Genomic DNA, 60501 nt, shown 5'->3' on the forward strand with positions numbered 1-60501 from the left:
GCGTGAAATCTCTTTGCCCCGCTCCCTCTCACTCTCTCTCTCTCTCTCTCTCTTTGCGCTCCCTCGGGGAGACCCTCGGTTTCTGATTGTCTAATATTTCCTCGTGCATTCGCGAATATTTCACATGTAGACATCGATACTCCTGCATTTTCGCGACTTTTCAGACGCGATCGCGAAAAGCGCCGTAAAAATCCGTTGGACGAGTCGATAAATTTTCACACGGTTCTTTTGCTCCTCGCCGAACGAGTTTATTTAGAGTCCGTTTCGCAGCACGTAAAAAGTTTCCACCGATGTCGACGTTCGGTGTAAAACGTTCGTTAATTGACGCAAATATCGCCGCTCCAATCAAACCGCGTATCGACCGCGTCGCGGAAGTGTGGCGAAAGTGTAGCAATCAACGTGGGATGCGCTGCAAGATGAATGCTGCACGACACGCAGAGCGGCAGCGGACACGGATGGACATTGGTGGATCTGGTTGGATGCAACGGGACATCATCAATATCATCATCGGTGAGTGTATGACTCAATGCTCGCAGAGAGCTCTTTTATTACTACATTGTGTGTGCCGCAAATTTGCATTGACTTTTGTAACGAAAAATATATTCCACGAATTATTGCCATATATTATGGCCGTATATTATTGCCATATATTCTTGCCATATATTGTTACCGTGTATTGTTGCCATATATTATTGCCACATATTGCCATGTATTATCGCCATATATTATGGCCACTTGAAATCGCGCGAACAATCGAGAAAACTGAATTTGCCGATAATCGCAAAGGCGCGCGGCAGACGTCACGGACGGATGACAGCAGCCTGTCTCAGGGCTACAATTTAACTTTAAACCACAGCGGCCTCCGGTCGTAGGAAACTTTCTATCGCGGACTAACCCCTCGAGTGGGATGTTCTCGAGAAGCGCTCTTGACATAAACGCTGGTTATAAGCGAACTTGCCTCGTTGCGGTATCGTTGTCGATACCGCGGAAAATAAGGAAGAAAGGAGTTAAACATCCTCACCGTTGTGAAAAGAGGGGCGTCCCTTCGCGTCCCTTCGCGAGTAGAATGTTAGGCCCTTGCGAACGCGAGCGTTAAATTCCACCGCGACTAGTTTCTTCGCGGAAATTGAATCTTCATAACTCGCGCTTGAGCGTACGTTGAGATCTCTATCGAGGGTGGGAGATTGAAGCGGGAGTTGATGATATAAGCGTGACAATGTAGTCGCGCATTTTATAATCGCTCTTTAAAATGGGGATGCTTCTTTCGGTGATAAAGACGAGAAGAAATCAAAGCCTGCTGCCGGTGAGCAGGTCGTAAAAACCACATAGATTTCCCTTCCGCGGCTGTTTAATCCGCATTAAGTCCCTTTGCCTGGCACAATGCCAGGCAACAGGCAAATAAGAATAAAAATAGACCAATCACAATAGATTAGTCTTGTAATAGTAGATTGTGATTGGTCTATTTTTGTTCTTATTGCTTGTTGCCTGGCATTGTGCAAGGGGCCTTACGACCATTTTTGCGGATAAGCACGGGGAAAGTGATATCCGCGAATAAGCTTTGTCCTCTGAAACGCATGTACACCCACAGTAATCGATTCTGTCCCTTAGAAATTTTCACAAACTGAGAAGTGTCTACGTTTCTACACTACTCACAGTCCATGCACGATTAATAAAATACCTAAAACTTACGCTCGCTTATGGAGGATTGAGGCCTGGTCTATAATAGATGTTCTAAACTGTAGGCCGTAAGAACCGGCTAATTATAGCCGATTACTTTTATAATAATTGACTGTGATTCGCCAATTCTTACGGCTTACAACTTACGACACGTATTGTAGACCAGGCCTCAATCTTCCATAAGCGAGCGTAAGTTTTAGTTATTTTATTAATCGTGCATGGACTGTGAGTAATGTAGAAACGTAGTCACTTCTCAGTTTGTGAAAATTTCCAAGGGACAGAATCGATTACCGTGGGTGTTACCATCTTAAAATGAAATACCGCGAAGGAAACTATTCTCGTTTCTCCAACTTGCGCTTTACAAGTTTCGGGATCCATGAAAATTTCAGGATCAGATACTGCTTGTTTGAGGGAGGTTTTTAGACATTCTCTGTGAGAACCTGAAGAACGAGTACCGATTTTTTTCGAAAAATTCGAGATCCAAAATCCAAATCCAAATGTGTTATTTATACGCATACGAGCGTGCGATTGGCTAAGGCTTTTTTCGGGGGCGAGTTTTGTCGTTTCAAATCACGCGAGAATCGTGTGAAGAAAGCTTGAGCTAATTACATGCTCACGCGTGTGAAAACAACACACTCGAATTTGCAGCGACGACATAGCGGAGATATTTAGCGAGTACTACCTTGAAATTTCCGATTAGATTATATTTCTCGTTAGTCGTCGTTCTGTCGCCTAGCCCCGTTTCTTTCGCCCGGTTGCTTCACCAGCTTACTTGTATTTTACTTCGCCGGCGGCTTGTTCTTCTTCTTCTTCTTCTTCTTCTTATACGCTGGCAACTGTCGTTAGATCATGTAGGCCGCTCTTGGCTCCAGCAGCTTCGTTGCTTTTTCGATCACCGTCTCGGCGCGTGCTCATTCATTACATTTCTGTAATTAATAGCTCGGTTGTTGCGTACATAGCAAAATGGTATGGGAATTTTATATTTATCTTAATCCGTTCTATGTCTTCGTGAATCCCCTAGGAGCGAGGAATTTGTGAAACACTGTGTACATATCTTCCCGCATTGCAATTTCAGTATTATTTCAACTTCGAATTATTAATTTAAGGAATGCTAACGTGTGTATATATTTATAAAATAAAAAATTTTTTTTAATTTTCTCACATCTCGCAATCCTAACAGACATACACACGTACATATTCGGCCTGTTTTCCGTATTAATAGTCTTTGATATCTTCCGATACGTACATACATATTTTGAAACATTTTCTTTGGATATTATATCAAACAGATTTTGCGTGTCACGTAATATCCTTCGGACTACACGGACATTATTATTTTGATCATTTTTATTTCTTTGATATTCATTACGAATTATCCGCAGAAAGCAACGCCATGTTGAACGACTCAATTGTCGTGTGAAATGTTTCGATTTTCACAAATTCATATAAAATTTTTCATTCTTCACTAATTCACACAAGTCTTTCACTTTTTCACTAGTTCACGCTAGAGAAAAGATTCGTGATCGCTGCCCTGCTGAGCATCAGCTGTAACGCTGCTTCTTCAATCATCTATGTCGGCGCGCTCCTACTCAGATTTCTGTCATTAATAACTCGATAATTATTGCGAATCTCGCAAAACGGTATAGGACTTTTATGTTTGTCTCAACCCAATCCATCCTCACACTTCGGATTGGCAGCTAATTACCGGACACTTTGTATGATCTTCATGATATTAATCATACACAATGTCAATTCTTTTTTTTTGCATATGTTAACATGTTAATTCATTCATGTTATAAACGCGTAACAATGTGCTTGTCAAGTATGCTATTATGGTTGTAGCACGGACATAATAAACTGCTTGAAAATGGATGTAGCATGGACTGCCACTACTACTACATGCAGGTTTTACCGCCGAAACCTGAAAGTTGATGTAGCATCGTAGTTCCCCTCTCAAAATGGATGCAGATGGCGCCTTTTCCCAGTGCGGAAAATTGGTGTCGCCGAAAACGCCGTGTTGGGCGCTCTCACGTTCCTCTCTGGGTATAAGATTTCAGTTCAAGGAAACCTGTCTAACATGGTTTGAGTCTCTGCTAAAATGTGCCTTTAGCCAAGACTCGAAGCACAATAACCGGTTTCCATAACATTTAGCTAAGGTTCAAACCACAATACCAATCTGTATCAAAATTTAGCCGAAACTTGAATTACATCACATAACTCCCTCAAGTAACATGTGTGAAATATTGATATCCGTTATTTTGGTGGAATTGCTACAGCTTGAAAAAAAAAAAGAGAGGAAAAAATAAAAAAAAGAAAAAAGATCAACCGTGTTACTCCTACTTTATCTGTTTCACACGTGTAAACATATACTTTTTAAAACTTTATTTGTTGATCCAAACAAGTGAAATCAATTAAACAATTGTTAACCAAACAATTTCTGGAATATTTCGTCACAAACTATTATCTTGAAAATGAAATTATGAAGGAGAAAAGAAAAAAAACTATCAAAAACCATCGTCAGTGTCAGTGTTATCGTTAGTTGTCGATAGTGCCATCAATATATATCAATATATAATAGTTTTCCGCCTCTACTGGCTAGGCTATATTTTATTTATTAAAACTATATTTATATTATATATATGTACAATAATTATAAAATAAGCATCGTAAATATTGAACTCACAACAATTTTGGACGACTATCTCTCCGCCAATTAACTTCAACCGAAACAACCGGGCGTTTTTTTCAAAACAAAATTCCCGAGTGAAGATGGAGACGGCAGTAGTGTATAATACACGAACGTGTGTGTGTGTGTGTGTTTATTCACACCGTTACCATAAAAGAGCCGACGATAATTTGACATTCATTTGACGCCACGAACTATCACAATTTTCTCTCTCTCTCTCTCTCTCTCTCTCTCTCTCTCTCTCTCTCTCTCTCTCTCTCTTTCTTTCTTTCTCTCTCTGTGTCTTTTTACCCGCTTTTTTCGGATGTATAGAAATATATCTGCCGACAGACGCTAAAGCTACTTAAAATTAATCACGCCACACACGCTGGCGCGACATCGGATTTGCACATCTATACATAAAACGTTACGATTGCGTGTATGTATGTACATAAGTACAAGCTAGACTTAGTAATGGAAAACATGAATCAATCGTTTCAGCTGGATATGTCATGAAGGCATAAAGCTAGATCTACGTATATATTTGGTCCGATCTCTCGTTCGTAAATCCGTAATATTCGAAAATATTTAAGCTATCTGATTGAAGCGACTGTCAAACATGGCTGTGCTAATCGCCTGAATCGTGATGTAATTTCGAAGTGGAATTGTAACAGAGACTGGCGTTGGCGCGTGCGCGCGCGATTCAAGATCAAAAAGACATTGTTAAGTACAATTGTACATACGAGTTCCAATTCGCATTCAAGATATTGTACTTTAAATACTCCTCTCTAAGGATTAATCTTCGCAATTCTCATTAAGTTATTTCTTTACTTTTTTATCTCAGCGGGAACTCTAGCAATGGACTAATATATAGTCTTATTTGTACTTACTTCTCTAGAGCGGTATCATTATCAAATCATTAATTTAATAATAAAGTACATCGACTTCATCTCATTTATTGCACTATATCATTAATGGAGATACTTGAAGGACAGTTGCGCCACTTCCTGCCTAACTGCGCGACCTTGCCAACTGCATGCGTGGTAGAAAAATATAGAGACGATGGAAGTGACGTAAATCAACACCCGAGAAACGACACGTACAGATACATCGCGCTCCGTACTTTTGATCTGCAATTACTAGCGCCGCGTCGCAAAATGGTAACAACGTATCGAGCCACTTGACGCAGCCCGCCGGGACTGGACAAGTGAATTTTCGTGCGACGCGCACCTACCGTGTTTGGCGACGGGACTCGTCGCGCGGCTCACAGCCGTACCGTCCCGGACGTGTGTCTAAGTACTATTGCTCGAGCAGAGAGATTTGCTCGTGTGCTTCACCGTCGGAAATGTTGAACGATTCGATTCTCTTTCCGGGATGAGTTATCCTTTTTTGTCATAGCTTCGTATGCTTCACACTGTCTGTCCAGTAATTCTGTATTGTCATCGCCTCCAGCGAATTTAGGAACGAGTCGTTATCCAAACTGTACATTTCCTCGGAGTTGTCCTGTGTAAACAAAAGCGAGAGTTTTAGCTTCCTTCGCAACGTTTCGTCTCTCATTACATATCTTTATATTAATTGTTTTAACGAAATGACTTTTTCTCTTTTATTATCCAGACAATTATCTATCCCATTCGGAATTATATATAGAGAGATATTATATAGAAATATTATACATATATATATAAACACATCACTCAATAAGTTCGTAGGATGACATATAAATGGCGCTACTATTGACAAATCCATACGATTTTTAGGAAGTACTAACCTTCGAATGATACGTGTCAAAATTTCATGATAATCGGACGTTTAGTTCACAAGTTACAGTGGTTTTAGTGATGCACGACGTCGACTCGTTTTAGCAAGGATTCAGTTTCGGCAATCACTTCTTCATTGGAGCCAAATCTCTTTCCCTGGAACTTTCCCTGCCGATTTGACTCTGGAGTGTAGTGATGGATCCATGTTTCATCCATTGTCACATACCGCATCAACAAATCCTTTTTATTGCGCTGAAACAGCTCCAAACAGCCCGCTGAATCGTCGACGCGTTGCTAAAACGAGTCGACGTCGTGCGTCACTAAAACCACTATAACTTTTGAACTAAACGTCTGATTGTCATGAAATTTTGACACGTATCATTTGAAGGTTAGTACTTCCTAAAAATCATATGGATTTGTTAATAGTAGCGCCATTTATATGTCATCCTACGAACTTATTGAGTGATGTGTTGTATATATATATATATGTATATATATGTATATATATATATATATATAGAGAGAGAGAGAGAGAGAGAGAGAGAGAGAGAGAGAGAGAGAGAGAGATATCCGCATGAATAAATCGGTGACAATCTACTAACGCGAATGGTGGAATCATCGATGTAACCGGAGCTATCGGGATTGCTGCATTTATCACTGTTCAACGTTTGCGGAGGATTCAAGTATTTGCGCCTGAAACAAAAGAAGAGAGGAGGCTACAACGAGTGCGCGCGCACTAGCGGATGCAGGCACTTAACGAGCGCGATTAAAGATGCATTACGAGTTGATTACCTGTACATAATGAATCCAAGACTACCCATCGTACTGAGCAGGGCCACAGTCGCTAAACAACTGCCTGTAATAGCGGCTATATCCGCGGCGGATCTCGTCGAGCCTTGTTTGGCGTTGTCGCTGTTATTATCGGCAACGTAATCGGCAGACTGATTGTCTCCTTGCACTTGATTTCTCTGGAAGTGCTGCGTGATGAAAGTGTTCCTCGCTCTGCTCAAACGAGTGGATTCGCTCACGCCAACTGCACATTTCATTCGAGTGCACGTGTCATCGTTACGAAGAATATCAGACCCGCGTCTACTAAATAGCACGTTAAATTAAATATGTATAACTGGAAACTAGAGCGAATTAGCAAATAAGCAAGCAAGCAAGCAAGCAAAGGAAGAAGGAGACCGCGACACATGCTGCTAATGGCGTGAAAGTCGACAAGTTAATTGAAACAATCATGAATGTTAATCACAATCACTCGAGGTGGCATTATCATAATCATTAACTGGGGACGCCCCCGACATTGTTCCCGCTGTAATAATAATAATAATAATAATAATAATGCTCGCATGCATTTTCGCTCGAGAGATTCACCTTCGAGGATCGACGCCGCTGTAGCGAGATGCTGCGGCGTCTGGGCCACTTCCTCGCCAATGTCGACGTCATCCTCGGACCGATTGAACGTCCTGATCGCGGCGTTACCAGCGCCGCCGACCGCCAAGGACGCCATGAAGGCGGACCTCGTCCTGTTCAACATCGGGTCTGCCTTGGGCATTTCCTCCTGCAGAGGTAACACCGTGAGATCCTCGACCTCGTCGAAGCTGACGTTTCTGCCGGCGCTGTTCGACTGGTTCCTCTCTTCCTGGTCGTACTTGGATCCAGCCGACTTGCTCGTCGTCAGGACCCACCTGATTTTGCTGTCCTTCTTCGAAGTTGAATTCCTGATCCTCTCGACGTTTTCGGCCGCGCGCTGCGGCACAATTGTGCCAGCGGTCTCGACGTTGGAAGTGTTCCCGCGGAAGGTCAATTCGGCGGCGGCGGCGGCGGTTTCGCCGTCGCGGATGCTCGGCTGCTCGACGGTGCTTCCAGCGCGTTCCAGCGACGCCGAGGTGACGGTGGTGATGGGTTGCCTGTCTAACACGACGGCCGTGTTTGTCTGCGGGTAAAGGCCGATGGCTTTGGCGATGCGGAAGCTCGCTCTGGCTGGTGACTTGGAAGTACGATAGGTATCCTCGCTCTCGATCGACGAGGACGTCAGCTGCGGCTGGTGAATGGGGTCCGATGTGGTAGACGCCAAGGGGCTTCCGAGGATCACTGTGCGAGAGAATAACGCGTGCTTATTATTAGTGCTACAAGTGCACAAGACACGATTTATTATATGATGCACATCGCACAAGCATTGTAAAAAGCATTGTCTCGCGAGTCTTTCCGGTCGAAAGCCTCGGGCTCTCGGACGTAGGATGTGCTGGAGAAGAGGACGATCTACTATCTAACGTTTGTCTTGTTTCACCTCTCTGCTGACCTCTCTCTCTCCCTCTCTCTCTCTCCCTCTCTCTCTTTCTCTCTCTCTCTCTCTCTCTCTCTCTCTCGAGCGAGCGAGCGAGCGAGCGAGTCTAAGGACGCGGAATGTGTGTCTAGTATAAGAAACGATTGTACCACCGCCACTGGTGCAAGTAGTAGGTACCGCGGTGTGCGTGCGTTCGAGAGACAGGCTTATCGTCGTGTTAATGTGCTAAATGTTCAAATGTCCGACCCGATGACTCACCGAGAAATTGCGCAGTAACCCAGAACCAATGCATCCACCAATGTAGCGTCATTGCGTCATCTGGGTGTATCTGCAAATACAAATGCGTCCATGTAACCGCGAGGACAATTAGTCGTGCTCGTTTCAAGTCGACTCAAGTCAAAAGTCAAAATCGACAGACGCGCCGTTTCACGATGTAGATGTAGGTTCGCACGAACGAACGAACGGACGAGCGAGGACGTCGATCATCTCGTCATTGGGCGGGAGGAACTATTGAGAACCGGTAAGGTGAGTAATCCGCGGTCGGTCGACTTGCTCGATCACGGAATCCGTGAGTCATTGTGGCGGAGGAATTTTAAAAGCGAGATACCGCGCGCCGCACAGTTCCCGCAGTTCGTAAGGTAAGCGATTGCGGCGATTGCGTGCTGAGGTAACCGACTGCGCGAAGAACCGTCCGAACGAAATATCCTTCGTACTCGTACTCGAAGACTGATTTGTCGCGCGCGACATTGTCGCAAAATGTTAAATCGGATTTAACCGATTTAACCGATATCCGAGAGGCGCGGCGCGTCATCGATGCGTCGCCGAATTCTCCGGCAAGGATCGCCCAGCATTCACAACGCGGCTGCTCGTACTCGTAATCTCAGGTCTAACTCGCACGGCCGGCGGCATCCGCGATTCAGAAAGAGAGAGAGAGAGAGAGAGAGAGAATCGCCTGCGGCGTCTCGGTGCGTGTGCGGTGCGTGTGCGTATGCTAGCAAGATGGCAAAACGCGCAACGAGTCTGCTGATGCAAAAAGGGGAAGGGAAGCAAAATTCCGTTGCGAGCAAAACACCGTACGAGATGTATACGCAACGCGGACTAATCTCATTCCTGCGTGCCATTTTCTTTTACGAAAGATGAAAACAACATCATCGTCATCAAGTGGCGTCGCATTTGATGGTACAAAGTTAGGCGGGGTAGCGTGCGCGTTCACGGGTTTGTGCGCCAAACCTGCGTGAACCTGCCTGCGCAAAATGTAGCGGGAAGATGCGATACGTCGAACAGCGGGATATAGTGCGACGGTCACGCTCTGTTGAGCGTGCAACCAGTTGCGACTCCTGCGACGTGCCGCGAATAGTATTTCGCGGCGTTGGCCAAGGATCTCGACCTACACGCCGCTTAACTACAATCGGAAGGAAACACGTGACGATTCGTACGGCGCGCGCGCGCACACACACACACACACACGAGCGAGTCAAGGAAAAAATTGCACCGGGGCACCAAAGCCACGCGAGATCGACCGCGAGAGAGACTCCACTCGTGGAAACATAAACGCTTCCAACGTTTCTCGTTCTTCTTACAGGAGCGGACAAAGGCGTGACCGCGTGAAAAAGAAACGCCGCGCAGCGGTAGCACAGGTAGTAAATCCTCAAAAATCCCGGCTGCTGAAGCGAGACGCGTATCCGAGCGGTGCGCCTTCAACAAAATGCCGCGGTCGCAGATTTAAGGAGCGTGTGAGACACACTCGGTGTACAGTTAGCCAAGCCGGTCATGCTCCCCCGGTTGTGACCAGTCGCACCTTTGCGCGGATCCGGCTCTCGGTGGTGAGCCAAAGTCGGCAGGAAAGAAACGGCGTCGCAATATTCTCTCTCTCTCTCTCTCTCTCTCTCTCTCTCTCTCTCTCTCTCTCTCTCTCTCTCTCTCTCTCTCTCTCTCTCTCTCTCTCTCTCTCTCTCTCTCTCTCTCTCTCTCTCTCTCTCTCGTCGAATTTAGACCTGGCAGTGAGCGACGAGAGACAACAAAACGTCTTGTCTGCCTGATAACGCACCCGCCGCCACCACCACGAGTGATTTCATTCACATGCGTGTGTCCGCTGCGGCTAAAAATCTTTTTCGCGGCGACGCTCTCTCAACACGCGCGTTCTCGATAAACGAAGTGACCGCAAACGTCAAAGAGGCGAGAGACAGGAGAGATCGAAGACTTTCCTCCTCCAAAATAAAAGCCTCCCACTTGTTGTACGGTTAAAAAAGATATTCGAATAAACGTGCACTTTGCTGACGCGAATACCGTCCGAGTGCACGGTGTATTTTGTGTAGTTTGTTTAATAAAAATATCCTCCGACACAAAGAGCAAGGGATAATACTCGACAAGCTGGTTACGCGCTGGACGTCAGCTGGACGTCAGCTGGACGTTCGCGCGGAAATCGCGCCAACACGTGGGCGATACTTTTTACGCTGTTGTTTAGCAAAATTGCGGCTCAATGACGGCCCTATGACGGCTGCTGCTGAAACCCCGTTGGTGTCCGCGAGTAAAACACCGGTCCGGTCATACTGCCGACGCCCCCGCAAATTTGCGGAGGATTGAATGCGGATTTAGTTTATAGCCGTTTGTAGCCGCGGCATTACAGGACGCGGCGTTTCATTTCGGATAAATAATGCTGGGTCACGTTAGCGCACCGATACGATCTATCCCTTCGAACACGAAACAATCGGAACGTAGCGCGCGCACGGAGCGTGTTTCGCGCAAGCACAATCGCCAACTTTGCTCGCACCGTAAAACGTGAAATTGTACACGCACAGCGCACAAAGTGCGAGACAAGACAGGTAGAGATAGATAGATAGATGGATACAGAGAGAGAGAGAGAGAGAGAGAGAGAGAAAAAGAGAGAGAGAGAGAGAGAGCAAAACGCACTGCGTGTATATCGCGTACGTATCATGTACGTTACGTAACTTCGTTTCCGCGAGTGAGCCTCGCCCTACTTCGCTTTTAGACCGAAAGGACGCGAGATGTGCCTAATTACAACCGCGCATCCCATTGTTAGCGTCGTTCGCGTTAGCGCGTTCGAATTGATCGCACGTAAATCGCTTCGACGTGGAAAATGAGACAGCCTTCGAACGGATAATTACATATGCGCGCGCGTGTGAAACTCTGTAGAGATCGAGAGAATCTCGTCGGATGCCTCGGACTGGGAAAACTGTAAAAATTCAATATTAAACACCCACGGAGCGCCGAGCAGCGCGGTTCGGCTTTCGAGCGGGCGGAAGCTCGCGCGCGTGCGTGTAATTGCGCGAAATTGCGCAGTTTTGAAAATCAACGCGCAAACTCGCGCAAACTTATATATATATATATATATACCTGCCGAATCCGAAGAGGAAAACGCCCGTCTTCACGTACACGTACGCGCGTTACGTTCTACTTAGTTTTCAGACCAAATAGCCAATTGATTTAATGGATTGGCTGCTATTGCGTGCCGCTTTACGTGCACCTCGTGAAAGCTCGTGAAAAAAAATGGCCGTTTTGCGGTTCGCGCCCGGCGGCATGAGCGAGAGGCTGAGGTTCAATAACCGACTGCAATCGAATCGACAAAACTAGTCCGTGCATCGCGCGTACAAAGTTCGTACAAATCATCGAGCGCGATGATACCGCGTTTAATACGCGGTCAAAGTTTCCGCGAGAGAGTTCCGCATCATTTTTATCGTACACACGTTTGCCGCAACGTCGCGAAAGTCGCGAGATCCGCTCACCTCAGCTCCGTCCTACACGTGACGAGAGCCTTTAGCTTGTTTATCCGCGGTCGAAAGACGAACGATGCGACTTACCGAGCGTGATATCATTATCGTCGAATTACGCGATCGGGTCACGTAGCCGCGTCAACCGCGAGGCAGGTAATTAATCCTCCCACCTATTCGCAACAATTTTCACAAACCTTGACTTTGACTGGCGGCCACGCAGCGCGCGCACGCGATGTGCCTGCCGAAAATTCGATGAAAAATCGCGCGCGAGTCCCGTCGTCCCGTCTCGATCTCCGTCTCATCACCGTTTGTTCCTTTCGATTTCCTCAGAGACCGAACATTCGGAAGAGAGAAAAGTGCGCGCGCGCGCGCGATCGTTGGAGCGCAGCCGGTAGTAGAAGAATCGTTTCTCAATCGAGGCGCGATCTCCGATCCGCGACCGCGGTAAAAAGTGGTCTACCAGTGTCGAATGGAAACTCGTTTCTTCGCACTTGATTCACTTTCCATGTATACTTCGGCCGAAGGTTAATCCGAGTTGGACATTCAACGTAAGAACACTCGAATTACATCAGCGAGTGTCTCCGGTGTGTCTCGTTAATTACGCCCTCCTGCCTTCCACTCGCGAGTTATGTTATATCTGTGTTGTCTGTGAGACGCTTTATCGCGTCCCGGAGGGACTCGGGGAGGACGAGAGAGAGAGAGAGAGAGAGAGAGAGAGAGAGAGAGAGAGAACATCGATGAGTGCGAGGTTCGTGGGGAGAAAAGGAGAGAGGGAGACTAATGAGGACTTGGAAGTGAATTGCGACTCGCCGACGAGTCTTGGATAATTCACGGCGAAATATCACGGGGAATTATCGAGCGATCTACTACGCATTGGCGCGGCAAAGGAAGCTAATGGCCGTCAACTGATTATTCGGCTCTTCACTTCGGTCTTTTCCGATGTTGTTAACAAAGGTAATTTCGCGCGGTCCATTCCGCGCGAAAGGGACATTCGTTTCAGCGATTCAACGAATGCGGCGACGCAACGTCCTTGTATCTCTCTCTCTCTCTCTCATCAAGCGTCCCTGTGTGAAGGGGCGTCCCACTTCAGGCCCACAAGACGATTCTATTCTGTCTTTCCGCGTGTTTCATTACCGCGCTCTTTTTTTCTTTATTTTATTTTTTTTTTTCTTTATCGGACGGTGAAAGATTACCGCATGCAAACTACCCGAGCACAACTGCGCGAAATGTTTTATCGGTGCATTTTTCCGTCGGCAAAGCGATAAAGAACAGCCGCGCTGTACCTTACATAACGCGCGCAGCAGACATCACACGCAGCAGACATTCACAGCGAGTGTAAAAAATGATTTGTCACCTTGCAAGCTTTGGTTACTCGCGCCAGATCGAGAATCGTCTCTCATTCGACTCCACCGAGTGTGTTGTGCGAAAGATGAACGACTAACGCCACGCGACAATATATAGGTATATCGGAGTGCTTTTTATATGTATTTAGTATATGTCTTCTGTATGATTCTTACTGCTTAACTGCTCAATGTACCACACGCAAAAAGGAAAGAAAAAGGACCCGAAGAAACGCAGTCGGCGCAGTAGGATCGTGTATGCAGATAAACATAAGCTCGCACAAGCTCGGAGAGCTTGCGTTTTCTCCACCTCGTACAATGCAGCGCCGCAACAACCTAATCTATTTGGAGTGTCGTTTCACGAGCAATCTGCGCTTGAAGAAAAAAGAAAGAAGACAAGGCGGAATCAAATTAGAAGAATGCAGTCAAGCCGAAAGTAATTGGCGTGCGGCGGTATGCAACCAAGCAGAAAGAATGAAATCACGCATTTAAAGGTACGTCATAGCCTCTCCTCTCTTCTCTCACTCTCTCTCTCTCTCTCTCTCTCTCTCTCTCTCTCTCTCTCTCTCTCTCTCTCTCTCTCTCTCTCTCTCTCTCTCTCTCTTTCTCTGTTCGGGCGGTGGAATTTAGTTGCGCCCGATATTGTTTCCGATATTATATTCACGATATAAACTTTCACACACTCCGATCGCAATCTAATTTCCTCCGGAGTAGTTTCACCGCATTTCGGAACACGGTCCCTATTGTGGAACAACGCGCGAGATCGCCTCTTTCTGCCCAATTAATCTTACGTAAAAGTGTATCACATGTGAGAATCTCGGCCACGAGTGAGCGAATCTGGCGCGACTTAAAGTATGCTGAAGTATACCTTTTAGTTAGATGCGTAGAGATGAAAGACGTTAATAAATCGTAACGAGATTAAAAAGGTCGTATAAACGTCGCGTCAAGTTCTACGCGCGAGACGCGTAGAACATGTTTCAAAGGCACTTTTTTGCGTGTCTACGTAATACATAAAATTGTGTGAACATCCGCCGAATTTTCTGCCGCCGGACTTCGCCGCCACCGGACGAAACATGCCGCGGAGATTAAAAACCGTTCGAGATCTCTCGAAATGTTATACAACAAATGTCGCTGTTGTTACTCGCGGCGGAGCTCGCTTATCGCCTGTCTGAGAAGTTATCCTGCGCAACGATCGCGAGATGTATCATCATCACGACGATGGAAATCCCCACCGCAACGCCGCGAGTTTTCACCGCCGCGCGCGGCGGATTTTCAGACGGACCGATCTGTTCCTCATAACAGTTTCACCTGCCACGAAACGTATTCTTAGAGTCTATTGTTTTCCACGCGCTTGTTCGCTGCGCCTTCTGCAGGCCTCGCGTCGAGAGAATAATTTCCAGTGCTCGCGTGCACCGCCCGCGTTTCCTTTCTTGCGGAGACACGTCTTCAAGATTGCAGACTCTTGTTGGCTGTTTTCTCAGCCGATATCCCTATACGTACCGAGATCCACGTACGGGCCACATTTTGAGTCACTGATCGCACATTAACCCTTTTAACGCCTACTGCTACCCCGTAACTATAGTTAACAGAAACGCATTTAAAAATCCATAATTTAGTCAAAAAAGGAAATATTTTCGTTTTCTTTGCACCTGCACTGCAAAGGTGAAGGTTCTTCTTCTAAAGAATGGGGTATATAGATTGTATGTAGATTCGATTTAGTCTGTTTTTAGCTCAGTTTTAATGATAACATGGGCCGGCTAGTTCACTTTCACGACAACAAGAAACTGAAGATGACCGAAGACGGATCAGGAAGTGTTACAACAAGCAGCAGCAGCAGCAGCACATGCCTGTTAAGGAAAACAGTAAAAGACGTTGTCAATTGTGCGGCTCGAAAGGGAAGCAAAGCAGGAGGAAAATAATTTTACAGGCAAAACCTATAAAATTCCCCTCCCTCTCGATGCTTTATGCAAAGATCAAGTTCTGAATATGAATTTTATATTTCGAGAAAATTTTCCAACCATTAGGTATAAATATAAAATTATTAAAACTAAAAAAAAAAGATTTGACCGATCAGGCGTATTTTTCGCTTCTAGGAGTAGTTTCTGCTTGTAAGGGAAGGTAATTTTTTTCGTAGATATAAAATTCTGATATTTTTGTTGGTTATCACTACTTATAGTCTCAGTTGAAAAAAACCTCAAATTTTATTCTTAAAACACTTCAGTCGTAAAACAATCGGGCCAGTTAAAGGGTTAAGTTTAAAGTTTGCTACAGTGATGATATCGACTGACGCAAGAGTTCGAATTACAATTGCGGCGGCTTTTGAGCGAGAGAGGAATTCGCTCGCGCGAGAAACAAAGCGAAGAATTGAAGTTGAACGTTGCGAATTCGCTTGTTCGCGAACGAGCTTCGTCGAGCGAGAGAGAGAGATATATATATATTATCCGTAGGTGATATCTCTCCGGCGGATTAAACTGACACTGCTCGTGAAAGGAAGAAAGTGAAGATGAAATCTTGGCCGGTTGGTGATCGAAAGTTCGAGCGGGTTCATCCGCAACGGTAATTATATATTCGTATCGATCGCACGCGAAAGCGGGGCCGGGAAGCGCTCGCGCCGCGGCCGGCGGCTATGACTTTTTCTCCGGCCGATCGTTAATTTTTACCGTTTATCGTTTACCGGCTGAACTGTGCCGCGCCGCGCCGTGCCGTGCCGTGCCGTGCCGTGTTGCGGCTCGATGAATCGCGATTCACAATTGATCGCGCGCGGCCTTCTAATCTAATCTAATCTAATCGATTACTCGGTCCAGCAATAATTGCCCCGGAACATCGGACGGCATCCCTCTCGCTCTGTTTTCGAGAATATTATACAGAGAGAGAGAGGAGAGAGAGAGAGAGAGAGAGAGAGAGAGAATATTAATTGCACGCGCTTAATTGGCACTGAGTGCGGCATGGGCTTGGCGAAGTACTGTAACGCGCGAATCCCTTTGACGGGCTTTCATATTGATTACGTTACTTCGGCATAACCGAACTCCTTGTTAATGTACATTAACAGTCCTCTCTCTCTCTCTCTCTCTCTCTCTCTCTGACTCTACTTTACTTCGCTCGCCACGCCAATTGTGTCGCGTGCACACCTTCGTCTTCGTCTTCGTCTTCGTCTTCGTCGCTGTCACTTTTCGTCAAAAATTTCTTCACGATTCATCAAAATTACTCTCGATCCCCCCTTCGATTGCGATTTGTTTGTCGATTGATTTGCCCGTCGTCGTCGCGACAACAGCGGCGGCAACAGATGGACACTTGATACGCGCGATAATGCGCAAGATAACGGCAATAATACGCGGCGATCACGTCGCTCGTCCAGAGGCGAGAGCCGCGCACAACCGCGGCGTCATTTTTCATCGTTTTATTCATCGTCGAAACATCGTCGTCTCTTAATTATACAGTCGTCAGAGAGCTTCATCGCGCGGCACGTGGCAGTTTGTTGTTCGAATGTTTTACGTAGCATCCGTACGTACGATACTCACAGAGTAACACAGCGCTTGTACCCGCGCTGTACACGCAATAAAGGATGACTGTTACTCGTTATCGTTACTTTAACCGACGTTTAAGTGATATTAACCGACCGGCAGCGGCCGATATTACTCGCTCACGCCATTACCTCTCGACAAGGCGAGCGCGCGCGCTCCACGAAACAACATTTTATTACACACAGGGAAAAATTATTAAGTTCGCGCGCTCGGATGTGCAATTTACCGTGCAAGCGAATCTCTGACTTCTCGCACGGATAATAAGCTGTGGTGCATACGCCGCTATTTTTCGCGAGAGAGCTGCTAGCTCGCCACCAGTCACGCATGCGTCGTTGCAAAACTGAAGCGAAAGTTAAGATTCGCTTTCGCAGCCATTTGTTACAAGTCCGCCGCGATACGGTGCGATCGATATCTAATTATGAAAAAAAAAGGGACGTGATCGATGGCACCGGTCGAATTGAGCGGTGCGGTTTTAATTCTCGATCTACGGTACACGCGTGTGTACCGTCGTCTTTACCCTGTTCACTTTAATGGAGGATTCTTCTGGAAGAAAGTATAAACCACTGATCAATCAATCAAATGTCTAGCCCAATCCGCATCAGCGTATCGGATCGAGATTGCTCGCTTCGTTGTCTCGCGCCTTCGCTCTTCCCTTTCCTTTCTTTCCGCTTGCTTCTTTTCGCAAAGCAGCAGATTTCTCGGACAATTATTACGCTGCATTTTTCAATAATTTTGTATATATTGTTTTATGGTTATCGACATGTGTGATTTTAATACTTTTCATTACATATGTAAGTTTGATCGATCTTCATTATATTGTCATCTCAATTTTATGTATACTCGTACCAAAGGGTGGTTTACCCGTAGAGCGTCAAATAAATCAATCAATCAATCAATATATTACGAATATATCGAAGCGAAGGAATAGTAGTGCGTGAAAAGTGGAATCCGACAGATGAGTGACGTCCAAACAGCGGATCGCGTACATGTCTCTCGGAGCAGGCGCGCGAGGTCAAAGCACACACAGGTGCGAAGGTTCATTTAAGTGGCATGCCGCCGCGAAGTCCCTCTGTCGCGCAATTAGCGCGACCTCTGTGCGACACGGATACGCAAAGTAGACGGGCCAAGCCGCGTCTGTCAAGGGAGAAATTGCAGTTTTTCACTGCGGTCACCGCGTCGTCGCGTCCTATCTGTGTGCACCGCACATCTACACTCGCGTAGATCGCGCCACCTTATACGTTGGTGCATATTGTAATCGATAAAAATCTTAATTGAATTGAAAGTAATTGGCAAGTCAATCAACAAAATTAATTTCATCATGAAGCAACGTTTCAATCGACCGACATTCCTCTACGGCCCGACGTTGCTCCACGTCGAATCTCGAGCTCTAGATCTAGAAGAACGTCGCGCGACGCGACAGACACGTTTCACGCTGTTCACGCATCGCAGCCGATCCCCCTTGGAAACGATCGCGGTGTACAAAACGCGGTTTCAAATTTCGCCACGACGAAAATCGACAGTCCGAGATCGCTTGCAGGAAAGCTTGTGAAAAACATGGGAAAAACATGTGCGGGTAAATGCGACTCGCGCAACTTTAAATCACTTGGCTTGGCCGCGATATTCGACCAACTGGACTCGTTTAATAGGATTACCAGTTGCGCTTCGGTAGGTCACGCGGCACGAAGCCCGCTCTGATAGATATCCTTCAATCGGCAACGCGCGTCGCACATTATACACGCACATCTGCTTCCGTCGCCGACCAAAATCTCCGATGATGAGTCCCCCAACGCCCCAACGCGCAACGTACAATAACGAGTTACCCGCTCGGCTCGGGTAAAACCTTTTCGCGCGCTGATATTTCGAAACGATAAGAGAGCGCAAAGGCGCTATTGCGCGAGAGAGAGAGAGAGGGGGGGGAGGGATGAAAGAGAGAACGGTTGATTGTTTCTCGACGCGATAGTAACACGCGCACCACTCTCCATTGCGCGCGAAGAAAAGCCGCGATAACCGACGAAGCATTTCGCCTCTAAACGCCGATTCACAAGCGATAACATCACGCGGAATGAGGAATTTACCGCATTTATCACATTTGTCACGAGACAGTCGCCGGATTTGAAGCGGAGTTTGCGAGAAAATGAAAACTCCGCCCGTCCGGGAATTGGATGATCCGCTGTGTCATCATTGTGACAAAATCTGATGGGCGGGGGGGGGGGGGGGCGTCGATACGTGTGTATCGACACACTCAAATTGGCAGGCTCACGCTAGGCTAGGTGATTTATCCTGCGATGACACAACGGGAAAGCACAATGCCTCGAGCAACACACACACACACACACACACTCGACGCACATCCAACGTGATGATGGCAAAGTCGTGAGTCCGTTTTGCCGTCATTTTCTACATTGTATCGTTGGAAGAGATTTGTACGTAGCATCTGGAGTTTCACGCCCGCTCGCAAGCTCGAGACGACGTGAGGGAAACGAGGAAGAGGCTCCTTTCACTTAACTACGTTTCCTCGATAACGATCCGCGCCACAATAACGATGCGAGCGACAATGGGTTCTTCGACCGAACGACACGGTCAGCCCTCGCAAACGACTAAATATCACGTGAAAAGTGAACGGGCCTCGAATTCGTTCCAGTCGTACGACGTAGAGTGGCACGACGAGCGGCGCACGAAGGGAACAGGGACTTCCTGTGCGGAAGGAAATTCACGACCCTCGGCGGAAGTCGGAGGGAGGCCTCGCGGATGTGAGACGGAGAAACAGCTGAGCAGATAATTATTCGCCGCGCCAACGTTACAGTTTCACGCGCGCAGGCGACGGCGACGGTTTCGCCGCGATACATTCAATAATCTCACACAGGCCTTTTCCTCGTTGTCAGATACATTATTGAGATGAGAATCTCAACGGCACGTTCGAGCAGTTTCGACGACAAGACGAACGTGTGGAAAATGCGGAAATTTCGAGACGAGCGAAAGAATTGAAATCGCTCCTCGATCGCTCCCATAGTTTCTCCCTCTCTCTCTCTCTCTCTCGCGCGCGCGCGCGCGGACGAGCACGGAGATGCTCGCTGTGAAGTGAGGAGAAAAAGAAAAGGAAGTGGACGCGAGCGCGTCAGGTCGACACGCCAGGAACGCAGACTATTTCTGGACATTCCCCGGAGGAACGCGTTGCTCGCGTTGCGAAAAATTTAGTTCCTGGTTGCGCTCAATTTAGACCCGCGCGTTCCAATGCGCCGCGATTGTCCTCGAGGTAGAATCGTCGTTGATCATTCTTTGAGACTGCAATCTCTTCTCTTTGCACATCGTTGTGTTGTTGCGCTTCGCGAATGTGTTTCCTTCGAATGTGTGCGATCTCAACGAATCTCGTCGAAGCGATCGCGAAGCAAAAGCTACGATTGCTAATAATAATTATATCTCGCATCTAGCAATTTCAAGAATATGACCTTTCACAGCGTTGATATATGCCTTTGGGTATCTGCCTTTTGTTTTCACGATCAACACTGAATACTGAACTGAATAACGTTCAAACTTAGGCATTGCGTATATTATCCGATTGTGTGTGCGTCGTGTGTATTCCTTCCGAATAATCCTGATCCTGATTTATTATATGGTGCAACCAATTACGAAAATGTTAAGTAACTAGAAAAAAAAAAAAGAAACCTCTAACCACCCCGATCCTGCCAGGATTCGAACCTGGAATCTTCTGATCCGTAGTCAGACGCGTTATCCGTTGCGCCACAGGACCGCTTCGTTGCGGAACAGTTCAAACGGTACATTAGTACAAGTGTAAGAATAAAACAATCTCACATGACGATCATGTAAAGTAGCTTTGTGCGTCCAAAATAGACCAGAGATTGTATAGCTAACGCTACAAATAATTCTTATCGATAGCTCCCAAATGTATGTAAAATCTGTGTTACATTCGTCGCGTGTCTGTAATTTGTATTTTGCAGATTTCGCAAGCGTTTCACTCGAATGAGACTGAATCTGTTTGATTGAAAATTGTCCCGTTTGTCTCGAGACATATCTCGCATCGAAGATTAAATACGTACGAATAAAACTGAAACGGAATTGAAGCGACCGCATGCCCTACTTTCCAAGGACGAGTCCTCCTTCCAAGAAAGAGTCTCCTAGCAAAGCTTTTTTTTCAAATTTCATTTATAGTTTCGTGTATATTTATAATACTTTAAGTTACTTCAAGTGTACTTCAAATTGAGTCGCACGACTCTGAACAATGTAGCTCTCTTGCGATAAAATCGCACTCGGTCTCTTTTCTTCTGTCACACAAATTTATATCGGACATCAGAGATCGGGAAAGAAGCTCGGAGAATATCGTGTCGTTGGCTACGACTTGAAGAAGCTCGAATATCTCGACAACTTTTTATAATGCTATTTAATGCGCGCACTGTGCGCTCGGTTGTAATTTACGTTTAAAGACGTCCTTCTCCTGGGCAGGAGCGAAATATTTCACGGACTGACGCTGAATTGCAGCAACGCATCGATCTTTGGGCAAAACCGTGCGGTTTTCGCATAAAACGTCGTTCAGCGAAACGTGTCAATAACGCACAACCAATCGCGAAATTTCCTATTCCAAGTTCTAGCACCCGTATATTTTTAAACCCTCACGGCTTTAGTCGAGAGCTTTTCTGTTCAATTATTTCGCTTCAATCCAGCAGCATATAATCCCAGTGTATGTATATATATATATATATATACACACGAGTATTTGTATTTATCGAAAAACACAAAGGGAATAAAGTCAGTCGAGGAAGGAGGAAATCTGTAATTACGTTGGGAATGACGGGTTATTTCTGACGAGTATTTCTCTAAGTAATGTTCCATCGCTATTCGCGATCGTGCACACACATCGGTGACTATTGTCATTTTTAAGGTTTCCTTATAAACAAGATAGAATGTGAAATCTCATTATAGCCTCGAACATCGGAGATATAAAAAGATGGCACTTGTCGGAAACACGAGTGTATATATATATATATATATATTGTACGCGGTATTGTTTCGTAACTCATTTTTGTGTCTCAGTAACGAGTCTCTCGAACGTGTTTCGTTACACGTTCTTCAAGTTCTCGATAGCTGTGCTCAACGCGTGTCATGTTTTTTAACGAACGTGCACATCCGTCGCGGCAACAGTAAATCAATACATGATAATGTAATTTTCAGAGAAATCTCGACATGATGAAAAGCAAACCACTGGTAAAGAGCCATTTTAATATTTATGGATGTGTTTAACGGCCTTTGTTATAGCCGTTCTCTTTCGTTGAATTTCGTTCGAAACTAAAATTCATTCATAGTAATCAGAGTATCTCCGACCTTGTGGAAAATATAATATTTAGAATTATATGTCTATTACCGTGTCACTCGCATCTCTCAAAGTGTGTGTGTGTGTGTGATTTGAAGCAAACTCTAATTGAGGCAATCAACGATTAACTTCTTCTCTCTTTTTATAACATCTACATTTTAAATTGCTATCAGTGTGTCACACACACACACACACACACACACACACACGTATATACAGGTATCAATTGCTCTTTTTGTCAACAGAGTTATACGTTTTTTACTTATCAGTGGACGACAAATTACATAATTAGAAATTGCTGTTGCTGGTAATTTTGTCGGCTAATCGTTGATTAGCTTAATCGGAGTTTGGTGAAAGTCACCCTCAAGCTACGTATTAGAATAATTGCATCTCGGAGAGAGTTGAGCGTTACCAAACTTGCATTTAATTAATTCGTACTTTACGCTTCTCGCTCCAAGTATTTACTTTTGGGCTTTGTTATATAATTATAGCATGCATAATTATAACAATTAATCAAATGTACGACTCTGTCTGTCTTCTCGATAACGTAGACATACCGTAGATCAGCGCGAGGAAAAGATCGTGTAAACGTGTCACGAGGACAATACCCATGAAGAAACTCGTGGCGTAATTTTATATAGTACGATATCTACATAGTACGGTAGAACCGTGCTTTATCCGCGAACGCAAAATAACGCAGAACTCGTTTCGTCGTCGCATGCACCACAAAAGCGTGAGCGTCGATAAACGCGCGACGATATTTACGTCGGTGTGTCACGTTGACAGGAAGCGCACGCTAGCGCGAGAGGCACCGTGTGTGAACAAAACACGAAAGTCGTGCGCCGCGATCCGCCGAGTAACACGCTCGTGTAACACGCTGTGTGTCAAGTGACAGACGATCGCGCGACGACGGTGCTTTAGTGCTTGCTTACGATTAGCTCCGGAAAATTTCGCACCCCGTCGACGTCACCCCGTCGATCGTCCGACACGGGAGGGTGTTTGTGACGTCTGCTCCCCGATCGACTGTGTCTCTGGTCACACACTGGTCACGCTGGACGTGCGGATGTGTTATACCGATGAAAATACGCGCGACGGCCAGTTCGACTCGCCAATCGACGATCACACGTTTGCCGCAAAAGTCAACGCGAGTCACGTGGATCACATCATTACGTACGTGCCGTTCAGAAAATCGCGAGCGTCAACGAAACACGCCGCGAACCGTCGCGAACCGCCATCACACTCGCCATTTTGCTTGGACACTGACGGTCGTTCCGTCTCTCGCCGCTCGCGGTCGACCGTCGACGAGGTGTCTTCACGCGGAGCGCTCGGTACGCGTGCGCGCGACAGGTGGCTGCCCGGCCCGGGAGTCACGCTGCTCCTCTCCCCTGCCCCTGCCCCTGCCGCTGCATCGTGCGAGTCGCGAAGAACTTGCTAAACGCGCGATCTACCTTGCCGAGAGCGCCTGTGAGCATTCGGTTGGTGGCCTTCGAGATTTCTTCTCGAGGTAGCACGTTCGACATTTATTCCCCTATTTCTTTATTTATAAACTAGCTGCTTATTAATTATGCACACCAAATCTCGTGACATAAAACTTGATCGCTTGTAGCTGGACGTGTAAAAGTCGTCGCGCGATGTAAGCGGAATTTCAAAGTGTCGACAACATGCATCATCGATCAGTATTTTCCCGACTAAAGCTAACATCTTTATTAACAATCGTAGATAATACGTCGCTTTCTTCAAACTTCAAAGTTTTCTGACTAATCGCGAATAGATTAGAATGAAGAAGGAACTGGACGAACCGGAGGGAAAACAGCAATATTCAACGAAAACGAGTGACGATCATTAAATATGTACAACTGATTGTATCGTGTCCTCAGAAAAAGAAGATCACTATCCTTTCATGCGATGTATCAGCAGGTATTTCCTTCCGCAATTCAGCAACGATAAAATAATCTTCTTGACTCGGACTTGGCTCGAAAAAATAAGTGAGAAATGAAACGGAAAAAAGATGCAATTCTCGAAACATTTCAAATTTTATGTTTTATATTCATATTATAGTTGTATGAAAAACTTGGTGAAACTAAAAAAAAAGACTGGCCCATGAGGGGATCGAACCCGCGACCTTCGCGTTATTAGCACGACGCTCTAACCAACTGAGCTAATGGGCCGCATTGACTCGTTGTCTTATTTCACCTGTATTCCGCTACATTCGAAATATGTTTTATAATTTCCACAATATTTGTGTATTCTCCAATAATTTTTTAGTTAAGTACTAAAAGAAACAACCATTATATATAAATACAAAACAAAAAGATATTTTGTCATGAGAATATCGATAACAGTATGCTTTCTTGCTGTTTGACGTGCAATCATTTAGTTTACAATCCAATTCCCTACTTTTATAATTAATGGTCGTTTAAACATAAGCAATTTACTTGTTTAATAACGAATTTACGTGTAGCCTAATTTTTCTTTCTCTTTGTTAATTATTCGTGAGATAAAATCACGTTGACACAAAAGATTTTGAAGAATATCATCAAAGTCAATTCGTCAAGGTCAAGTCTCTGATAAAATCGAAAAAACATGATTTCTTGATATTCGATTCTAGTTATCTATACTTTTTTAGCCGTTGCAGACGGGTCAATTCAACACTTGCCGTTTCAGGTTTTCGAGACGGCCGTGAGCCGTCTTCATCCAGGAACTTGTCTCTGCTGCTTGAGGGAGTTCGTGAACCCTATATCGATTCCACTATTCATAGAGTCGCGACAAGGAACAACGGTCAATGGACTGCCGTTCGTTTAGTTTGATATTACATAGACCGCGGACTAACAACAGGTCTATAACCGACTTCCTTCTTTTACAACTTTCATGTAAAGTGTAAATTGGTCGGACGTCAACGAACATGTCTCTCACAAGGACAATGCTATCGTGATACTCTCGTATCAATATTACAAAACACGCAGATACAAGGTCTGCTGATGACCAGTATCGGTATTACAATACATACATTGAGATTATACAAAAGAATTAATTTCACGTTCGTATTCTGTTGAAACTTAATTCGACGAGTGTATTTTATAGGCAAAACGCAAGTTACGCTCGCGAGATTTATCATTCGTCACGCGAAACAACACAAATGCCTACAGGTCAGTTATTAGATCCGCACGTTTTAGTAAATGTACACGCAAAAGAGAGCCATCGCTCTCTACCCACATAGGCAAGAAAACTATAATATTGATGATACTGATTTCTGATGCACTGATAATGCATCAGAACGCAGAACCAGAGATCGGAAGCACAACGTGACAACAAAGAAGAGATATCTGTAACACTCTATTCGGAGATTCGCGTATATAAAAGGCTTCATGTGCATCCTTATCGATCGACAGATCGGTTAAAACCAAAGGCAATCAATAGATTGGAACTCGCTGTGTCCCGAGATTAGCCGTGATAAAGTTCGCACAAGAGAAGAAAAACGTAGAACCGAAATGTTTAATCTGCAAAAAATGTGACGCGCATTCTTAGCTTTTGTCCAATCGCTAAATCTTAATGCTATTCAATTCAATTTTATCGAAACGTTCTCGTTTCTCTTGCTTTATATTCTTCTTATATTCCACCTCCTTGATATCCAATCAGTTTCTCGCAAACCTATTTTTCCTGGAATATGGTATCTTGACTTTTTAAATAATATCATAACATATATAAATAGTGTTTAGAATTTCAAACAAGTTTACGTCAGCGAGTAAATAATATTATAAGTTGATAATAAAAAAGTAATATAACAAGTGAATATTTTCAAGTCCAAAAAAGTCGAAACAAATATCTTGGATTTTGAAAGCAAGATAATACCAACCATTATGCTGACAATCTGTCCTCGATTATGTCTCATCAATCTTCTGATATAGAAGTCACTGTTGCACATAGATTTAATAAACAGATTATTTTTATAGAAATAGATAAACACAGAGAGAGAGAGAGAGAGAGAGAGAGAGAGAGAGAGAGAGAGAGAGAGAGAGAGAGTGTGTTACATTGAGCTGAAAATATCAACAACAAGTGCAAAATAGACGCGGTGCGCCTATTGCGTATATTTATAGCGTGGAGCGTACAATGCGGCATGTCTAGCTTATGTTTTAAAAATATTCGCAAATTACACTTGTTATGTACAGAATTTGTAGGTGTTTCAAGTTTGGTCGTTTTAAAAATTTCGAAATTTGCAAAAATAATTGAAGGATGGGGTTGTGTTGAAAAAAGAAAAAATATTTTTTTAATCTAAATATATACCGAAATTATTTGTAATACCGTAAACTCTTTTGTCTAAAACATTTGTTCGCACATATCTCACGGTCTCAACTCTTTTGAACTTTGAAGCCGAAAAAGGAAATAGAAGTACTAGTGTCTGTGTTATTTTTAGCTTCTCTGCGCAACATATATCCATAAAAAACCGGTGAGCTCCAAACGTTCCCTCGTCAGACATAATAACCGGTCAGAAGAACAAGGGAATCGAGCCTTTTCTCACTATTAATCTTTTCGCAGATCCCAGAAACACGACTAAAGACTAAGCCGTGATATCGTTCGCACGAAGCAGAGACGGAGATGTTCGCGGTGACTTACAAACGACTGTGTCGTATGTCGTGCAAGAGTTCGGCGATTCAGCCCAACTATTCCAGACGCGAAAGGATAGTCTGAAATACTGTCACGACTTCGATTTCTCCGCTCCCGCGTGCGCCATACCACGGCCATAATTTCCCTCGGACTCTAGCTACGCGCTAGCGGAAGTGCGGACGCGGACCAAACGACCACCCACCACAGATAGTTCGCTTTAATAGTCGTTTCTACTGCGCGCTGATAATAGTTGCGGTCGTCTTATAGACAGACATGGCAGCGACCTATGGACGCACTCGGTCGCTACTGAGGCCAACCAGCTGTTGCACTTGTAATAGTGAAGATCTTGCATTGGTGGTGGTGGTGGTGGTGGTGGTTGAGAAAATGCTTCATAGCCAGATGCGGTTTAGTCGCGGTCCGTACGCAAACGGCGACGGTTCTTATCGATAATTCGTCGAAATTCATTCGCGTCAGTGCACACCGGGAGATCCGCGGGGGAGTATTGTATTTGTACCACTGATTAAAGTAAGTAAATAATTGCAAACCTGCTGCTAAACCTTTCGCTTCTCGTTACATACATTTCCAAATGAGTAAAATTGGGGGGGGGGAAGGGATCCTCCCCTCCCCATCTTTGTCTGTAAATTTGAAATTCAAATTGATTCGCTCTCTCATTCATCTTCAACATTAACAATTGACGGTTTGTCAGTTACACTACTCTCACTTTAGAATCCCGATCTGCGGTCTGCTTTTTGAAGACCTTTTCAAACGCCATGTGTATCTTGCAAATGACATATGGTAGCGCAATTACGTTCTTCGAATTTCCATTTGACCATTTTTTCTTCTCTTCTGCTTCCTCTTCTCAATTGATTGAATAGCTTTAGAAGAAAAATTGGAAACTTGATTCCGGATGATACCGATATCAGATTCCAAATTGAAAAATTTATAAATTCAGAGATGTAAAAGTATGATATTCGCTGCTAAAACACCTCTATGCTCTCTGCTGTTATCTTCGGTAAAAAAAGTAAAGACTACTTTTTGTTTAAAAATATTACATTGTCCGATAATGATGACTAATGCTGCAAACAAACAAAAAATAAGAAGACGTCCTCTATGCTCTCTGCTGTTATCTTCGGTAAAAAAGTGAAGACTACCTTTTGTTTAAAAATATTCCATTGTCCGATAATGGTGACTAATGTTGCAAACAGACAAAAAAATAAGAAGACGTCCTTTGATTCCGCTCCTTTTCTTCTGCTAGATCAAGATACATACATACGAGGGAGTAGTCCCAGAAGTACTTGACCTGACCTGACCTGACCTGACGTATAGATAGCGGTTATTGTTTGATGAGAATGACTATGGTAGAAAGTAGCAAGTAACCTTATGAAGCTTAAGTTTGAAGTTTGACGACGCTACGTTGTTTAGTATTTGTTTGGCAGCCATCAATAGTGAACGCTCTCGGTGAATTTGTAAACATGGAAAAAATTGGTCATCGTTATGTTACGCTACAATACTTTCATTTGAAAGGCCTCAGTCCAATCAATATGAAAGCGGAGCTAGATTCTACTCTGGGGGAGCCTCTGCTCCTTCGTTTACAACAGTAAAATATTGGATGGCAGAGTTGGAACGACGAGCCGCGTACGAGCTGCCAAGACGAACATCGCACGTCGACGTGGTCGACCACGTCGGAAATGGTGAAGAAAATCCACCAAATGGTATTGGACGTGACCGTCGACTGAAAGTGCGCGAGTTAGCAGACAGATGGTTAGGCATTTCGAAAAGTGCTATACATCGCATATTGACTGAAAATTTGGACATGAGAGAGCTGTGCGCAAGATGGGTGCCGCGATTGGAACAAAAACAGCGTCGTGAGAATGGTTTCAATCGAGTGTTTCGCGGCGAAGTTTCGCAGCAATAAAGCCGATTTATAACCATGGATGAAGCATGGGTCCATCACTTCACACCTGAGACGAAGGAACAGTCAAAACAATGAACCAAGGTGGCTTGATGGCTATTTCGAGTCGAGGAGCTCGACGATTCCCACTATAAACAGGGGAACTATATCGAAACTGCTGAACATCGCTGGGAAAAGTGTATTGAGCTAAAAGGGAGGGGGGACTATGTAGACAAAATAAAAATATTTTTTCCCAAACTTTTCATGTTTTCTTTGTTCAGGTCAGGTACTTGTGGAACTACCCTCGTATACTGTGTGAGTATAATTTAGCAGATTACAACCAACACATCGGCAACTGTTGTGTCGAGAGCGTTTTTCTGTTACGGTACTTAGAAAGAATGTGGGCTTGATGTTACGTGATTCAACGATTAATAGTTGTTATGATCATTGCTGCCCATTGTTCCGCGTGACGAAATGTTGTAACGATATTTTTACAAGGAGAATTTTTACAAAATCGCTTGAGTTCGTTACAAAATTGTGTGGAATGTTATTCGCTAATATATGCTGTTAAAAAATCTCGTTATTGCTCATTCTAAAAATCACATACAGTCAGTTGTTTATACAAATAATTCCGTATATCTCATCTTGTTCTCAAGGAGACGCTAATAATTAATGCTTACTTTGCGGATCGATCGATCTGCTCATGTGTGTGAGGAGCTTATGCGTGCGAATATATATCTCATTCCTCACGCCTGTATCGCACGCCTGTATCGCACGCCTGTATCGCATTTGTGTCTTGCACGCGATATGACACGTAATCAGTACCAACTGCGATAATGCTATCTGTGACCCTACTGCTGTAATTTCTTTAAACAGGATAGGAGGCTTGAGAGACACATACTGCGCGACACAACATCTAACTCTTATATTATTTTGGGAAGGTACAGAGAACACGCAGCAACACACAGTAAAGAATCAATCATTGTTCTTACGCTCGATATTAACATTGCGGCGCGATCATTCTAGCAATTCCCTCAGCCTCATTACATGTTTACGAGTTTATTATTCTATTATATAACATCTCACCAAAAAGTCTTTTCTCACACCGTTTTCAAAGTCATACTAATCTCGGCAGAGATTATAAAAAAAAGAAAAAAGAAAAGAGAAACGTTGTATTATTGGTCGACTCTAAATCAAATTCTAAATAGAGAAGTTAATCGGCAAAAACAATATACAGATATTATAAAAAGATATACAAATTTTATAAATACATGAACTAGGAATAATGGTAGTCGCAACGAGATTTTTTAACAGCATATATCAGCGAGTAACATTCCGCACAATTTTGTAACGAACTCAAACGATTTTGTAAAAATTCTACTTGTAAAAATATCGTTACGACATTTCGTCACGCGGAACAATGGGCAGCAATGATCATAACAACTATTAATCGTTGAATGTAACATCAAGCCCACATTCTAAGTACCGTAACAGAAAAAAACTCTCGACACAACAGTTGCCGATGGCTGTTGGTTGTAATCTGCATTATACTCACACAATATACGAGTTGCACTGTGATTACGCAACTGATACAGAATTTGCATTCTCATGTTGCTGCGTGACATGTATGAGTAATATAAAATTACAGAAATAATTGACGCTGCAGTCGCTTGATGACCATGACACACGATTTGAAAATAATGAGGTAAAAAGCTGACCTTATTTTTTTTTTTGATCACCCAGGAGAAACCCCTTATGGGTACCCCCGTCCTCGGGGGAAAACGGAGGTTATGTGGGACTTGCACCCACTAAAACTCCTGGAGGAGACCTGCCATCTGGGCGCTGGTGCGCGGGTGGGGGCGAACGGGGTCCCCCCATTACTTACCCCCATAAAAAGTTGACCTATATGTTAACTGACTCTGTGTGATACATGTGACACGCAATTTGTTGCCGATGGGATCAATGGAGTAGCACATTATATAACATATAAGAAGGAGCATTATATAACAAAGATACAAATACAATATTACGAGCGTTATATAATGGAGAAATACAATATCAAATACGACAACTGTTCCCACTAATCTTTCAACTAACTAACATATCGCGGATACGTGTAATAACAAGAAGAAACCGATCGTTTCAAAAAGCAGATGATACCGAGATTTTTTTTTTTTCTAAAACTCGCGGTAACGTATACTCGGTGATGATTATATAAGACAATTACCAAGGTATTTGTGTGTAGAAAGAATAGAAAGAAACTAAAGGTGAAATAGATGAGAAAAGGTTGTTGAGTCGCTTCATTTGAACGTATGCGCAAAATTGACGAAAGTTTTATTGTGATCGTTACAATGATCAGCTGCGTGGTAGATTGCAATCAACGGCTACTATAAACATACAAAATGTTTTGCAATTCGCGTAAATATGAAAGAAAATATAAGAGAAATGTTTACGAAAACGTTTTTTGCGCTGATATTAGTACCGGTACCAATACTATTAACATTATGGTTCATCTTATGGTTCCTAAAACTGTGTGTGTGTGTGTGTGTGTGTGTGTGCAAGTGTGCGTATGTTATAAAACTTACCATATATTCTCTTTATACTATACACCACATTATTTTTCTAAGATGAAGTTATATATTATTTATGTATAATTTTTTAAGAAAAGATCTCTCATTCATTTTTCAGGCCGGAATATCAAGCAACCATGATAAAAGCGTACAACGGCGCATTGGTCTTGGCAAATGTTTTACTACTTGTTTTGAAAATTTTATATTACATCTGCGAAAGTGTGTATAAATTTTTTGTGCCAACGGAAGAGAAAAGCGTGGTCGGGGAGATCGTTTTGGTGTGTATTGGGGTGCACATTAACATATAATATTATCGCATATAAAAGATTATCAATAAAATGTATGTTGTGTGTATATATATATATATATATATATATATATATTAATAACTTGTGTTACTATAATATATAACAATACTATCGTCGTAATAATTAATCTTTTCTCTTCTCTTTTTCTGTTTTCTGTCTCTCGCTTTCTTCTCAAATCTAATCTGAAATGCGAACGCGGTAACGATGATTATTTTGATTGATACAGATAACAGGCACGGGCCATGGTATCGGCAAGGAGTTAGCGCTCCGTTATGCGTCTTTAGGCGCGACGGTGGTATGTTGGGATATGAATCAACAAGAAAACGAGGAGACAGTGAAGGAGATTAAAAAGATGGGCTCGTCGAGCACAGCGTATGCGTACAAGTATGTCTGTTTTATATGTTCTTGATCTTTAAGATCAAGGAGGATTTCGCGCGGAGAGCGACGATACAATTAGGAAGCATATTCATTCGATAGAAAGCTCTGACGACACCTTTTTGTCACCTCGTTGCACAGATGCGACGTATCGAAGAGAGAAGAAGTCTTCGAAGTAGCCGCTAAGGTCAAGAGAGAAGTCGGCGATGTTACTATCTTAGTTAACAATGCCGGTATAATGCCTTGTCATACTTTCCTCGATCACACCACCGACGAGATTAGACGAATCTTCGATGTCAACGTGTTAGCTCACTTCTGGGTAAGTGAATCCAAGTATTAAAACGTAAAAAAAAGTTTCATTAATACACAAAATACCAGGTGTTTCACACACGCTGTGTCAAAATTGTTGATATGTTACAAATTGCAATGATTTCTCGCAATGATTTAATAATGCAATTATTGGTATTCTTTCAAATACGACGAGAGACACGATACTGTAAACTGCAATCGTGAGAAATGGAATTCATTTTCAACAACAAGATTCTATTCTCATTTTCTCAGATACTGCAGGCATTCCTACCAAGTATGATTGCAAAAAATCACGGTCACGTAGTTGCGCTCTCGTCCTTGGCGGGCCTCGGTGGCCTTCCAAATTTGGTTCCCTATTGCGCCAGCAAGTTTGCAGTCAGAGGTAATCGTATTTGACGATTGTAACGTTACATTTTACGCAAACGTTCATTCATGTGCGAATGAATGAAAAAAATTGCCTCCTATTCGAAATGTCGCAAATAAAATTGCGACAGTCTTCTAACGATTCTGTCCGCTAATGGAAATATTGCAGGACTCATGGAGGCGATTAGCGAGGAACTACGAACATCTACCAAAGGAAAATCACAGATCAAATTCACTACCATTTATCCGTACATGGTGGACACTGGGCTGTGCAAGAAGCCAAAAATAAAGTAAGTTTGCTAAATAAAGTAACAGTGCTAACTAACGCAATTGGATGGAACGAAATGCGTCTCATTGCGTCAAAGTAATTAAAACGTAATGTTGCGTCTTTCGGTCGGTCTGTGACAACGATACGACGTTATTAGTTCATAAGATCAAATATCTCGATTAAATAGGTATGTGTGTTTGTCTGTCGAATGATGCCGAATGCATTACAATAATTGTACATTGCTAACCAATTATACGTTTACATGCAGACTAGATTTTTGGATACGAGGTAAGCTGTCGTAATTTTTCCATAATAAAATATGTATACACACATGTGTGTGTGTCTGTGTGTGTGTGTGTGTGTAGAAGCGCGCGACAAAGTGTACAACCATTGAACGGTTCACTTTGGAGAGAGAACGAGAGTGTTCCTACAATTTCTTCTAAATTCAGTAACCCAAATGAATCGGAATTCCTTTTCAACCGCGAAAGCATTAATCTTGAATTTGCCTTTTAATTTAAATCGTTACCACCTGTAAAATTGTTACTATTTATCGATAATTAAGACCTCGAATTCAACAACAGGTACCCGCATGCCATGCCGTTGGTTTCACCGCAGCAAGCAGCCTCAGAAATAATCAGAGCACAGAGGCGAGGTTTTCGAGAGAAAACAATACCCGCATATTTTCTGTCATTAGGAACGGTGCTGAGGTAATTCGCAAAATTATCAAATATACGATAACGAATGTTCAAGAATTGCTATTTTCTCAAAATGTTATATCTTCGATATTTAACGAATTAATTTCCTTTCGTCAACTCTCTTGCCGAAAATGTTGAGATAATCAATGATGACAAATATATAACGGTAATATATATATATATATAAATACTTTGGTTTCAGGAATTTCCCTGACAATGCCTTATTCAGCCTGACAGACTTCATAGAAAGCGGTGTCGAGGCAGACATTTAATAACAAATACGCGAGACATTCGTCGTCGCGAATTAAGTCGAGGCGAATCCTGAAACACGTGTGATTTGTGAATAAAACTGTTTATACGTGATTTTTTCATACATTATTGCGTTACTTACGGATAGTCGAGCAATGTGAACTGAGCCGTTCGCGATTCTTATATCGCGCGTTTTTGTACTTTACGTTTATTATATTATGACATAACTGTGTTTCATATATACATGTAGGAAATAACAAAAGTGTTAAAGAAAAGGATACAATACAATACGCTTCGAACGCATCGATGAATCGTGGACAGCTCCGATATATATAAATAAGTATGTAAATGTTATATGATAAATAATGATAAATAATGTCATTATAGGTCAACAAGACTTTGTACAAATTTTGACAAAAGGTCGCAATCTGTCATTTCCTCGACGATGTCGTGTGAATTAATAGCGGGCGCGACAATTGTTTCATTCTGTTAATGACAGCGTATTGGTAGAATTCTTTTACATTTGTACAACGAAATATTAATGCGATGATAAAACGCACTGATGTTATTACATGGGAAATAAAAGGGTCACAACAACTTTCCGGACGCAGTCTTATTCACATATTTTTTAGTGTATTAATAATGATATACATACATACATACATACATACATATATATATATATACAGCGCAACATATCTGTAGCAGTGCATAAAGAGTAGATTTCTCTTATTAATACAATCTAAATTAAATACAATCTAAAATATATTTTGTGGCATAAATAAAAGCAAATGTAATTATATATTGTATTGTATTACGATAATTATTATATTTTGTATTTGATATAAGTATACATATTTTATATGAGACGCGTACATATATTGTAAACATATAAATATGTGTTTGATTAAAATAATTGTAAAATAATTAAACAAATAAAGTAATTATACAGATCAAGTACCAATGATTATTCAAAATATATGGACATATAGATGCAATATTGTATTAAATAATAATAGCTTTTGGTTAATAGCATGTAGAATAAATATAGATGTGGATGTAAATGTATATCGGTTTCTGATTGTTATAAACAAATTACCATGAGCAGAAGAATCTTCTTTATCATCAGGTACATCAATCATACACACACTGTAATATACATGTTTTCTTCTTTGGAATGAATGAATGAATCCATTGACACCTTTATTTGAAAGCTAAACAGTGACACATATTCATAATAAACAGTGACAAACATTCATTATTATATGATAATATTTATAGATGTTAGTAATATATAATTCCAAGTACTACTCACTGCATCAGTAACCATGTTCTCGCGTATCATATGTTCCATATGCTGCGTAGATATATCCCTCAATGGTACGCTGTTGGAAATAAATCATAGGTATCTTAATGATCTGAAATAACATTGCAAATATTAAATAAATAAATCAGTAATTAATATATAATAAGTATAATAATATCAGTAATTGGAAGATTGTAGTTTAATTGCTCGATAAGGGTTAATTGATATGAATGTGATATAATATGAAGTTCTGAAGATTTATCCATATTTTAATCAAATTTTAACACAAAAGTAGACAAAACGTAGAAGTTAAAATCCACATCACATTACAGTATTTAGAAAAATCCATAGACTTACCAAACGTCCATATGTTACAGACTTATGTTACTTAATAGAATGACAAAGCTATAAAAAGCAGCAGTTTGTGGAAAAAAATATGTTAGAATTAAAATGTAAGTACCAATAGTATATAAAATTATCTAGCAATTTCACTAATGGAAATAATGCTGATTAGGTAAATATTACAGAGGAAACTTTTACATTAATATTTTCTGCATTGTATCTTCAGAAAGTATCCGGTGCAACATTGGTACGAATATGCTTCTCACCAATTATTTACAACGCTATGTTGTAATGGTTGATTAAACACTCACAAAGTGAGCTTAACAATAATAAAAATATCGAATGTGAAAATTTATCATAGTGATTGGACAATAACTATTAACAATAACATGCTTGCAAAATATAAGACGCAGTATAACCTCAAAATAATCGAGCTTGGTTATAAATTAATTTTAATCTACTCTCTTCTATTAATTTATTCTGTTTTATTAATTTTAATTTATTCTGTTCTATCTTTGCTCTTCCATGATAACAATAAATCTCTGCTTTCGCACTTATTGCACCTCTGTCCTATTACAATGCATACACCATATGTTACATCATATACGCTCAAGGAAATCAACGAACTATTAACGAAACCCAGCAACATCAAAAATAACTCAGCAAACTCGGTGTAGTCAGTGTAGGTCTAAAACAGGATTCTTTTTGCGTATGCGCAGCAGTGGCGAATACAACAGTGGCGTAACAAAAATACTACAGTTCCGAAATACTGGTAATAAATAACAATCATATATGATTGATATATATTTCCACATCTGATAAATCATTTTATTTGTTAAAAGTCAATAGCTGTTGCGTTCGCTAAATGTAACTAATATTACGCCCAGTGTGCCAGTCTGCTACAATATTTTCACAATCTTTCTATTAGATTACGCCGTAATATGTATTACATAATACATATTACCATGTTGCAATGATATTACAATGCAATCTACAATATTATAACGTTCCAGCAATGTAACTACACGCTTTTAGGCTGTAAAGACAGAAAGAATTTCATCTAATATCGTCCTCTGACCTTGACAGTTTTACACAGCTTCAGACAATCTAATGTTACGAAACAAAAGAAGTGGGGGAGAGGAAGGAGGAGGTATCAATATAAAGATCAGATATAAAGACGAAAAGGCCACAAACCTCAGGTACAAATTCTTTAACATAGTTCGACGATTAAAGCTTGGTAATGAAAAAATTTAATTATGTAGTGTGTGTGTTCGCACGTTGACCTTTCTTTTTTTGTTTTTTATTGGCATTTGGCATAATTCCTATATGATGATTACTTTTATTTTTATGACAAGGATAAATTTTAATATTGTAAAACTGTAAACATTTTCCTAAATTTTTATATAATTGTGCTTTTGTTTCCAGTTATTTTCAATCTATTTCTAGATTTCTACATTTCTAGATTTATTCGTACGTATTAAACAAACGCATGTAGAGTTGATTAAGATTTTGTTCGCTTTTTATTGTTCTTTTAAATAATTTCTTGTTTAATTGATACTCGATAAGTCTTCGAGAATAAGAATGGCAGCCTATAATAAATGCGTATCTCGGATACATTGAATTGCAAATTAAACATTTAATCTCCATACGAGATATTTATACTGTATTTCAATGTTCACCAGAGCAGTTGAATTCGAGAAACGACCGTAGTTAGTAAGGAAAGAGATATAAATATAGAGATACAAAACTGATATAGTGTGAACAATTGGTTTGGACTAATCACGTTTCTTTATTATCGCAAGTATTACAACCAGGTATGTACATTCGTTATTATTATGTTTTTTTCTGGGTAAAATTGTCAATCTTACGTTATTAGATCTTAAAAAGTTACGTCAATAATCTAAAAATTATGGGATATTTCAGTATAGACTTCCGAGAAGAAATTCGACATAGTGATACTGTTACTGTTAAAAAGAGCGTTAAAGATAAAATATTCTTTCGAAGTTATTCAATAGATCGTACTTTTAGTTGGTGAGAAAATAAATATCGAGTTATATAAACCACACTAGAGTACGAGAGTACGCATAGCGATTCATATGTAAATTATCCCGACAACAGGATGAAGTCAGCAACTGAGTCGACTTTTGTCAAACGGGCAATATATTTACAAAAATGAAACGTACCCGCTATTTACTAAAAATCCGTCAAATCCGTATATTTCACTTATCTCATATACAGTCTGTAAAGTAAGAGCGTGTACGGCATAAATGGCAGTTGGCTTCACATATCGTCCTAGTTTTTTTGTGAGCCGGTGATAGATGAAATCTTTGTCGTGAATGCTTTGTCACAAAAGATTCAGCTGGCGTCGAACTCTAACCTGAGAAACACGTTAATCATGCGCCATGAGTGCCGCATACGCGCTACGCGGCTGTGTTCCTTTGTTTTCACCCCACAAAGGACCAAAAATCTCATATGCAGTGGCTGCTGCTAAATACATGGGAGAGTCAAAATCGTTCGTCGCTAAGTGGGTTCAGCAATATAAGAAGATCAAAAATGTCGATGATTTGCCAGAACGTGGCGCTCAGGCAATGGAAATAGGCGAAGTGACGCCGAATATGGGAAAAAAATTGTGAATTTGTTTAAGCGGAACCTGACCTTAATGCTTAAAATTTATAAGAAGTGTTTGCTGCCGAGTGCTGAACGATGCTTCACAAAAAAAAAAAAAAAAACGACAACTGGATCTTACAGAAAGACAACGATCCAAACAAAACACTGGGGAGCAAGCTTTGCACCGAGTGGAAAGAGCAGTCTGGCATCGTCACACTTGGCCATCGCAGTCGCCAGATGCAAATCCCATTGAAAATGTGTGAAAATGGCATATCTCAAGCGCAAGCTTCGAGGAAAAAGAGTGTGGCACTTTGAAGCAGCTGACACGACAAATTCGTCTCATTTGGAGGTCTTTACCGAACGAATACGCAGTCAACTTAGTGGAAAGTATGCCTCGGCAGATGCCAGGCAATTATCAATGCCGGTGATGTGACTGGACTCATTATTAATGGTATAGCATTTTTCTTCTCATGGAGTACAACAAATCCATGTACTTAAAAATCATTAAAAATAAAATTTTCTACACATTAACCCGTACACGCTCTTACTTTACAGACTGCATATTCTTGTTTCGTACGAGGTATCCTGTACAAGGTACTTATACCTATACGAAGTACGAGTCGTAATCAATGCAGAACAATGATCTTATTACTACCGTGTCCGACGTTTGACGCACGATGATTCGATATCCAATGGCGGAGACTTCATATTTTATATTTTCTAACTAGCAACTTTTTTATTTTTTTTTTTTACCAGAAAACATATTCTTCTTGATACAGGGGGGGGGGGGGATCGTGCGTCAGATGTCAGACACGATACGAATTTCTCACTGGAAACTAAGTTAAATTCAACATATGTTTTTTTCATGTTTATAGATTAATTTTTCAGATAATCATAATTCGGATATACACAAGGATGAGTTTTCTGATCAGACTGGTATTCCTCCTTTTGAAAATTCCTTATCGCATATGCGAGAGTGCATACGGCGCGCTTAGCAGCTTCTTCGTTTCAAAGAAATCTGTGAGTGACGAGATTGTCTTGGTACGTACTAACTGTGCTGAAAAATATGCCGATCAAAGATGTCGATTGGCAAAAGCTTGACTAAATGTTACATTTTTCCGCGTCATCATCTAGGTCACCGGTGCTGGTCACGGTATAGGAAGGGAGTTGACGCTTCAATACGCACACCTGGGTGCAACGGTTGTGTGCTTGGACATAAACCAGCAAACAAATGAAAATGTCGCCGAGGAAGCTACAAAAGCTACAGGAAGGCCAGTGTATGCATATCGGTATGTTAATGTCGATTCGAGCAACGTCGCTTGCTTCCTGCACACTTGCACAACGATCAAATTTCCAACGCGTGTGCAACTGTGTTGTAGTCCGCATGTAGTAATTAAAATCCTACATCGTGTTTTATAGGTGCGATATAACCGATAACGCACAAGTCCTCGAAGTAGCCCAACAAATAAGGAAAGAAGTGGGCGAAGTAACTGTCTTAATTAACAATGCCGGCATAATGAACTGTCGTTTTTTCATGGATTTAACAATCGATCAGATCAAAAGTGAATTCAACGTCAATATATTGTCACATTTCTGGGCAAGTGGAAATAGTCATTTTACATTTGAATACTAATACTCTGCTACCATAGTTTACTATCGAATGGAATGTTAATATGCTAGTGATATTGTCCTATGCATTTCTCTCTCGAGAAAAGAGAGAGAGAGAGAGAGAGAGAGAGAGAGAGAGAAGGAGAGAGGGAGAGAGAGAGAGAGGGAGAGAGAGAGAGAGAGAGAGAGAGAAGAAAAAATCCAACTTTTAGTAATGTAAATTGACGTCAATATGCATTAATTTCTTTCTAGATGGTGCAAGCCTTTTTACCCGACATGATCAAAAATAACCACGGTCATGTCGTTGCAATATCGTCGATAGCGGGACTCGTAGGATTCCCCAATTTGACCGCTTATTCCGCCACAAAATCCGCAATCAGAGGTTGATTCCACTTTATGTACATTAAATGTTGCGATTCGTCACTTATAGCCAGGATTTATATGATTATAGCTTGCTAGGATTTATATAATTATAATTTGATTTAAAAAAGTGAAAAACATTATTTTTCTCAAGCTCTCGCGCGGCTTTTTCAGGTTTTATGACTGCGCTTAGGGAAGAGTTACGTATAACTACAGAAGGAAAATCTTTAATTAAATTTACTACAATCTTTCCTAATATTGTAGATACCGGACTCTGTAAAAAGCTGAGATTAACGTAAGTCTAAAACAAAATTAATGTCACGAGCGAGTATATGCGTTCGCAAAAACGTAAATATAAGAAAATCTCAATTCTTAACGCGACAACCAAAATTTGTCTTTTTCTCTTTTCTGACAGAAATCCAATAGTGTCATTAGTTCCTCCAGAAAAGGCGGCCGCAGAAATAATTAGCGCGCAGCGACGAGATATAACAGAAAGATCTATACCTTCATATTGGCTACCACTTATCAATATAGTACAGTGAGTACGGCATATATTATCACAGAAAACTGATAAATCTATTTATATCGTAGAATATTTAGCAAATTGAATCTTACAAAGCGTATTATTCATATGATATGATACTGACGCGCGTACGAGTATACAATGAGTCGAACTATACCTTGCAGACTTGACATTGTTTCAAATAACGAGCTGTCAAGTTAGACAGATGGACAGACACATCTTCCTTTGTTGTAATTTTTATTTTTAGTGCTACCTCCAAAAATATGCAAGAGGATGTCAGAGACTTCATAGATTGCGCTGTTGAACCAGAAAACTGAGACATATTTTGCTGGATTCATTTTGGAAAATTCTTGGGGAAAAGATAAACCTACTAATACGTAATTAATATTTTCTTTCGTCATACATTTTTGTTAACGGCCTTAATAATGTTAGAGATAAGATACTAAATGTAATGCAATTACATTGAAAACATTAAGATCGGATAATGTGGGTGGTGAGTGCAAAAGTTCGAAAAATTGGAAACCTCTTTTCGGGAAGATGAGGAAAAAGAACGAAATGTTAGGTGTTTTAGGTATATCCAATCAGAACTTCATTAGTTGTACTATAAAATCTATTTAAAACAGTCCATAAAGTACAAGTATTATTGCCTTTATAAATACATTCACAAAAATCTGTACACTGCACCATGTTTAAAATTAGAAAGAAAAAAAATATATATATATATGTATATATATATATATATCATGTGTACAAATGCTTTTGGTTAATCTACTAGAGTATTCTGTAAAATATCAAGGTAAATTTGATCAAGCCCGTCGTAACCTCGTAATCCAACTTTTGCGCCAGCGATACGACACGCAAATGTAACTGCCTGTTGTAACACTGTTTCGTCAATAAATTTCATTCGAGTATATTTTAAACTTCCTCCGTTGGAGCATTTACTCATAAACTTTGCTTTGCTTACGTTTAAATGGTGCAACATAGCTGCGTTAAATGTGTCACCTGCGCCTAAAGTGTCCATCACCTTTCGTGGAGGAAAAGCTGGAGATTGCACTACGACACCATTCGCGATGCACGCCATTGCGCCCTTCTCTGCCCAAGCGCAAATGATAGCTGCTCTAGAAAGGCATTTAACAGAATGTCAAATGTCGTAACAAAATAATCATCCGTCGACGTTCTAAGATGCTAGACAGACATAAAGATGATTTTATGTTTTTCTTTCATTTTTTTGTTTTTTTACCCCGGTTTGGCGTGCGAAACAATGTTCCTTAATATCTCGCTCATACTTTCGAGACCTTGACTCTTGGCGAAATCTTTTGCTACGAACGTTACGTCAGCGTGCGACAACAGATCCAATAATTCCGGCCTGGGGCGTTCTAATTCTACGCTAATTGTGATTGGCGCACGATATTTCGTGTCTCGATCGTTCAATGAGTTATTGTAACTTTTCACACGTTGCATCATAGCTGACACTTGATCTAAATTCCGTCCCTGAAAGCACAGGAAACAGCTGCTTCGCGTTGCAAAATCATTTTTCAATCACATCGAAGCTACCTCAAAGTGTATCCAGCTATATTCCTCCAAGTTAAGAGTCTCGAAATCCTTGAGCGTTAATTCCGGAAAGTTTGATGCTTTGTGATGTATAATTGTGCGGCTTCCAGTACTTGAACTCAGTATGATGGTCGAAATAGGGCAACTGAAAGTTCGCGGCATTACAGGACAATGACAATAGTCAATATTATATCTGCACAGATCATTTTGCAGAAAAGATCCGTATTCATCCGCGCACAAGCATGCTAAAAGTTCGCACGGCTGTCCTAACAACGACAGCACGGTGCAAGAGTTGGATGAATTGCCTCCTCTTTGCCACTGGTAGTCCGTAGATCTGAAATTCGTTTCCACATGACTCATCGCGATTTTCTAGAAATTCTACATCGCGTATAAGTGAGTGGCATTTCGCATATGTATTTTCTACGAATCATAATCAGCTGTCTTATGCGCTATCGAGTCAAAGAAGATATTGATACGCGCGTGTAACTCTAATTTAAAAGTACGACGATACAAAGTCCACTGAATTATTGATTCATCCGACGGTACTTGGACAAGGAGAAGTCGGACAAAACTGCCTAAGCTAAGATAAGCTGGAGACTTTTTTCTAAATAACAAGCTCGCAAAATCTTACAAATTTCCGGGCTGATCGTATCGCTAAATCACGTCTACGTATTACACGTATTTACGTATTACACGTTACAAGTCACATTCTACGAGCAACGAGGTTCAATTGTTCTTGTTTGGCAGTTTTAACGATTATGATGTTGTTCGGGTCTCAAGATGATATCTTTTTAGAGGATTCACATTCACGCTAAAGCTTTCACGGATATTCAATCGAAAGTTAAATTCGGTCCGAAACGCGTACAGAGTCCGCGAAAACAAAATGTCCGCGTTACACAGGCTACTGGCTATAATGGCCGAATTTAGCTTTTAATCTTAGAATTTTTTATTTTAATAATTATAATTTGATTATATGCAACACGAATGAGAGACTGAGAGCGGCCGCAAGTAAATTCAAATGTGCCATTTGACTTTATATAAGTAGCTTTATGATTTGTTAGTTATGTACCAACAACGTATATCTCGCTCGCAAACTCACGCGCAGCTAACCCATTGTGCAATCAAGCGCGAGAACGGAAGATAACGGAGGATACACAACGTACGCAACTGCACACATGACGCCTCACACAACTAACCTTACAATGGAATCTTCCAAAGGGAATTGTTCGCACGTTTGGACGATATCGAGGCAGATGACACCCACACATAGGATTTTCTTCGGAGTATCGAAGTCCATCTGCGAAAACAAATTAACAATCTTTTCCTTCGAAAGTCGATGACAGGTTTACACAGTCCAAATAGAAAAATACTGCTGACCTTTCGCTTGATCGTTTGTTCGATGCGATAAACATTGATTGCGTTTAGAAAACAAAGCGCTCACTGAGCGCTTAGTAACTATTGGTCCTTACTGTTAGATCCTTACATTCAGACCAATAACGTTGACGAATTATTCAACCGTTGTGTAATCGTTGTGTGGTTTCTGAACGCAGCCATTGACGATCTGCGGTTGATGATTAGAACTGATTCAAAAACCGATTAACTTGCAACGGTAATTTTTGTTACCCGAGCGAATCTTACACGTTTCCCACTGTGTGGAGCTAGTGGTCTGTTCTTTGTAGCTGCACTACTGAACTGATGCAATAATAAGCTAGAATGAGAAAACCTATATTTGTCTCACTTTTGTCGTCTGTTCTTTTTAGCCGCACTACTGAACTGGTGCGATAAGTTAAAGTGAGAAAAAATATAGTTGTTTCATTCTAACTTATTAACACTAGTTCCGCAGTGCAGCTATAAAGAACAGAACATTTAACTTATTGCACCAGCAGTTCAACAATGCAGCTACAAAGAACAGACCACATATAATTGGTCCGTCGGAATTGTCGAAGCTCGCATAACGGTCTGTGCGGTTGGCGCCATCTAGCGTTGTCAGCCAAGACCTATTTCCTGCTACATTTATTCCCGTCCCTATTAGACCCGTTATGATTACACGCTTTTCTTATTACAAATACTTTCAAAAGACTAGCTCAAAAATACTGATTTGGACAGACCAAGGCAGATGAAAACGCTATTAATTCCAATATCTCCACTACAAGCAACCGTCATCGTTAATGAAGAATCGAATCCGTAGTACGACTCAACGACAATTGGTTTGTTCCTTTCTTTTAGCTGCACTACTGAACCGGCGCAATAAGTTAAAGTGAGAAAAAATATAGTTGTCTCATTCTATTCTTATTGCTAGTTTCGCAGCTAAATGCAGCTGAAAAGAACAGACCGATTGGCTGCGTTCCGATATTCATTGCTATAGCATCAGCTGGCACTGAAAATCTATAGTATATGTGACACAAACTATGTATTTTCAATACTGACAGCGAATATCGGAACGCAGCCAATACCGACCGACCACACAGAAGTGTTTATTTTCAACATTGAAGTTTCGTAACATTGGATTATAAAAAGTTCTTGACATATGAATATATATGAATTGATCGAATTTGAAAATATCGAGAAAACGATTTGTTCCTTTAACGAGAAAAGAATCGAATCGTCGTTTCATCGTTTGATCATCGTTTGAATCATCGTTTGAAGAATCGAAACACCGATTCATCATTTGATTATTGCTCATTCTAATAAAATATCAAGTGGGCTGTTCTTTGTAGCTGCACTACTGAACCGGTGCAATAAGTTAAAGTGAGAAAAAATATAGTTGTCTCATTCTAACTTATTGCACTAGTTCCGCAGTGCAGCTGAAAAGAACAGACCACAAGTGGTCTGTTCTTTGTAGCTGCACTGTTGAACTGGTGCAATAAGTTGAAGTGAGACAAACCTAGGTCTTCTCACTCTAGCTTATTGCACTCTAGCACTTATCAGCAGTGCAGGTACAAAGAACAGACCAAAGATGGAGACGAGATTGGACGAGATCGAATATTTAGCATTTCGAGCGCAATATATTTGTTGCTGATAATTCTAAATTTACGATACTTGTGACAAGCAGAGCGCGTTTGAACACACTTGAGGAAGAATCGTTCGTTTGTCGTAGCATTCTGGTAGCATTGCTACCAGAAAGAGCTAATTAATGCGACACATGGCAGTTTGTTAAGCTCAAATCCGAACGCGTAATTTCTCGTTTTAATACTCACCGCGCGTAATTTACCAACGTATTTATCAACGTTAGTTTATGTAATTACAATGGATCCACGCTTACATAGAAGATCCGAATCAGAAAAGGGAACGAGTGATTTGGTCAGTTGCGTAAACCATAAAGATTGCTTTATAGCAAAATATGTGATTAGAGCTATCTATGCATTGTGCAAAATTTCATCCTGTAATCAGGACACATTTGGATGTATGTCTCTGGTTTAGTAGCTGGTTTTGCCACTTGCAAAATTCAAAGAACATGTATCGTTATCAAAATGACTTTCAATGACTGTCAATAGCAAATTGTTGATAATATCGCAAATGTGAAATACTATGTACAATACTTTACAGGGGAAAGATCTTTTAGATTTTGCTCAGATAACATTATAAAATACTGATTTATTTCGGGATTGTAGTGGTTTTGTCTTGAAATTTTGCCTTATTTGTGCTATTTCGCTAATTTCTTTCCAAACCAATATTCAATCAATGTATAACTGATACGTATATAAGTAATATAGGGTGATGTAATTCTATGAGAAAAACAATTCGTATTTAAATGTACCGGTATACTTTAACGTTTTATCATTTTCTAGATTGTCGAATGGTTAAACGAGGTCTCTATAAGCTCCGTTGAGGATGTTAAAGTTGCAAATATATGTAAAATACAAGAAGTGTTGTTAAACAAGGAATCGCATTTGCTGCAACTTTATTTGGGGAATGTTTTAGAATTTGCAGCAGATAGAAGTGCAGAAGTCAGAAAGACTATCATAGGATTTGTTGAAGAAGCTGGGTTACTATCAGTGACTTGTTTTACTTATTGAATCATTTTATATGTATAAAAGGAACGTACATAATATTAGATTTACTTATTATTTTCAGAATAAAACATCCAGAAGTGATCCCACGTACAGTGCAAATACTTCTTAGATTGTCGACGGATGAGGCACCAGCTGTAGCTAAGCGAGTTCTTAGAGCCAGCAGTAGAATTCTTAGAGCTGCTCTCAAATGGATTTCTAGTGCTGCTGTTGTTACTCAAGAAATGGAATTAGCGTGGAGTCAGCTAAGTGCTCTTAAAGTACAGATTATAAATATGATTGACAGTGATAATGATGGGTAAGTGTATCGATTGATTGAACACTGTAAGTGCGCTGCAGTTATATTGTTACATGTCCAATTTCATTTTAACTTTCCATATTGCAGAATCAGGACACAAGCTGTAAAGTTTCTCGAAGGTGTTGTCTTGATACAAACCTATCCTGACCCCGATACTCCCAAGAAACCTGATGACTTTTCCCTTGAAGACATACCGTTGACACTGAAAATAGCTCGTAGAAGGAAATTGGAAGAGGAGGCAAAGAATGTTATGGATCTGCTGATCAAGTTTCACGGATCACCACATGTCAGTAGTGTCAATTTAATGACATGTATGGGATCTTTAGCATTAATCGCTAAAACAAGACCACAGTTTATGCCGAATGTAATCCAAGGTATTGTATATAAATGTACTTACTCGCATCGCGACATGTACAATATCTATTAACATTTCGTGTACGATGTGTAACCATCTGTGTTGTAATGCACAGCATTGCAGAGGCTGCAACATGATCTACCACCAACGCTGTCTGATTCTCAAGTGACCAGTGTACAGAAGCAACTAAAACTCACGCTTCTCGGACTGATGAAACATCCTGCTAGTATAGAATATGCTTCAACTATAGCTAAGCAATTGTCTCAACTTGGAGCAAAAGAGCAGGAGATTATTAAGGCTTATCCTAAACCGGACGATGTTCGTCGAATGAAAAAACGCCAACAGGTATGTAAAAGTTCTCGTTAAGGCGTTACTTTCTATTCTATGTGTAATTCTTAAAGATTTGTCTTTCCTTTTCTTTTCTTTTTGTTTCATTTGAAGGAAGCAGCAGCTGCTAATGCTGCAAAACGAGTGAAACTTGATATGGTTTTGATACCTGATGAAACAGAACCGATACCAAGTCCCGTTCCTGCGCCTAAATTGCCAGAGTTAATCGAGCTTTCTGAAAATTTTATCGCCGAAAGACTTAGCGTAGAAATTGCAACGGATTTAGTGATGGATAGTATGGTATGTGTCACGAAATTGTTCTCACTCTCATTGACTCACTCTCACTCTCATTGGCCTATGTCCGTGTCAGATCGAAATTATTATTCCCTCCCTTATTTTTACTAGGCATGGGTTCCGGACACCATGACGACAATTTTTCAAAGAGAATATCAGCCCACTGCAACTACCGACATTAACATACAACGTCAGACAATCGGTAAACTTCTAGCGGCGCAAATAAAGCAGACTAAAGCGAAAAAGAAGAAAGACGCTAAAGAAGAAGATGCTGTAATGGAAGACTTGATCAAGAATCCTACTATTAGCGTAGCAGAAGCGAAACGTGAGCGTAAACGCGAGAAAGATCGGGAGAAGGAAAAGGAAGCGAAAGCGTCATTAGAGGCCCACGAGAAATCTCTTGCAAAAGCTAGAAATCGTTTGAAAGCGTTGAAATTGGCCGAGGTGACGAAACCGCTTTTGAAAGAAGCTAAAGAACGAATGTTATTGTTGGCAGTTAATAGGATATTGTTTTCGGAAAAGACTGCAGTTCTTGGTGGTGTAGCTGCTGTGAGGTACAACAACATGAGGCACATTCGAATATAATAAGCATGCACATTTTTCACGTATATAATAAGATATCTTTCATAATTGTGACTTCATGACTGTGATGATGATGATGATTTCATTACAGATCCAAAATCCTGACTACACTGGCAGCTACCTTTAATCCTTACATTAAGGAAGCTGTATTGCGTTACATTACCGATGATATGAGAAATCGATTAGATTTGGCTCTAGGATGGTTGTACGAGGAGTATGCGTTGCTTCAAGGTTTCCAGAGGCGGACCACATTATGTACGAAACCTCAGGAAGCTCCGCATCAAGCGTATAACTTTTTATTGTGCACTTTAGTTTCGGCTATTGATTTAGTTCAGGGTAAAGATCGTGATTCCTTATTGTACAGGTAATATTATATATTTGCATTTTATATATAAAATGGAACATATCGACATCCGATTGCGTTGATCCGACTGATGTGTGTGTGTGTGTGTACATACATACATACATACATATATATATATATATATATATATACACACATGTATTTTTCCTTTTTTTTTTATCATTTAAGATTGTACCTGGAAGCACCACTGATAACGGAAGATGCCGTAGAAGCATTGAAAATGGTGTCATCCGACGAATCTAGAGGTCTTGCGCCATTGCAGCTTCTGAAAGAAATGGTAGTGCGCAGACCAACAAAGCAGTTGGTATTTTTAAATGTTTTGTTGTGCCATACTGGACACGAAAACAATACGGTAAGATAAAAAATCATACAATCTTGCAAAGCATTCAAAATGTTATACTTTATCGAGCGAGGAATATCGAGCGCTTTTATGAAATAATAATAATGTGAAAAACATGTATCTATCCTTGACTAGATACGGGAGGCTGCGATACAATTAGTCTGTCAGTTGTACAGCAGATCGGAATTAAGCAAACTGATTGAAGAGTATGCAGTTCTATATCTAGGTTTTTTACGCCTTCATAATCCACCCGAAATTGTTTTCGGGCAGGATAGGGGCAGACCGCAGATTGAAAGTTTGTGGAGCGAATCGACTACACGTGCCTGTCTAGGATTGTATCTTGCTCTCCTCAGTGAACATCAAGATCTTATTCATGAGTAAGTGAAAACATAAGATTTCTTTTCATATTACTGTGTAGAATGTATCTTCTAAGAAGAAAGGAGCCACATTTGCACAATCCTACGATAGATAATAGATAATTCCTGTTAATGATAATAGATTAGCGCGAGTTTATACATCTATGGGAGCTGATGTAAAGCGTATCGTGCTAAGACTCGTGGAAGGACCAGTAAGATCTTTAGGTATGGGAAGCCCACAATTGCTGGCACTTGTTGAGAATTGTCCGAAAGGTTCGGAGACTTTGGTCACGAGGATTATACATATTCTTACAGAGAAATGTACGTTCTTTTCATTCTACATATACATCTTCCCTTTTTTTATGTTTCTATCACTATTTTTTACACTTATTGATATATTTGCACGCGCAGCTGCTCCGAGTGCTGAATTAGTGGCCAGGGTGCGGGAGTTGTACCAAACCAGAGTTTCCGATGTTAGATTCTTGATACCCGTTCTAAATGGCCTTACGAAGAAAGAGGTGATTGGTGCACTTCCAAAACTAATCAAATTAAACCCTATCGTTGTAAAGGAGGTAAGTAACTCTTTGAGAAACGTTTCAGTCGTTGTATCGGGCATTTGAGCGTGCACTTTGTAAACGTATGCTTTTTAGGTATTCAACAGGTTGCTTGGGACACATAACAACGACAGTGGTGTACCTCATACATCTCCTATTACACCCGCGGAATTGTTGATAGCTCTACATAATATAGATCCAAGCAAGGCTGAATTAAAGACCGTTATTAAAGGTAGATTGATCTATACAGAGCGCAGAGCAAGTATACATATTACTTACGAGAAACTGCCAAGTGCTAATATATTATAAAATACGCGAATACTTGTCCTTATTGCAGCGACGTCTCTCTGCTTCGCCGAGAAACAAGTGTATACGCAGGAAACGGTTGCTGTCGTGATGCAACATCTTATGGAGGTGACACCTCTACCGACCTTACTCATGCGTACCGTCATACAAAGCTTAGCCCTTTATCCCAGACTGAGCGGATTCGTCATGAACATACTTCAACGTTTGATTCTGAAGCAAGTGTGGAAGCAGCCGAAAGTATGGGAGGGTTTCGTGAAATGTTGCGAACGCACGCAACCACAAAGTTTCGCTGTTATCTTGCAACTACCACCGACGCAATTGTCAGAGGCGCTAAGAATGGCCAGCAATTTACGCGCGCCCTTACTAGCCCATGTTGAAGCTTTTGCTGAAAATCAGGTAATCTGATCTCGTAAAAGATATGCTCCGAACCGCATTCCCATTGCACATTTAGCGTTATAAATGCGAACATTTCGTATCATTTGTATTGTCAATAAGTAAGAATCATCACACAATCTCTACTTGATAAAGAATCGTTAGAATGAATGATTTGGAGTGACGCCTAACGTAACGCTGAATAGTCCAGGTAGGAATATGTGTTTCTGTGTTTTTGCCGGCTGAATGTTAGTACGTTAGTAAAATCCACCAACAAGACTTCAATACACTAAGATATCTAATGTCATGTTTCAGAAAGCGCACATTCCACAATCGATAATGGATGTCATACAGGGTAAAGTGCTTTGTGACATGCACGATGAATTTGATATTGTGAGTAAAGATGATTGTATATAAAGGCAAAACTTTTTTGAAAAATCTATAAGAATAAATCTGAAACTCGAGACTTCACCAAACATCTCTTCCATCGGCTTCTTTCAGGCGCCACCCGGTGATTATTCGAATGATCAAAAACCAGATACAATGGAAATTGATCTTTCCGAACCAGCTCCTCCTGGTTTAGATTAGCATAAAGCAATTTCATTGTTAGGATCAGAAACGCACTCTACTAGATATTCAAATATTAACTAATATCTGTATTGTAGTTACGAATTGTAAATTATTTTCCTTGGGTCACCGTTTGAAACGTTCAGACGATTTCCTCCACACTGACAGAACTGACATTTAGATATTAGACAACTCTCTTGTATCTAATCGCGATAATTCCTTGATGTATATTGTTCGCTATAATTATTTTGGTAATACTGATCGTCGTCATATTTTATATATCCGACCGGTCAACGTACTAGTGATATAAGAAGTGATTTTTAGTTTCATATCCACACTTCAGAGGATAAATAGATCACAAGACGAACAAAAGAACATCATATAAGCGTAAGTTGCACTATTTGTTTTCTCATATTTATATAAACGGCACATTTTTCAGAATAATATATCGATATACAGTCCTTAGTGTTTTGTCTGAAGAAAATATCAATTTCCTAAGAGAAAAAGAATTTTGATCAGACAGCTCTGTCTATACTACAATTATGACATTTGCGTATAGATATAGAAAAATGAGAACATCGGTTGAAAATTCTATTAAAATATATTTTTTATTACATATATATTTCACTGTATAAAAATGTATGAAATTTCTTTCTCTCTCTCTCTCTCTTTTTTTTTTTTTTCCCCCCAGGAAAAGTAAACGATACAATTAATACATTTCTTTAATATAGCAAAAATTTCCTTATTTTAAAATAATTCCTTCCGTAAAACTATTGTTACATCACAGTTATTACGAAAATAATTACACAATTACCAATTAAAATAAGGAAATACATACAGTTGTATACATAATTTTAATATGAGTTCATTATGCATAATGCCGACCGTGCATAAAAATTTAACTATAAATCAATTTTAATATTACATATATATATATATACACATATATTACGTATGCATTAAAAAATCATCTTGATTATAGCAGGTATGCACAAGTCTGAGACTATAATGTATGTATGACTCTGAAACTCTGAATTTAATATTACAGTATATACAAGAAAAATTGATAGATAATTTTCTCACAATACATGTTACCTCAGCAAGTGTAAAAGATAATAAAATATTTTTTGTTACATGAAATTTTATGTCCTATATGTAGCATATATATGTTCCTTCTCTTGAAGTAAAAAATGAGCAAAAAGAAATATGCATTGTGCACAGTTATACCAGAAAAGACTTTAAGAACGACTGCAGCACAATCTTTGGAAAGAAACCTTGATTTTCTTATACACTTGTACACACATGTGAGTGATTTGAGTTTTGACCTATAGATATTTGTGTATGTGTGTGTGTTTATAGAGAGAGGGGGGGGGGAGAGAGTGCGCGCGTGTTTGTGTATGTTTACATATTTAGTTAAAATATTTACATGTTACATATTTATGCAAAATCGACTCCAGTATCTAACATTTCTCGCAACATAATAGATGCTTCTTTTGGAAGGATTCTAAAAGTATGAAAGACCTATTAGTATTATTTATATGTCATTTTGCATAATTATAGAACTTATGAAAATACCTGAGAATATGTCCAAGATAGAGCAAATATCCTGGTACACTACATTCTGCATAATTTCGGCGAACACTGGTCAAAATTTTTCTAGCAGCTTCTGCAGCAGGCATTGTACCAAAATAACTTGGTAATCTATAAAATATGTCCCAAACATTCTTGGATTAAAAAAAAATATGTAATTATAACGTACAATAACGTTGAAATGAGAGAAAAAGTTATTTGAATCAAATGTATATAATTTGAAACATGTTACCTGAAGCATATATCTTTGGCAACTTCTGTCCCAATGATGAATGGATAAACATGGACTAATGTAACAATGATATTTTTACACGAATGTCTTAAATCCATGAGTAAGGATTCGGCTAATCCCTGGACTGCAAATTGTGCAGTAGATAAAGGAATTCTACTCCTACCACTGGCAAGACCAGCCACAGAAGACAAAATTGTGATGTGGCCTCTACCAGCACGTTGCATACATGGCAAAACTGCATCTAATAGCTATGAAAATGATATGAATGTATCCGCTTCCAAAGTTTTACTCTCTATTATTAAGTTATTAAGATGGATAATCCTTACCCAAAAGTAACTAATAACAGACAAATCCATAGTAGTTCTTATACCTGGTGGTTCCTCTATCAATGCACGTGGACTGGGTAATCCACAGCAGTGAAAGAGCATTGTAATATTTCCCAATTGGTCCTTAATAAGATTTACCGTACAAACAACCTATTCAATTTCAATTTGTGCAATTGTACATGTAATATTGTGGTTTAGAAGTAGAAACATGATTGAGTATGAATAAATGACACAGGTACCGCATTATTGTCCCTCACGTCGCATTGATATCTTTTGCATTTTCCATGTAACTGCAGGGCACGTTGTACAGTAGCGTTGCAACTTTCAACATTAATGTCTACACAAGCAACTGTGACACCGAGTTGACACAAATGTAAAGCAAGTTCTCTACCCACTCCACTTCCTGCACCCACAACCTAAATTGTAAGATATATTTGCAATATGTACAACAATATATCCATTTGTAACAAGGAATAAGCAAATGGAATATTACCATAGCAACTTCGCCATAGAGGCTTTTCAATGGCTGTGGTCTGATAATTCTATATATCGAAGACAAAATTATGTAGCATACTCTGGTAAGGAGCATCAAGACATCCATCGTTAGAACAAACACAGAGTATATTCTCAACAACATTTTTGTTAACTTTCTCGAAAATTTTCTTTTACAGTAACAAACAGAACTAAACATACAAAACGTTTTCGCATTACACAACTACTTTAATGCAAAGAATGATTTCACGAAAAATAATAGCGCTATAACACAAGTTATTACACGTATCATCCTCTCGAAATTATCTATACATCTAACGAGATGAGAGAGAGAGGGTGGGAGAGAGAGAGAGAGAGAGAGAGAGAGAGAGACAGAAGGGGGGGGAGAGACTTGGAAATATCGCAGTACGAATCTTGAAACAAAGTAATCGTTAGCGATATATTTTACATCAAACGATGTGAGATTTTTGTCATTAACAATTAACGTATCATGCTATCAGAGAATGTTAGAACACTATCCAATTCTTTATTATTACTGAAATTTCAGTAACAGTGGAATCAACAAGACTGAATCGAACATATTTACAATTCATACAGTTATTTGTACATGTGTTGTGAAATCTACTTTTGTTATATATCCTTCGTACCTTTCTTCCATATATTTCACTCTCTTCTCATTCTTTCCACAATAAAAATGCCTAAATATACATTTACTTCATTTTAAATGCAAAATGTGTGATTAAATATTTATTTCTTCCAGCTCTACCATGTATAAATTTCTCTGTACTTAAAATGAGATACATATTTGAAACTTGATAGGAGAGAGCAAGAAAGAGAAATACAAAAGCGTAATTAAATATGTGGAACAATTATGATTTTATAGGCTAGTTCGATTACATAATTACATAATTACATATATATGTGACATACGACATATTAAGAAGAAACACATCTTGTGTTTCTTCTTAATTGCACTTTGTGTACCTTTTTACAATTATCCTTCTCTCCCTTGTACTAATCAATATCAATATATATATAATAAATATATATAACTATCTTATTTCAAGTACAGAATATTCAGATACAGAATTCAGATGCAGAAAATGTTAGTATAATATAGTACAGTTAATGAAAAGGACAGATCTATATTCGTGAACATAATAAGGTTACGTGTATATTGCGCTTGCGTGCACTTGGGATTGCACCTTTACCTCTACTACAGGAAGGAACGTTCAGCGAGTAATTGTCAGATACAGTTAGCGACTCTGCGGAGAATTGGATAAAAATGTGGTACGAAATGCTTCCACCGTTGTTCTTAATAGGTTTGATACCAGTTGCACCTCAATATTGGTCTGCTTTCGTGAATCAGTTAATATTGGGAAATGTAAGTGCTCGATCTTTACTCTAACCTAACCTAGCTTTTATTTTAATTTGTAATAATTAGTTCTTTTGCTAAATTGTTCAATGTATCTTTATCACAAGATAGGAAACCGCACATAAGTATTTTCTAACTTGACTTATCAACAATAAAATTCATCATTTTCATCACTGATGTTGTTTTTTCACAAGTCAGCTGTTATATTTGATATCGATTGTCAGAATGAAATCTAAGAGAAAAATAGCTGAGGAAAGAGATATACGATACAAATTGATTTGCGTGAAATTTTTACATTGCTTTCTTGACTTTATTTTTTTTTATAGCCAATGCGTAGAAACATGACTAAAGTATGGGATCGTCATATGTTTACACGAGACGGCCGTATAGATGGAGCACCATGGAAACATAGGGTAATTTGTTAATATAGAAAGTATAAACTTTTGTTTTGCTTGTACCATTGATTCGGAAAAACTTGAAATGGTATATGTACATATTTAATTGTTCATTTACTATGTGTATTCTTACAGGGACTAGAGAATATTCCTGATGATTAAGAGTACAAATAAATATTTATACAACATGTTGTAGTAATGAAACATTGTGCAGATATGTATTAATTGTAAATACTGAGTATTTGTCATCCTATTCAGTTTTAATCTATATATAATAACTAATATATACACAAAATTATATATATATGCACATACATCAATATAATATATCAATATAATACAAAATTTGGAAATGACAGATTGTAACTATGAATTCTATAGATACTGATGATTCATTGTTTCACAGATTAATCAGAAACTAATAAAATCACGAATTGAACCAAAGTTCCTTTATATTAAACTATATAATATTGTACTGTATTTTAAGCTTTTCTCATATGACATTGGGATATCAATGTTTATAACTAGAAGGTGTATATATGTTCTTGATATTCCCTCTGTGTTTCAATATATATATGTATTGTGTATACACAGAATATAAAACATTAAGTGTTTTTTAATATTTTTTCTGTGGATATTAAGCACATACATCCATCGCTTAGATTTAATATTTGTTTCGGAAACAATATTCTTCAATATTTGCAACTAAGTTATTTAATTTACGTTAAAATATATTCATATAATGAAAAAAAGTAATGTTGCATAAACATTATAAATAAAAATGTATTAAACAGTATTTATAAAACAGTAGCATCTAACGCAATTGTTCATGTTCCGGTAATAAATCAAGGCAAATTGTAATATATTATAAGTAAAAGAGCAAAAGAATGTGAGCTCTGTTAATTCGTAATTCATAACGGATTAGTTTTGGTCCGCTTAGATCTTTTAAGATAAGCAGAAGTCGCAGACGATAATAACATCACCATTATCCTAAGGTCTCGAGTGTTACTTAGCTAAGCGCTTTGCGCTTATACAATATCATCACACATGTGTGATATATGAGAACGCGCACGAATATTGATAAGATAAGTAGTGAGCAGTTCCACGTAGAAACTTCGTTTCTCGAGAATTGATATTTTCAAAGAATTCTTAATCATCACCACTCGTGTCGCACGTAATGCCTTAAATACGTATCGAATTAACGTAAATCGAATGTACAGAGTTTAGGGTTTTAGGTAAATATATAACAGGGTATCCCTCACCCACCGCGTGTAGGACAATGCGGCTGGATTCAGGCACTTGACGGACTTTATTTATCGAGATGTTTGAGAGATGTCAACGCGTAATTAATATTGACTCGTGTCGAAATATCACGTTTACACAATCGCTCTCGATGCGCTCGTGCGACACGTTCGTATTTATCCGTTGCAGATGCAACCGTTTGGTACGTATCCATATTTACGCGTTAATGATGCACTCGTATATCAATATTTCATGTCCGGCAACTTTTGCTGAATGACTTATAACTTACAGCAGTCGCGTGTGTTGTTCGCAAATGATGATTTACGATTTTATGCGAGTGAGGAGCAAGAGAGAAGTTTCAAGAAATTGTATAGGACAATGACTTTAATTTTATAAATACGTGTACACACACACACACACACATTACATGTTTATAAAATAGCAGTACTTAGTTTTACACGTCATTTCCCCGAGATATGAGAATGTTAGCACGCATATGCGACAGTTTTGAAATGTACGGTGAAGAAATCTTACTTGAAAGATCGCGTGTATCAAACGTGTGCATCCGAATGAAAACTTTTCAGCTCGCGATATTTCGACCACGAGGAAGAAGTGGTCTTGCGTGCATTTTTACTTTGGTATCGTGAGCAAACTCCGCGTTGTGCACGGACACGCATGGGAACAAGCTTAATGGAAAAGATAGATAGATGTATAAAAGTAGAGAAAATGCACGAGTGACAGTGATGTGTCCCCAGGTATATCCACTATTTGAGCAACAAGTGTGCCAGCGAAGGTTCAGGTCAGGCTACGTTGCTTCGATAAACTTTGACACGAGGCCTCTGGGTTAGTGCGGAATAATCGTCGTCGACAGGAATAAAGAAAGGAGTTGCTTACGTTTGAGCGATAACATTCAAAAACGCGCTGTCGACAGGTTCAACGGTATTTAAACATTCACGAGTTTATTCATCAAATCACGATGCGATATGTATCGTGGATCCAATCGTGGTCGGCGAGATTTAATGAAGCCTCGCTATAAGTAAACTTTTGCCGAACTGGTCGCGCGCCACTGAGAGTGACGGATTAAACATTGATATCTCCAAAGTAGCCGCTGCCGCGTATTATGCATGTATGTGTGTGTGTGTGTGTGTGTGTGTATAAAACGCTCTATATATATGCGCGCATGCGAAATGAAAATTCTCGGCTCGCAAGACTGTCGGAGAAGGAAATAACCGGGACAGCGGAGAGCATCTCCCGTCAGGGAATTCTTATTTCTCCGCGCTTAGTAAAGAGCGTCTCGCTATATTCATTTTCTCGGCGTGTTCGATAGGCGGAGAGACGCTCACCGAAAATTCCACCGCTTCAGGTAAACTCCCGTGCGCGACAGGGAAACAAAAGGTTTCCAGGTGCACACCTGGAAACGACACCTGATAAGCCTAACAAGTTAGCCTCTGTCGTCGTATCACGATGCTCCGAAAAAAAGTCGCACGAATATATTATACATAATATATAGGTGTACACATAAGACTAGATCGGCTATATAGGGATGATTTTCTTCCAACAATCAACATTTCGATATTTATTTCTTACACCATACGCCGACATTTCCGCGCAATTTCCGCCGCGCGTCTCCGTTTTCGCCATTTCTCTCTTCCGTGCGTCGGAATCATCGGCGGCGATATTTAGGTCTCGGCTAAACGGAAATCGCCTTCTATCGTTATATTTGATATTTGATTGATACAAATCTGCGAATTTACGATCGATCGACGACCAACGAATGTGCACGAATTTTGCAATGTTTTTCGCGCTCGCGCCACGGGTAATATCTGCACTGTTGCTCTCGACGGATATTTAATCACGCGTCGAGATTGATATTAAACGAATGTGCGCGCGCGCGCGCGCATTCAGAGGCATTGCAGTAATACGACGCGAGCACCTGATAGCACTATAGAAATTAATAAATTGCGCGTTGCAATTACAAAGGGTACCTCGCGCCCTCGCATCGACCTCCTCGAACTCGTTATTGGCTCGTAAAGAGCTCCCGAAAAACATTAAAGTCAGCAGGGAACTGGTAAAGCCACTGGTACCCCTCTCCCCCGAGAGGATGTATTATTCATGCCTCTGTGCGAAATCCTCTAAGGAAAGTCTCTGCGGAGGCGTTCCCGTTCCGACTCGTCATACAGCCGGAGAATTTATGATCTCTCAACAAGTATCGAAAAGCGTCAAGGTATACGATCTCACCGATAATCGTCTATTTCTCTTTGCGCTCGATTGCCTTTGAAGGCGCTTTCAAGTTACTCGCTAGATGTATCACTAACATCTAATATTTCCTTCCTGAATTTGCTTCAGACGTGTACAGCCGAGCTTTGTCGGCTCTTGTCATCGTATCGATTGCGAAATACGCGCGGAAAGAAAAATTGCGCGCGTGGAGTCTGCGCGCGGAGTGTTACCGCCGCAGAGACTCGGACTCTTCACGAGATGGAGTTCCAGTAGTTTTATCGGTAGTACCCATTACTACCGATACTTTTTCTCGTCCGTGTGTGACTGCCTCGTATTTACGTACGAATATCGCTACAGCTATGTGTCTCGGTCGTAATTCTCCTCGATTATTATTAACGACATAATAAAATATGATGACTTATATACACGGCGCCTGTGGCTTTCGCCAATACGCGACCTCCTCGTAGGAGAAGCGTGGTTGTAAATCTTACTTCCGCCTGTACTCTATAAATCACGAGAGAGTGCACAGTGCCTGAGTAAAATCGACGTAACGTCCCACGCGCTGTAACATTAATTTCAGACTGCGATAAAGCGACATCAGCTCGCGTCTTCGCGATTTTCGCGAGAAAATTTTCACCCCCCCGGTAACCGAGAATTTTTCGGGAATCGCGATTCAGCCTCGAATATCGAGAGAGAGAGAGAGAAAGAGATACCGGCATCTTCTGATCAACATTACGTTATATTTCTGCCTCGAGAAACTCGGATGGAACTTATCGATTCGCGAGTCTATCTTTCGACTTGAACGCACGTTGTCGTCGTCCTCGTCTTCGTTCGCGCGTGTCTCTTTCTCTTTCATCATCATCATCTCTCTCTCTCTCTCTCTCTCTCTCTGTCTCTCTCGTGTTGCGAAATCGACGACGGGCGTCGCTTATGTTACTCTTTTGCGGTCTAAATTCTGTTCATCAGCTGAAGCAGAGCAGCCTAGACAAAATTCTCTCGAAAATTCCTATTCGCTCGGTCGGTCTTTCCTAATGCATTGCGCAATCTCTCTTGATTTTGAACGATTCTGTGTAGTTTTCAAACGCAATAACCTACTTACAGTGATATATTGTTGCCAGCGCCAGCACGCCCTCGATCGATTCCAAAGTGTCGATTTCAATATCGACTATAGTATCGAGATGCTCCTATGTCAAAATTCAATATGCATTCAATATCTATATTTATTAATCTATATTCATGGGTAAAAATAAATAGGAATAAATTGACGTTCATAATTCAGCGCGTCTATAGATTGTGTTGTAAACATTCGCAAAAGCACGAATGTTTAAAGACGCTCGACCCGATTTGTTCACAGAGAGAGAGAGAGAGAGGGAGACTTTCGCATCGGTTTTACTTAAATTTCATCTCAATTGAGAGAAAAATGACAAAATATTGATATTCTCGTCAAAATAAGAAAAGCACGAGCATCTCGATATCGTAATATTACACCTCGTTAGCAGTTATGCAAATCAACCGTCCCTTTTGATCGTTACTACTTGTTAGTTCCAAGAGTTTATTACTTGTCGCTTCAACTCCATCGAAACGTCGGCGCTCAAGTACCTTCATTGTCAATTCCAATTCAGGAAAATCGTGGAAAGCCCGGTATGCTCACGTACCCTGTGCAAAGTTGCCCGACCTGC

General features: G+C 40.6%; 7 protein-coding genes and 2 non-coding genes across 15 annotated transcripts; 4 read left to right on the forward strand and 5 right to left on the reverse strand.

The window, feature by feature from the left end:
• Window positions 1-4249: 4249 nt before the first annotated feature.
• LOC105189961 (uncharacterized) lies at window positions 4250-23598 on the reverse strand. Its single transcript, XM_019844563.2, has 6 exons — window positions 23234-23598; window positions 8645-8714; window positions 7474-8193; window positions 6892-7132; window positions 6702-6792; window positions 4250-5845 (listed from the first exon to the last, which is right to left on the reverse strand). The coding sequence occupies exons 2-6, from the start codon at window positions 8694-8696 to the stop codon at window positions 5735-5737; spliced, it is 1215 nt and encodes a 404-aa protein (XP_019700122.1). The 5' UTR covers window positions 8697-8714; window positions 23234-23598; the 3' UTR covers window positions 4250-5734.
• Window positions 20654-20726, reverse strand: TRNAR-ACG (transfer RNA arginine (anticodon ACG)). Its single transcript has one exon. It is a non-coding gene; the product is annotated as a tRNA-Arg (tRNA).
• A 797-nt stretch (window positions 23599-24395) lies between the features above and the next one.
• On the reverse strand, window positions 24396-24469 carry TRNAI-AAU (transfer RNA isoleucine (anticodon AAU)). Its single transcript has one exon. It is a non-coding gene; the product is annotated as a tRNA-Ile (tRNA).
• Window positions 24470-27289: 2820 nt separating this feature from the next.
• LOC105189959 (short-chain dehydrogenase/reductase family 16C member 6) lies at window positions 27290-34531 on the forward strand. Of its 2 annotated transcripts, XM_011152403.3 has the most exons (9): window positions 27290-27428; window positions 30443-30499; window positions 31483-31642; window positions 31899-32056; window positions 32189-32366; window positions 32609-32738; window positions 32889-33009; window positions 33569-33694; window positions 33885-34531. In XM_011152403.3, exons 2-9 carry the CDS (start codon window positions 30468-30470, stop codon window positions 33952-33954), a joined length of 975 nt encoding a protein of 324 aa, XP_011150705.1. In that variant the 5' UTR covers window positions 27290-27428; window positions 30443-30467; the 3' UTR covers window positions 33955-34531. The 2 variants fall into 2 exon arrangements, with proteins under 2 accessions (XP_011150705.1, XP_011150707.1); XM_011152405.3 differs by lacking the exon at window positions 30443-30499 and having other exon boundaries at window positions 27291-27428.
• Window positions 34532-34969: 438 nt separating this feature from the next.
• On the reverse strand, window positions 34970-44056 carry LOC105189958 (ketohexokinase). 6 transcript variants are annotated; one of them, XM_025304897.1, is made up of 7 exons: window positions 43606-44055; window positions 43425-43525; window positions 42232-42562; window positions 41918-42168; window positions 41642-41795; window positions 35247-35349; window positions 34970-35145 (listed from the first exon to the last, which is right to left on the reverse strand). In XM_025304897.1, exons 2-6 carry the CDS (start codon window positions 43523-43525, stop codon window positions 35251-35253), a joined length of 936 nt encoding a protein of 311 aa, XP_025160682.1. In that variant the 5' UTR covers window positions 43606-44055; the 3' UTR covers window positions 34970-35145; window positions 35247-35250. The 6 variants fall into 6 exon arrangements, with proteins under 6 accessions (XP_025160682.1, XP_011150704.1, XP_025160681.1 ...); XM_011152402.2 differs by having other exon boundaries at window positions 35247-35316; window positions 43606-44053; XM_025304896.1 differs by lacking the exons at window positions 34970-35145; window positions 35247-35349 and having other exon boundaries at window positions 41399-41795; window positions 43606-43789; window positions 43867-44056.
• LOC105189957 (epidermal retinol dehydrogenase 2) lies at window positions 37285-41104 on the forward strand. The gene is made up of 8 exons (XM_011152399.3): window positions 37285-37393; window positions 39062-39227; window positions 39321-39475; window positions 39606-39783; window positions 40047-40176; window positions 40329-40449; window positions 40570-40692; window positions 40925-41104. Exons 2-8 carry the CDS (start codon window positions 39102-39104, stop codon window positions 40992-40994), a joined length of 903 nt encoding a protein of 300 aa, XP_011150701.1. The 5' UTR covers window positions 37285-37393; window positions 39062-39101; the 3' UTR covers window positions 40995-41104.
• Window positions 44057-45161: 1105 nt separating the features above from the next.
• On the forward strand, window positions 45162-51534 carry Sym (symplekin scaffold protein). Its single transcript, XM_011152398.3, has 16 exons — window positions 45162-45528; window positions 46017-46213; window positions 46303-46536; window positions 46624-46910; window positions 47007-47236; window positions 47333-47518; window positions 47624-48066; window positions 48186-48458; window positions 48627-48810; window positions 48934-49175; window positions 49297-49475; window positions 49566-49726; window positions 49805-49940; window positions 50046-50410; window positions 50702-50779; window positions 50888-51534. The coding sequence occupies exons 1-16, from the start codon at window positions 45475-45477 to the stop codon at window positions 50972-50974; spliced, it is 3336 nt and encodes a 1111-aa protein (XP_011150700.1). The 5' UTR covers window positions 45162-45474; the 3' UTR covers window positions 50975-51534.
• Window positions 51535-52343: 809 nt separating this feature from the next.
• LOC105189955 (short-chain dehydrogenase/reductase family 16C member 6) lies at window positions 52344-53907 on the reverse strand. Its single transcript, XM_011152397.3, has 6 exons — window positions 53595-53907; window positions 53341-53517; window positions 53102-53251; window positions 52776-53023; window positions 52529-52654; window positions 52344-52457 (listed from the first exon to the last, which is right to left on the reverse strand). Exons 1-6 carry the CDS (start codon window positions 53790-53792, stop codon window positions 52391-52393), a joined length of 966 nt encoding a protein of 321 aa, XP_011150699.1. The 5' UTR covers window positions 53793-53907; the 3' UTR covers window positions 52344-52390.
• Window positions 53908-54766: 859 nt separating this feature from the next.
• Window positions 54767-55595, forward strand: LOC112589906 (uncharacterized). Its single transcript, XM_025304900.1, has 3 exons — window positions 54767-54977; window positions 55295-55381; window positions 55499-55595. The coding sequence occupies exons 1-3, from the start codon at window positions 54879-54881 to the stop codon at window positions 55523-55525; spliced, it is 213 nt and encodes a 70-aa protein (XP_025160685.1). The 5' UTR covers window positions 54767-54878; the 3' UTR covers window positions 55526-55595.
• Window positions 55596-60501: the final 4906 nt, after the last annotated feature.

Source organism: Harpegnathos saltator, unplaced genomic scaffold (genome assembly GCF_003227715.2).
Source record: "Harpegnathos saltator strain DR-91 unplaced genomic scaffold, Hsal_v8.6 scaffold657, whole genome shotgun sequence".
Taxonomy (NCBI): Eukaryota; Metazoa; Arthropoda; class Insecta; order Hymenoptera; family Formicidae; genus Harpegnathos; species Harpegnathos saltator.

Coding starts and splice junctions, on each gene's coding strand:
- LOC105189961 (XM_019844563.2), bottom strand. CDS start 8,696: ATGACGCTACATTGGTGGATGCATTGGTTCTGGGTTACTGCGCAATTT. Junction 6,793..6,891: donor CTTGGATTCATTATGTACAG/GTAATCAACTCG, acceptor CTTTTGTTTCAG/GCGCAAATACTTGAATCCTC. Junction 5,846..6,701: donor TCGATGATTCCACCATTCGC/GTTAGTAGATTG, acceptor TTGTTTACACAG/GACAACTCCGAGGAAATGTA.
- LOC105189959 (XM_011152403.3), top strand. CDS start 30,468: ATGACCATGACACACGATTTGAAAATAATGAG. Junction 30,500..31,482: donor CACGATTTGAAAATAATGAG/GTAAAAAGCTGA, acceptor TTCATTTTTCAG/GCCGGAATATCAAGCAACCA. Junction 33,695..33,884: donor TCATTAGGAACGGTGCTGAG/GTAATTCGCAAA, acceptor CTTTGGTTTCAG/GAATTTCCCTGACAATGCCT.
- LOC105189957 (XM_011152399.3), top strand. CDS start 39,102: ATGAGTTTTCTGATCAGACTGGTATTCCTCCTTTTGAAAATTCCTTAT. Junction 39,228..39,320: donor TGAGTGACGAGATTGTCTTG/GTACGTACTAAC, acceptor GTCATCATCTAG/GTCACCGGTGCTGGTCACGG. Junction 39,784..40,046: donor ATATATTGTCACATTTCTGG/GCAAGTGGAAAT, acceptor ATTTCTTTCTAG/ATGGTGCAAGCCTTTTTACC.
- LOC105189958 (XM_025304896.1), bottom strand. CDS start 43,525: ATGGACTTCGATACTCCGAAGAAAATCCTATGTGTGGGTGTCATCTGC. Junction 42,563..43,424: donor TTGGAAGATTCCATTGTAAG/GTTAGTTGTGTG, acceptor AACGAATTTCAG/ATCTACGGACTACCAGTGGC. Junction 42,169..42,231: donor ATAGCTGGATACACTTTGAG/GTAGCTTCGATG, acceptor CTGTGCTTTCAG/GGACGGAATTTAGATCAAGT.
- Sym (XM_011152398.3), top strand. CDS start 45,475: ATGGATCCACGCTTACATAGAAGATCCGAATCAGAAAAGGGAACGAGT. Junction 49,176..49,296: donor CATCAAGATCTTATTCATGA/GTAAGTGAAAAC, acceptor TAATGATAATAG/ATTAGCGCGAGTTTATACAT. Junction 50,780..50,887: donor TGCACGATGAATTTGATATT/GTGAGTAAAGAT, acceptor GGCTTCTTTCAG/GCGCCACCCGGTGATTATTC.
- LOC105189955 (XM_011152397.3), bottom strand. CDS start 53,792: ATGTTTAGTTCTGTTTGTTACTGTAAAAGAAAATTTTCGAGAAAGTTA. Junction 53,518..53,594: donor TCTATGGCGAAGTTGCTATG/GTAATATTCCAT, acceptor CTTACAATTTAG/GTTGTGGGTGCAGGAAGTGG. Junction 53,024..53,101: donor CTGTTATTAGTTACTTTTGG/GTAAGGATTATC, acceptor TCATTTTCATAG/CTATTAGATGCAGTTTTGCC.
- LOC112589906 (XM_025304900.1), top strand. CDS start 54,879: ATGTGGTACGAAATGCTTCCACCGTTGTTCTTAATAGGTTTGATACCA. Junction 54,978..55,294: donor ATCAGTTAATATTGGGAAAT/GTAAGTGCTCGA, acceptor TTTTTTTTATAG/CCAATGCGTAGAAACATGAC. Junction 55,382..55,498: donor GAGCACCATGGAAACATAGG/GTAATTTGTTAA, acceptor GTATTCTTACAG/GGACTAGAGAATATTCCTGA.